We start from the raw sequence: 72089 nt of genomic DNA, 5'->3' as shown, positions 1-72089 counted from the left end.
CTTTCAACAAAAATATAAAAAAATACCGCTGGCGCTCGCTCATTTCCAAACATTTACCTAATGTTTATACTTTGTGATGCCACGTTGACCTGTTGTACACCTGGAAATATAACTTTAACTTCTCAACCAATGTATAACGTCCCTCGAAGCACTTTCTGAGATATGAAAACCAGGAAAATAAGGAATATGAATTACCATGAGCTACCAGCTATATAAGCATGTAAAAAAATTATTCGTGGATGTTTGATTTGACAACCGTGAAATTGGATAAAAAATGACCATCACTTGTCTTTTCCGGCGCTTTGGCCATGGTCACATATCGTGCCTGTTATGCTTCAGTTTCGTAAAGTAGGTCGTGCTTTCTTTTTTCTTCCTTTGCGTGTGTGTGTATATGCATCAGCCACATTGGTTAGCTTAATTTGCTGCATTGGCATGCATTCGAAGTGGTCAAAAAGATGTCATCATTTGCATTTGTAAAGAAATGTGAATCAGATTGAATCGGTTTCTCCTTACTTGTTGCCAGGACCACATAGATGGCATCTCGTAATTTCATGATTGCAAAGAATGCACCATATTCCACCTGTGCCTTTGGCTTTGCAGGAATCTTTTTGTGTCGCAGCTCCTCTTTGTTTTCTCCTTGGACGCCCATGTACCGCGGACGAGTTCTTCCGTGACAGTGTGATCACGCGTGAACACGACAGAAAATGCCTGTTTAAAGTCTACGTTGCTCCGATATAGATATAGATGTCTTGACGGCACCTTTATTCATGTTAAGCAAATATTATACAAAGTTTAATACAAAAATATATGGTAACTCAAGGTAAAAAATGATAAAGGGGAGTGGTGATATCAAATACACTTCCGAAACATACAATTGAAGTAAATATCAAGTAGACTTTACTCCAATAATTGAAGGTTTGCATTCGGCAGTAATTTGGGCGTAGTTTCCACGTGCGAAACCCTCATAGGTTTACAACTGAAGTCAGTTGCACTGAATACTATTAGTCTTTTCTATTTGAAGTAAGGTAATACACCTTAAAAAGAATGAAGAAGAGTGAAAAAAAAAACTGTAGTAAGCTGAAAGAGACAGGCAAACTGTATTTTTATTGAAAGATTATCTGTAGTATACCTAGGAGAGTAGACTAGCATTTCTTCGGGATCTGCGATGTGTTTTGATTGACATCTGTTGCTCAGCCAATAAAACTTCGAGAGTTGACGACTGACAACTGTCTTTCCACACCCGGTTCCACGCCTCTATTCGGAGGTTTCTTACTAGACGGATTTTTAGCCAACTTGATTTGCACATCGTCGCGCCCTCTATTGACAGCCAATCACTGATTTAGGCTAAAAATACGTCGCCCACTAGACTACACGATTACAAGCCCATAACCGGACCGGCGCAGCCTTGACGGGGGGAGGGGGGGGGGGGGGGGGGGAGCCTGGTGGGGGCTCCCACACGAGGAAGATTTTGCATTTTCAGAACTGAAATTCTGCGATCTGGTGCACACTTTTGGTGAAATTTATATTTTTCTTATCGAAAAACAAGTAAGAAAAAGAAATATTCATATATATAATTGAATGACTAAATCGTGGTATCTCAGCTCTTGCTCCGCTTATGCGACATCACTGTGTAGGCCTCCTAAATAGTGGGGCCTATCACCGGCGTAGCCAGGATTTGATCGGGGGGGGGGGGGGTTAGATGCGAGGGAGCGAAGCGACCGAGCCCGAGCAAGCGAGGAAGGAGGGGAGGGTATGGGAGGGGGTACCCCATTCCCGCGGTGAGAACTTTTTGCATTTTGATGTTGTACATGGTGCAATTTGATGCATGTTTTTGTGCGTTTTGCCGACTTGAAACAGTCCCACTTGTTTAAGGTAGCGATATTTTGATGTCGATTATCATCAAACAATTTGGCTATAAAATGGTATCATTTAAATAAACTCCTTGTATTAATTCTTACACTGAATATCATGAACGCGACCGAACCCGTGTGAGCGGAGGGAGCGGGGGGGGGGGGGGGGGGTGTTCTCCCTCCCACGTGTGAACTTTTTGCATTTTGATGTCGTAAATGGTGCAATTTGATGCATTTTTTTGCATGTTTTATCTACTTGACAGAGTCCCACTTGTTAAAGATGGCAGTATATTTTGATGTAAATTATTATTAGACAATTTGCCTATAAAATTGTATCATTCAAACAAACTTCTTGTATTGATTATTACACTGAATATCATGAGCGCGACCGAGCCGAGCGAGCGGAGCGAGCCGGGGGGGGGGGGGGGGTGTGGGAGGGGGATGTCCCCCCTCCCACGGTGAGAACTTTTTACATGTCGATATGTGAGTTGTAAATGGTGCAATTTGATGCATGTTTCTGCGCGTTTTATCGACTTGAAACAGTCCCACTTGTTTAAGGTGGCAATAACTTTGATGTCGATTATTATTAAACAATTTGGCTATAAAATGGTATCATTTAAATAAACTTCTTGTATGCCCTATTAATTCTTAAAGTGACTATCATGAACGCGACCCAACCCGAGCGAGCGGAGCGGAGCGGAGGGGTGGGGGGTTGGGAGGGGGTGTCTCCCCTCCCACGGTGAGAACTTGTTGCATTTTGATGTTGTAAATGGGCAATTTGATGCATGTTTTTGCGTGTTTTATCGACTTGAAACAGTCCCACTTGTTTATGGTAGCAGTTTATTTTGATGTAGATTATTATTGAACAATTTGCCTATAAAATGGTATAATTTAGATACATTTCTTGTATTGATTTTTTTCACTGAATATCATGAACGCGACTGAACCCGAGCGAGCGGAGCGAGCGAGGGGGTAGGGGAGGGTGTGGGAGGGGGGTGTCCCCCCTCCCACAGTAAGAACTTTTTGCATTTTGATGTTGTAAATGGTGCAATTTGATGCATGTTTTTGCGCGTTTTATCGACGTGAAACAGTCCCACTTGTTTATGGTAGCAGTTTATTTTGATGTAGATTATTATTGAACAATTGCCTATAAAATGGTATGATTTAGATACACTTCTTGTATTAATTCTTTTCACTGAATATCATGAACGAGACTGAACCCGAGCGAGCGGAGCGAGCGAGGGGGTAGGGGAGGGTGTGGGAGGGGGGTGTCCCCCTCCCACAGTAAGAACTTTTTGCATTTTGATGTTGCAAATGGTGCAATTTGATGCATGTTTTTGGCGCGTTTTATCGACGTAAAATATTCCCACTTGTTTAAGGTAGCAGTTTATTTTAGTGTAGATTATTATTGAACAATTTGCCTATAAAATGGTATAATTTAGATACACTTCTTGTATTGATTCTTTTCACTGAATATCATGAACGTGACTGAACCCGAGCGAGCGGAGGGTGTGGGAGGGGGGTGTCCCCCCTCCCACAGTAAGAACTTTTTGCATTTTGATGTTGCAAATGGTGCAATTTGATGCATGTTTTTGCGCGTTTTATCGACGTGAAACAGTCCCACTTGTTTAAGGTAGCAGTATATTTTAGTGTAGATTATTATTGAACAATTTGCCTATAAAATGGTATAATTCAAATACACTTCTTGTATTAATTCTTTTCACTGAATATTATGAACGCCACTGAACCCGAGCGAGCGGAGCGAGCGAGGGGGAGGGGAGGGTGTGGGAGGGGGGTGTCCCCCCTCCCACGGTAAGAACTTTTTGCATTTTGACTTTGCAAATGGTGCAATTTGATGCATGTTTTTGCGTGTTTCATCGACGTGAAACAGTCCCACTTGTTTAAGGTAGCAGTATATTTTAGTGTAGATTATTATTGAACAATTTGCCTATAAAATGGTATAATTTAGATACACTTCTTGTATTAATTCTCTTCACTGAATATCATGAACGCGACTGAACCCGAGCGAGCGGATCGAGCGAGGGGGTAGGGGAGGGTGTGGGAGGGGGTGTCCCCCCTCCCACGGCGAGAACTTTTTGCATTTTGATGTTGCAAATGGTGCAATTTGATGCATGTTTTTGCGTGTTTTAACGAGTTGAAACAGTCCCACTTGTTTAAGGTTGCAGTATCTTTTAGTGTAGATTATTATTGAACAATTTGCCCATAAAATGGTATAATTTAGATACACTAGTCTTCTTGTATTAATTCTTACACTGAATATCATGAACGCTGTCTGTTCAGCAATCAAACAGAAAAAGCATGCACACGAGGGTGTAGATAGGGGCATATCCCCTCCCACACGAAGGTGATTTTGCGTTTTCAGACCTGAAATTCAGCGATATGGTGCAAATTTTTTGGTGCAATACTTTTTCATCGAAGAATTAAAATCACGGAATTTAGCTCTTATTCCGAATGTGCACCATCTGTGCGTATGTATAAAGTCTAGTGAGGTATAGAGCTTAGGGGAAGGGGGATTCCCCTTCCCGCTCGCGGAGCTTTTGCGTTTTTAGAATTGAAATAAAGCGATCTGGGTATAGCCACAGTCTACTTCTTTGCATGGCCGGGGGGGGGGGGGCGAGCAGGGAGAAGGCGTGGGCGAGTGTTATCTCCACCCTTCCTTCCGATGGAGCTTTTATCTTTTTAAGGTTGAAATTGAGATATCTCGTATACGCATATTTGATGGAATCAACATTTGAGAAATCACCAAAAAAAAAAAAAAACTGATTTTTTTTTTTTCTGGGGGGGGGGGGGGCTGAGGGAGGAAAGGGTCGATTAAAAGGGGAAATTCCCCTTAAGATACATGAGGGAACCTTCAGTTTTCGGAATATAAGTGATAAGTCTTGTGCACTCAGAATTATTCAGAATTTTTTGTAAATCTAAAAAGTGTACTTGGCAAGGGAAAGAGGCACAGAGGGGGAGGGTTTGGGAGGGGGATACCCCCTCCCAAGCACGAGAGATTTTGCATATTTTGAATTGAAATTCAACGATCTGGTGCACACTTTGAGTGAAATATTAAAAACAAAAATATCTTATTTGATGAAAGGTTGCAAAGGAGACCCGCTTCATGTGCATGCATACAGTATACACGCATTTTTTTTTTCCGCCTCCCAAATCCCCGGTCCAAATCTTAGGGGGGGCGACCGCCCCCATCGCCCCCCCCCCCCCCCCTGGCTACGCCAGTGCTTGTGTGTACATCAATAAAAAACTGACAAGTGTTCAAATAATCACAGTCACCAAGGAACTTCATTTAAACCTCCTTGATATTACTTACCGACAATAAAGCTGACTAGTATCAGAGTGACAAACAGAGCGATGTCGTAGGGTCGATCATGGATCGTTGTCACCAAGGAGGCAAGGCGGTGCCTACTGTAGACGGGCGCCATTTCGACAAAACGCTCCACTCTTTGTAGAAGTGTAATATATATAAATGTAATGTAATAATATTGGTCCATTGATCACCTTCTGGCCACAAGTTGAGGCCCTGAGGATGTCATTGACCCGAAGACCATCCACACATTCCGTTATTCAGTAAGCAGGAAGCACCGAAGGGTCCTGTTCTTCACCTAACATTTCAGGTGCAGGATCCACTGCCCCCGACCCGTCATCTCCATAGCCTAGATGGCGGGTCTGGAACATTTTGGGGGTCACTGCGCGCAGCTCCTAATGGTCCTGCGAGGTGCCGCCCGGGGCTACCCTTCTGAAACACGCATTCCTGGCGAGGTTGCCAGCAGTTTATTTTTATCTAGACTCGACAGGGAGCAGGATTGCATACTTGTGTGCAATCCTTCAGTGATCCGTTAAGTCACGCACTTGGTAATTATAATACGCACGATTACTGACCGCACAACTTGGCTCTGCTATGATAACAAATAACATGAATACTTGCATATAATATCATGGACGCAATTAGAAATGCGAGGGTGGCAGCGGTAGTCAGCTACTTAACCGCTTCCTTTTGCGCGACAAGTGTGAATGAAAGAGAACACGCCCGACATTCATTTCAGCACACATACACCACAGACAATGCACATGTAACTACAGCTCAAAGGGGATGTATGCGAGTGCGATTGGAATATCTTTGTATTATGCAGATATTGTATGCAAGGAATACGAACTTCGCGGTTTCATTTCTCTGTACCTGCCATTCACACACACTGCAACACTTCCAACCAATCAGCATAGCGGTTTTGGAACTCCGCCTCCCTTGACGACTGGCGTGCGAACCACTGCGCGTCTTCGGTTTGGGGAACTTTCATCGGGAATTCGACGTACAACGCATGTATTCAAGGGCATCATGAGTAAGGGTGGGATTTCACGGAGCACGCGAACAATTTGCGAAGGATGCGAATGACAAAATCCAACATTCGGAAAAGTTTTTCTCCGAATGTTTTCCGACAATGAAGCCGAAAACCATTCTTGCGCAATTTATGCGAAGTTTCCGCGACGTTTGTGCGAATGTCGTGTGTATCATTGCTAAAGTACAGCATGTTACGTACACGAAGAACACGCGACGGAAATGCGAACAACGAACAATTTTCAATAATCATGGGAGAAAATGTACCCAAAGAGATGGAAGCTGTCTTGCGTTGAATTTTTTTCTTTCCTCTATTTCTCCTTTCTTTTTCTCTCATTTCTCTATCGTGTGCTTGCCAACATTTTTTTTTCCTAGGACGCATCTCCACTAGTAAAGCCTTTTGATCTTTTTTTTTGCAGTTCCTCCAACACATAATCTCTCTAGTTCAAATGAAATTTTACATACTTTAGATTGATTTGAAGTGTATTCTGCGATTTCTTTTTGTATATCAAACATTTCTTTCTCTTTGCTAGTTTTTAATTTCTTTTGTTACTATAGTTGTTGATAATTGTTTGATGTTAGATGTATGCTGCGATTTTTATTTGTAGAAAACGTATAGGTTATACACCCCCAAACGTGCGCTAACCGTTCGCGAGAATGTCTCAAAAGGTACGCGAACAGTTTGCGATTACGTCGTAAAATGATCGGAAAAACTTCGCAGATTTCGCGTAACATACGCGAGTAACATACGCGAGATATTCTCCAAAGTTTCGGAGTCTGTTTAGGGTTTCACGAACATTTTGCGAACATCGCGCGTGTCTTGCGAAGGTCTTGCGCATATGACGAGGCTTAAAAGACACTTTCGAGAACGATTCACGAGCAAATCACGACCAAGTGTGCGGAAAAGGTTCGCAAAAAATTTAAAACTTTTTTGAAATTCTCGCCGAAGTAAAAACGACATTCGCGAACAATATTATTGACGACGCTTCCGAACCCTCACGTTCGTTTGGTGATCTTTTGCAGACTAAAATACGAATGCTGGATTTTGCCATTCGCGTCCTTCGCAAATCGTTCGCGTGCTCCGTGAAATCCCACCATAACACTCAACATTCAATGCCAAAATCGACTTGGAATGAATGAATATTGAAACATGAAAACTGTGCGAGAATTTTATAAAACAATTTAATTTCACAGAAATTACGACCTCATCAGGCAAGGGCCACGGAACTGTCTTTTTTTTTTTTTTTTTGGTTGGGGGGGGGGGGGGGGGGGCAGGGCTGTAGGACGGGGTGGCAAGGTGAATGGTTTACCTCCCCCCCATCCCCCCCCCCCCCCCCCCCCACCCCGTTCCGCGGCACCTGTGGTGAATGGTTACTTTGAGGCATCTGAAAGCTTGTATGCCATCATATTTGTGTGAGCTTGACGTTGATTCAGTTATAGGCCCTACTGGTCATGAAACTGTTTTATACGGAATGACTTTTTTTAATGATCCCGGGTAAATGATGGGTGTCCTTAGTTCTACATAAGGGAGTTCTCGCTACACGACGGGAAAACCGAGAATACGCGGAAGCAATCAGCTGTGACAGTCCCCTTACTCGGACTCCCGTCCCCATATCTAAGCAGTTTCGCTTTCCTGTACAGGACGGAGGCGTTGGGACAAGATCGCTGATTGGCTGACTGGCTGGCTGGCTGGCCGGTGTCACAGGCGATCCGTTCCGGCCAGTCGATAAGTTCCGCCGGAACTTATCGGCGGACTGTGGCCGGTATATAAGATCCCCCAGATCGAATCGGCGGGATTTTTGCCTCACCGCCGATAAGATCCCCCACCGCCGATTCGTTCCGGGTCTCTACCGTACAATGTATACAAAGTGGTAATGGGGAAACACCCCTTCACTAAAATGTACTCTTCCAGTCTCCCTCTACAGCCAATGAACTTCTCCAAATCTCTCTGACCAGCCAACCGAACAAAGTTGCCAATTTGAAACCCGGACTACAAAGCGATTCCTTTTTTCCCCCTCCCTTATCTCTTTCGTCGTCATGGTGGCCATGGTACCGTCACAGAACTCTGCTCTGTAGAGTTCTGCACGATGTGACGTTGGACATGCCAACCTCTCTCTGATTTGAATCATTTTGAACAGAATAACCGAATGAGTAACTGTAATTGGGATGTTCGGCATGCTTCATGTTAACTATTGTAATACAAGGAGCTTCATATTAAACATACTGTGAGCTCAAATAGTCCACCTTCATTTTAAAGGGATAGTACAGTTTTGGTTGAGATGAGAAATAGGCTTTCGAATTTTTGCAAGATACCAAGAAAACACTTATGATATAGCACAGAGCATACCATTTTAAGAGGAATTCAAAGTTTATTTGATGAAAATCGGGTTTGGAATAACTGAAACATCCAAAAACAAAGTAAAACAAAGCGATCGTTACAAAGTGTGGGTCCCACACTTTATTAGAATCGTTCTTTTTTGGATATCTCAGCCATTTCAAAACCAATTTTTATCAAATAAACGTTGAATTCCTCATAAAATCGCATGCTCTTTCATATTTCATATGAGATTTCTCATTATCTCACCTAAAAATGTTAGAAACCTGAAATTAGGTCTCAACCAGTTACTGTACGATCCCTTTAATGTCTATTTTCAGGGCACAGAGTCTAATCATTTTAGTTATTTTAGATATAACGACCAATATGATCGCCAACGTCATACATGCATGTTCGTTTGGTTCATTATTTTTTCAGTTGTAACAACTAAAAATGACGCGATGAATTTTGTTTTTGTGTGTTAAGTTGTCTTTATTATATGTTGTGTCCGTGTGTATGTGCATATGAATGTGTGTGTGTGTGTGTTTTTTTCTCTCTATTGGGGAGGCGGTCTATCTATACACAGAGATTACTTCAAACAGGAAAGGTATTCTAAAGAGATACAGTATAGTTTTGGTTGAGATGGGCGATTGAAAATTTAACGTTTTGCAAGATAATTAGAAAGCACATTTGAAATAGAGAGCGTACGATTCTAAGAGAAATTGAAAGTGCATTATACGAAATCGGTTTGGACTGAAAAAAAGACATGTGTAGTGGGCAGATAAGGTGGGTCCATCCTTTAATTAGGGTCTCTTTGTTTATACAATGCGTATCAAAAAAAAAAACCGCAACAAGATTTGATTTCAAATTTGTGAAGATTGTGTTAACTTTACACCAAAGTGAGTAGCAACATCTTAAAACCATATGATACTCCTCTTCAAAATGATATTTATGCATACACGGTCATGGATGGCTAAGTAATCATTCTTTTTAGACAATGGGTAAATTGGACTATGACGCGATGGCATACGGGAGAAGGCCTTGGAGTGGTTCAGGAGAACCGAAAAAAGTACAAGAAGGTATATAGGAAATGTGTGTGGTTGGTCGGGCGGTCGGGCGGTTCGTTGCATAGTCTACGTCGCGAACTTTTCTACAGCTCTGAATTAATTCTGATGAAATCTTGGGTATATGGTGATATTGAGTGATTATCTTTATAAGTTGAATTGAGTTCAAATTTGGTGATGATGAAAGTGAGGTGTAGATTTGTAGGATATATGTTTCTCGTGTGTGTTTGATAGAGAAAGCATTGTTATGGTAATTTATTTTTTTTTTTAATATATTGGGATATGTAGGTGATATAATTGCTTGGTGTATAACGATGATGTATATGAAAGGATATTATCAAATAAATTTATGAGTGGAATACTTATATGAAAGTGATATAAGCCCAAATCAACTATTCTTAAAAATAGCCCTTCATATTCGGCATCGAGATTATTCAATACATTACCAACAGAAACAAGATCCTTAACTTCAATTACTGCATTTTCAAGAGCAATTTCGCACATTTCCTTTGCTAATCATTCTACCTGATTATATTAAATTTATCAAAGTACTCAATGTTTATGTAATTACTATCTCCCAATAACTTGTCACATGTTTGATTTTCCTTTTTTTTTTGTCTGTCCTTACACAGTGTATACTCAGTGACTTTTTTTCTTTGATTTTTTTTTGTGGCGTTCGTTTGTAATGATTATTTTGTGTTTTTTTTATGTGCATTCTCTTCATTGTATGATTTCTATGTTTTGTAATCATTTCACGGCCTTGCTGAAAAACAGCTTATAGCTGATAGCAGGCCTTTTTTTTGTATTTCTGGATTTTATTGATCAGATCAAAAAACATCGTGCTTTTTCATAAGTCATATGACATATACATTTTTGACATCACAAAACAAAACATTTGATAGCAGTCAATGATAGTGAAATTACCAGGCGTCTGATCCTTTTTTGGACTATAATCTCTAACACACGTTAACACCAATAACTCTAGAATCGTATACACAGAAAACGAGGGAAAAGAAAAAAAAAGGCTTTTTACCGTGGTTAAATATTTCAATTCAATTCAATAGTTTATTTATTTCCATCATCACAAAGAAAAGAAAAGAAAAAGTTGACATAATCCAAAGTGATACAATTTTTTTTTCATTTCTCTTACACTCGTCCGATAAAGGATTTTTTTTTTCAATACAATATAAATTATACACGAATGATGTCGTAAAAAAGAAACAATGCACTTTGCACGTCATGGCAACAAAAATAGTAAATAATCACAATGATGGAAAACAGTGTTCCACTAAAAAAGCCACGCTTGTAAAACGTGGAACACTGGAACAAAACAACAACAGCACCAATTTGTTATACCAATAAGACATTCATTTTAAATTCTTCTATATACTATTGTACATTTTACTCATTGATATAATGATGTTGATACTATGAACAATACTTACTAGGATTTTAGGATGCAAACGTATAAACTATATAACATATCACATTTATGGCACAGACACTATGGGGCCAGGTGTGCCAGGAAAATTGAACGGAAAGGAAGATATGCAATCGGCCACAAAAAACATAACGACGACAACAACAACAACAATAACACAATACACAGAAACAACAGAATTTGAGGAAATGCACTCAGACAGATACTGGACAACGAAGAACGAGGAAAAAGGAGCAGGGAAGAATAGAGAAGGAAAAGGAGAGGGATGGAAAAGGTCTGTGGACACACTACAAAATCTCAAGGAAAAGTGAAACATGACGGGTTTTTTCATTGAACAGAATTAACTGGTATATTTAGAAAACAAATATTTTTTGAGTTTATACTTAAATATAATTAACTTCACAGATTCTTTTAGATCATTATCTAAGCTATTCCAAAATCTGGGTCCGGTATAAACAAATGTATTTTGAGTGTGTACAGTTCTAACTAAGGGAAGATGAAATTCTTTAGATTGTCTAGTGGGATAGTTATGAACGTGGCTGTTACGGTGAAATAAAGAATAAAATATTTTGGGTAGATGATTGCAGTTGTAATTAAACATAAATTGACCAAGTTGAAACAAATACAACTCTTTTATTTTCAGAATTTTGTGCTCAAGGAAAAGCTTGTCAGTATGTGCTCGGATATGAAGGTTAAAAACGATTCTGAGCGCCATCTTTTGCAGAAGAAAAAGTTTATCTAACAATGTCGAATATGTATTCCCCCAAGCAAGAATTCCGTAATTCAAGTACGGCAATACCAAACTTGAATAAAGCGTAATCAAAGCCGAAGAAGGAAGATAATATTTCAATCTATTCATTATGCCTATGTTACGTGCAATTACTTTACAAATATTGTTTATGTGACACTTCCATGATAACTTATTATCAACACAAACACCTAAGAATTTAATAGACGAAACCTCTTCTAGGGGAGTAGTGTCAAATATAACATTACCTGGTAATCTATCTAAAGAATTACTGAAAAACATATACTTTGTCTTCTCAATATTCAGTGACAATTTATTTGCATATATCCATTGTGAGACATTCTTCAATTCATCATTCACTGTACTAATCAAAGTATTAGGGTCAGGGTGGGAATAAAAAAGATTGGAATCATCCGCGAATGATATGAAAGAGAGTTTATCTGAAGATCTATAAAAATCATTAATGTAAACTATAAATAAATTCAATTCAGTTCAATTCAATTCAATTCGTATACAGCTGTATATCAATAGTTTTTGTATACATGTAGTTGTAAATGTCGGGTTAATGTATTCTTATTATGGTGCATACGTTAATGTATGTTAATGTGAGTGAGTTTCATTTTGTACTCTATGACATGTCTGATTGTGGTGTACCTGTGATGTATTGAATGTAAATTTTGTTGCGATATCCAATGTATAAAGAATTTCCAGAGTGGACAATTTAAGTAATCAATCAATAAATCTCCTCTTCCGTTTATCCTGTTCAGCGTGTAGGCATTCTCTCTCTCTCTCTCTCTCCTTCCTTTAATTTTGTTTTTGCTCTAATCCTTTCATTCGTATATTCCCCTCAGTTTAGTCATGTCACGTTGTTGTGTCTCTGTTGTTTCTTTCATTTTGTCTTATTTTTTGCATTATGCATAATTACGCACTTGTAATTATAATAAGTATTTTTGAAGATATTTTAGAGTGGCCTAAAATCTACAACCAACGCTTTTTAGTGGACCTCTTAGTTCTCATTTTTACCCTGCAAACATAACTTTGTAATCCCAGTATGTGTGCATATCTTTATTTGTTAATTACCATTGAATGTCATACTTTGCAATGTATACTTGCTTATGTTTGCATTTTTAATTTACTTTGTGTTATGTTTTGTTGAAAGAAAAATGAGAATAAAATAGATAAATGAAATGAAATCCAAATGCATAGCTCCATTTTAGTCCCCTGCATACACGGCATACACATTCACAATTTGTTTGCAGACTATTAGACCAACATTCTCTTTTTGTTTTGAAGTATAGCTGAATAATAATTTTCTTATCAGAACAAAGCTCACCGAAAAAAAAAAACATGTTTATCCTTGCTGTACCCTACCAGCAAAACCTCCCTCTCTCTTCCTTCCCACTTCAAGCAGTCTCTTATAAATGTAGGACCTATAACTGTAGTATTATCATGCTCTTTCGTTGAACTGTTCTTTGAAGTTTTGTCTATAAATAAAGGCTAATCGTACACTGTCTGCGCAACGGCTCCAGATGATCGACTCGTACGTATTTGTGCATGCTATTTAGCTAATACATTGTAGGCCCTACAGTAATTCATTTCTTCGCGCCACTTGTACGAGGTTATAATATGATTCATTTAAAGGGAAATTATCAGAACGTAAAAATAGGTTTGTCCTTAATATCATTTGAAAAATGAAGAAATAGCTTTCTTAGATTTTTTTTTGGTTTGGTATCAGCATCCACAATACACAGATATTATTTTGTTTTTAATGAGGCCTACTCGCACAACCCGGATAGGATCGGCGGTTGCGGAACGTTTATGCGTACTGCCTATTGTGCGGTATATTCGTTCCGCGGAACTAATCGACTGGATTCGGCCAGTATATCGGTTCCCCCGGAACCAGGAACGGATCGACTGTGACACCGGCTCACTCCTGCCCAGCATCGGGACCGAACGCTATTTCGGCCGAGTACCGTACTCGTTTTTCCCAGGACGGGACGTTTCTTGGATTTGATCATGCGCAGAAGCAAATTTTGCACACGGCACGCTCAACTACCGGCTGCGTCGTGCTTGCGATAACTCACTAATTTCTGAAATTTGCCAAGACGGAGGATATTACTGATTTCTTTCTTACAAATCTCCCTCCCCCCCCCCCTTGAACTCGACAAATATGAGTTCTAGTTTAAATAATTTTAGATCAGATCAGATTAGATTCATATTAAACCTTTACCCTCTCCACATCATGCCATGTGATCAGCTCAGCTATCCCAGGTTTCAATACATCCTTCTGGATGATACATTAGTTTTTGAACGATTGAACTCTAATCGGTCAGTCATTACGAGATAATTTATCATCACCGTGTATTGTAATCATTCACGCGTATTGATGGCAATGTATCGTGGTAACGTGTTGATAACGTTCGGTATAGGCACACAGTAGGGTAAAGTGGGGTAAGTGGAACACTTCGTAAATCACACACACACACACACACACACACACAAAAAAAAACGCGCCAAGAAATATTCAAGCGTCACAGTTTGACCATTAATACAATACAAATATGTGATATTGTTTTGGGTAAATATTATTCATCATTAAGTTCAAGATTACACTTTAGTCATGACTACTCCATTGTTCCACTTACCCCGACATACTGGGGTAAGTGGAACAGCATTGTACGCATAGGATTGTCTACACAAAATGAGAAAGGTGAAAATACGCAGAACTGACAAAGTCACCAAGCCGTCCATTTATTGATATGTGCGTTCCACTTACCCCAACTCCATGGGGTTAGTGGAACAGGAAATGCTTTAATGCTGCAATTGATGGAATTTAACATTTTTCTCTCCTAATTTTGACAGTTAATTGAATAAATAGTTCCCTGAAAAAAGTTTGGGTGAAAAAAGTAGCACCATAAACACGATGAATAATTTTAAAACCAATTTTCAGTAGCGTGTGCATCACTTCCCGAGTCGATTTTCAAATTTACCACCCTGACGTCATGGTGTTATACAGGGCACAAGATGCAATTTCTATGAGTAATTTAGTCCACAAAATTATAATTTTTTACTTAAGAAATAATCTTCTAAAGACTTAAACGAGTCTTTCCAGGAGTTTTCGGACCTGTAAACTTGTCAATGAAATATTTTGAAGAAAAAAATAAGCCTAAAATGAGTCTGAACAGAACAAAGCACTGACAGGAAGCTCTATCACCTCGATGATGACGTCGCTCTCAACACGCCGTCGATCAATATTTAATCTGAGGAGAAAATGTCCGATATTAAACTAAAAGATAAAGAAAGAAAAAAAATCTACTTACGTTTTGTTGAACGTCTAGTAACATGTTATACAATCTTTCAATCACGACACAAAAATACGCTTTTTTGATCAAATAGGACACCAAACACTACCACGTCTTATCCTCTGTTGTTTATAAAATAGTTACGACGCAACAACTTGGAATGAGGCTGTGGGATGTTCACGATTTTTGACTATTATAGCTCTGATAATTCTAATTTTTGTCACAATGAAGGCATCCGTTTTGTTTCTACGTAATTGTTTGTTCGTAAAAAAATTTTACTCCACTAATGCCTTCTCCTAAGCAATGTACGTACCCATAATCCTTCAAGTGTTCCACTTACCCCAGTGTTCCAGTTACCCCCCACTTTACCCTATGGTATAGAATGTACAGCTCTCCTTAATTTTCTTCAAACAGATTCGATTCAAATAATAATCTGCCAATTTCTTAAATACACAGATATATAATTATAGATGCTATTGCAGCATCGGACTTTTGACACGACATATAAAAGTATATATAGTTAAGGGGTTGTGGTTCCTTGATACGACCTCGAACTATATACCGTATGTCCCAACAAAATTAAAACGGGACCCTCCACAATGATAACTTTAAAAATGGTGAATCAATCCAAATGCAATTTCAAGGTATATAACAATAACTTATGAGCTACATCTTACAGAGGACCCCATCTGATTTGATTCAGTGGTCAAAGAGAAATAAGGATCTGTGTAGAGCGTGTCAGGAAGCCCTCCCTTTCAAGTTCTGTCCATTGTGTTCACACATTATGCAGTTTTCCAAGAGCATTTAATTGCTAAACTTGGAAGAATCAGACCCACAACATGCTTTACAACGATCCACATTTCTCTGTGACTACTTAACCAAATCGAACGGGGTTTTCTGCAAACTATAGCTAAGGTGTTATATTTTAAGACCCTGAAATAGCATTTAGACAGTTTAATCATTATTGGAAGTTATAAACGCGAAAATCCGATTGTATTTTTTTTTTTGACATACTGTACAGCTCATTAAGTCTCTGGTTCGAGTCACTGGGACTGCCCCTATAGGTCTAATGAGATCCTCATTGCGGGTATAATCCTTTGAAGGGAAATAATAAGAAACTATAATGCGAATACGTATCGACTTGTGTTGATTCATCCTGTTAACACCACTTATGCGGCCAAATAAATATCTAATCATGTGTCATATTAACTTAGAATCATATTTCTATTCTTAAGATTACTTGGGCACGCCCACACATACACACACCCACACACATACACACACACACAACACACAAAAGAATCTTTCAAACCAAGATTCCACCAGTGACATCATCTGTCAATCATTCTTAAAGTACCAATATGATTACCACTTTCCCTATAAGATAGACTGAGCGTAACTTGCATATTTCCACGTTACTAAATTAAAAAAAAATAATAAAGAAAAATATATAATCGATATGTATTAACAAAATACACCACGGGGAACCATGCAAATTAGATATGCTTGGTCTAGGAGGTGTATTCCAATGTCTTTTATTGCTCGTATGAGCACTTTATCAACGATTGACAGATGATACCACCAACATAATTTTGGTTTAGAAGGTTGTTGTTTTTTTTTTTGTGAGCACATCCAAGTAGGCCGAATCTGAAGAAAAATAGTAGAAATATCATTAAATGTATGGCACATAATGACTTGAACTTCAAAAAGACAAACAAGAACTTTCTGATACAGTACTTGATTTTTGAAGAAAAAAAAAATTGTGAACACATTTACACCACAGTAACACCAGTTGGTGTGTTCTCCTATCGACATGGGCGGGGTGTTTTACCATTGACATTAACACCAGCAATATCAAATCAACACAATGTAGTGTCATTGTTGAATTAACACCAGTTCAGTGTACAAAATATCACCAGTTACAGTGTCAAATTAACACCATGAAGTGCCAGGTGAACACTTTTCAACATTATCACAACATACCTTCTACACCTGTCGGTATGGTCCTCTATTGACACTTAATCGGTGTTAGGTTTAACACCCATGGTGTTAAATCTAACACCGCTCCTTTTGCAGTGTATGAGGATATTTTTTTTTTTTTTTTTTATAAAGTATACCTTTCAACCGTACACTTTTCAAAATAGAATCGAAATGTGATAAAATGTTAAATGGTGTTGTTCACGTAGAGAAATGTGGTATTGTTTCAATTTGGGGTAGAAACTTGTTTCATTATCTTTATCTACTTTGTTTACACTACAAAAAACTTTACAAATCACGGTCTCAAGTATGCTCATGATGACTGAACATAAGGTACTACAAATGAGCAAAACTCCCACAATGTATCAGAATAAAACATAAATAAATTTATTGGTAACATTAAGATAAGATTTTTTTTCTTGTGTGACCAGCTAGGAACAACAGTGATTTGGCAAGACATGACAAGGGTGGGTATAGCATTAAAATCATGTACAGAACAGAAGTCACAAAAGATCTTGGTTTCATCTCAAAATTCATTCTTGACTACAACAATGCCAACAAAAGGATTTCAACCAGAGCTTTAACAGATAGCAAATGAGACAGACTTATTAAACATTTAATGCTCCAATTACATAATTTATCTACTTTCCATGTCATCTTCTTCTAACGCTGCACATCATTTCTTCATCTTCTCTGAATTTCATAAATTCTCCGGGATTTCTAGAGCAAAAACTAAACATCTAAATTATTACTTCTGAGTAGGTTGAATCTTCAACAATAATTTTCTCGACACATACATGTCATTACATTCTCTAAACATTACATAAATACCCCAAACCTCATAGTGTGAAATTCATATCTTGTAGGCTTCATTCCACACTAAACTTAATGTCAATCATTCATGTCATCCCGAGTGTTATGTCTTTCACAGCATCTCCTTTGTGTAGGTGCTAGTCTTCCCCCCCCCCCAGGTTATTGCCAGTAACTCAAATTAGTGCATATTGTCTGCATTGAGGCCTATATTTCTTTTTACACAATCCAGGCTTTTCTAGATAAGCTAATATATTGTCCCTTTGTATAAAAGAAAACATAAGAACAAAAATTAAGGTCAGAAAGTCCTTAATGTGGGCCATTTTTTTTTTTTAAATTGGAGACCACTCCATTTGTTTTTCATTTGTCTGGATGCTTTATGATGAAAGTGACAACATTATCAAGTTAAAGGTTACATCGTGACTACGAACTGCATGTCAACACTATAGTTCAGGAATTTCTGTGTTTGTGTTTCTTTTTTAGACTTTGAAGCTGCTATTGGAAAATTTCTTGTCAACATCATCTAAATTTCAATATGAAACCAAACTTCATCTGGAGCTGTCTTTAAAATCTAAAGTGCAATGATGCAAACTCTTCTGCAGATTTTTTTTTTTTCATTCTGTATCACATGACAGGGGTTATTTCTTAATATCAGTTAGTAAGTTTATATACTAAAATTGTTGTTGCAACTTATGTCAGTTGAATCATGCAGATTTTTATAAACTCGACCTAAGCTAATTTGACATACTAACAACAAAGGTTTATTCCTTGTACATAATTATGTATATATGTGTGTAAGTGTGTGTGTGTGTTTTCATGTAAGAACTCCAGTTAGTTTGAGATCTTTCAGTTAACTCTTAAGACCATTATTATTGTTTGAAAAAATACATTTGACAACTTGTGTGGTGTGTTTACCAGTGGTCATAACAACGTCAAGTAGTCCATAATCTTGAGAATGTACATCGTCACAATTTGCATCGTACAAAATTATCACGAACCCAAGACCTTGCCTCTCTCTCTCTCTCTTGAAGTACGCTGTCATTATCAACTTGTATTATACACTGTACATGTACTTAATGAAGAAACACACGGTCTAGTTTTCTAGTGTGGACTGACAATGAATGATGACACTTTCTGGTTGCTACGCTTTCTTTCTTTCACAAAAGCACAAAGCTGCATGATGCATAGCACTGGTTGCAACCGAAACTACACACTGTAGGCCAGTTTTTCTATCTGATGAGAAACAGCAGTATCGTATTATTGAACAGCCTTGTCTCAATGCACTTCTTTTCCCACAAACAATGAGCTGAGCATAGATTTACGATTGTTTCTAAGTACATCTACCATATGGCACTTACACGTATTCTGGATATATGTTTCTACCCCCCCCCCCCTCTTTCTGTCTTTTGTCTGTCTGTCTGTCTGTCTGTCCATATGTTTGTCTCTTTGATTATTATACAGCAACCCTGTGAAGGTAAAACACTTGAATAATGATGGCTATTCAGATTCTGAGCATGATATGCAACTGCAACATGGCAAGTGAAATCAAAATTGAGGAAATACCACAGACGCAAAACAACAGACACTAGAATACATAAAGTACAGTAACATGGTAATCTCTGCTTTGTGGTCATGGTTTTCACCCACACACCACTATACTTTTTCTTCTTCTTCTCTTTCGAATAAATGGGTTATACAAGAAGAATGCTGTCACAAAAACCTGCAGAAAATACTGCATGTTTCTACACAGGTCTATGATGCATAAAATCAAGTAATGATGAACCTTGTCACAGCCACTATAAAGAGTAGAGTTTCTTGTGTACCTTGTAATAACATAATGTAATGCTTACACAATGTTCTGTATACAAAAGCAAAGAAATATAGAGCTGGTCCTGCAAAATCACTTGGCTATAGCAGGATTTTGTCAAATCACAACTGGTTCAGGTTGTAACAAGATTCCACATAGTAATCTGTAACAATGGACTTTTTATGCCACATCAGCACATACCAACATACTCACACATACACATCAGCTTCACAATTAACTCGAAATTCTGATCACACTCACACATGGAGGTTAAAACAATGACAATTATCAGCACCACTCGATCTCAGTGCAATGTTACAAAACTTTGGTCTGTACAGAGCAGAAAATATACATGCTTCCTCCATGCGCTATTAAAGAAACATCGCTTCCCTGAGTTATCAAAATCACAAGAGTAATACTCGGTCCTTTCATTGTTAGGGATTTTGGACAGTGTGTACAATGCTATGGGATTTTTTGTGGCAATCAGCACTCAATCAGTGCACACAAAGGATTAATAGTGCATTCCAACGTCTGTCCAACACATGGTGCATATCTCACTTTAACAAGAGTCCACCCTGATACGGAAAATAAATGGGGGGGGGGGGGGTGGAGACTAGATGGTCACTTTAACTGCAGGATGTAGTACATGATAAACTTTGGCTTGGTGCTATTAGAAGACATGTGCATTCTTTACAGTGCAGAAGAGTTACAGTATCATACATGTGCTGAGTGAATAATCCCACTATAATACGTCCAGTTATCAAAAGATCAAAGAGAATCAACTGTGTCATGCAAATATACACAGACATACATCACTGAGAAAGGTAATGAAGTTGAATATCCCTTTTCTCCACGCCTGTGTGACTACGAATTAAAAACTCCTAACAGTACAAAAACAATGGTTAACAAAATGGAAACAGATTATGAATCAGATACACATATTCCATCACCCTCCTCCCCTCCACCCACTGTGAAAGTACCCTAATACATAAAAAAAAAAAAAGACAAGTGCTTTACAAAAATCTTGACAAACAAAAAAAAAAGAAAGTAATCTAGATGTAAGATTAAGATAATAAGTTGACAGACACAGGATATTACCTGGGCACCTTTGAATATTGCTCACTGCAACAATATGCTAGAAATGATGTTTTTGCTGTCGTTTTTTAGTCAGTGCCTCATGAATGCTCTGTAAATAAGAGATGAAACCTTAATACAGCTTGTACATGTATCATCCATCTCTCATATGGTAAAACATGAGTTGAAACCTAAATACAAATGTACTTGTACCATCCATCTACAAATACACAGTATGTAACACTGCACCATCATTATTGCCAAACAAATCATAATTACTTGCTGAATATGAAAGAACATGGTACTATGATTGAAGAAAACAATTATAATCATATATTACTTAACAAAAACAAACCCTGATGACCTCATACCATCACCCTCTTCTACTAAGCGTAAGAAGAGAACAAGACAGGAAAAACATATATGGCAACCAACTGTAGAGGGCGTACTCAAGAAAAGAACCAGAAGTGGGTTTGCATTCAATGACTGGCCCATTAGCAGACAGTGGAAATGCCTCAATGCCTCCAAGCCTACGAACACTGGAGCACCGCAAACAGTCACATGTTCACATTATTTGTGTCATAAAACAAAGATAGTATTAACATCATTCGTAGTTATGTACACTCACTATCATTAAAAAAAAAAGATCCCTTTGGATTATCATCTTCAACTGTCAGATTGGGGTCAATCCATGGAACTTAGTGCATCATAGAGGGGATGTTGTTTAAAACATTTGCTTGATATACATAAAAGAATGTATGTAGGCTACAAAGCAATGCTCCTCAAGTCATTAGAGCTCTATTGGAACCTACTGCCTGTATTTTACTGCCCTGTATTTAAACTAACATTTTTGTTACTGTTATCATTATCATTATTTCTATATTTTCCTGTGCCAGGGTTACACTTTTGCAGCCTTTGCTTGTTTGTCTGTTAGCAATATTACTGACAAAATTTGATGAAAAGATTTTGATGAATCTTAACAGATTGGTTCATTGTGGTAAGATCTAGGGTCAGGTGATTAATTTTTGGTGGTGGTCCAGATTTCTATTCAGATCCCGGATATTTTTAAAGGATGCATGCACATTTCTCTGGCTTTGGTGACACTACAAATGACCCAGGGCAGAGGGTTGCACCTTCAAAGCACTTCTAGTTACATGTTTTATCTCATATTTTCCTCTTCCCATGTCATTGTATTGCTGCAGCTGTCACACTCTAGGAAGGATACAGTGGCTCAGAGGTTATCGATGTTCTGTCTCCTTGACTACAACATCAATGTTGTAATATTCATTTGCCATAAAACAAAAGTGATTTGTATCATAATTCCTAGCCCCACAATTATAAATAGACACTACATTTGCACGGCAAAGTGAAAAATCAGCAATATATGGAAAACAAGAACACATGAAAAGATATAACTCGTCAACTTGTGGCATAATATGCCTTGTTTGTGGAAAAACTAGCATTACATAACAATTATTTTCAACAGAATTGTAATCATTCTTCAATTTCTTTCAAGTGCATGACTTTGCACAAGATGTCGCAATCAATAAATAGTGCAGTACTTTAAAGATCTGTGAATTTGGGTGTACCCACCCCTACCTCTACAGACAGAAATAAATAAGAATGACAAATTGTGAAAGACACGATGAAGGAATTTCTCGTTCATATTCTTGAATGAAATTTGCATAGACCATCTCCATCAGTTACGAAGAAGTGTACATACTATGGAATAACTGAGAAAAGAGAGGGGGAAACGTATAGTCTGGTAGGGTTTATGCATATCTAAACATACTGCTACCAGACAAAACAAGTGGAATCAAAGTATAAGACAAATTTGTTCCACAAGAAAACATAAATAAATGAATCCACATGAATCCTGACTCCAGACTTGTGCTTTACAATTCTTGAATACTTTCATCTAATGCAGCAAGATGTAGTGAAGTGAATCAAATTCTGCTGGAGAGTGAGAAAAAATGATGGCGGAGGATTCTACACATGAGGATGAACTACCAAGCAAGAGATGACAGATGCCACCTCTTAACATTTGACCTTTGACCCATTGACTGTGGAAGTTGAAATCCCACTTTAATATGGCACTGCCCACTACTTGGAGTATTCATTGTCATAGTATAGCACCAGGATTATTCAGTTTGACAAAATTTGTCCACATTAATTCATTCAAAAGTATATGATAGTAGCTTTGAGAAAGATTTGCAAAAACACTTATTCCAGAGCACAATGATATAAGGTTTAATTTGACAGGAGTAAGATAGATTCTCATCATTACCTAAATGGAAAGATTGTGTTGAAATCCAAATTAAGAGCTATTATTCCCTTTATACCTATGTGGTAGACAGAAGAAATAAAAACACTTTCTTGAAAAAAAAAAAACTTTGATAGCAAAGTGTAAGGAGAGAAATTTGTTTTCCCCCTCAAGGTAATTTGAAGAGTGTTATGTCTGAGGAATATAGTGCTTTCTCAAACTAAGATAGTCTAAAGATATCAGTTTAGACACGTACACGTACACTGTATGACCATTTTTTTTTTCAAAGGCACGTGGTGTCTTAATTTTTTTAAGTTTGTGTGGTACTCCAAACAATAGCATATAGCTAATCTACCGACTTTCAACAGATGTGTATTCACTGTCAGTGACGTTTTTGTTTTTCTTTTTCTTTTCTAGTTAGTTTCATACCTCTAGGCATGGGAAGTATACATTTTAATGTAGCCTTTGGTGCACAGGTGCAAAACATTAGAATAATACTATCATGTAGAAATCATTGGAATCTACAATTGTACCTACATGAAAAACTGTTCTCTCACAAGGTGAGAAAACATTCTTTGATTCAAATTGATGATTCTTTGCATTTTTTTTTTTGCAACTGGTTGACAAATCATCCTTTATCAACAAAAATAAACACCGATTATTCAGTGTTTGGGTACTAGCCATGATAGAAGTATAATTCATTTGAATGAATTACCAGTTCGGGATGCAGTACCCGCTACTATAAGGGATCAGAATCCATAACTGGATATCGGCTGGAAGCTCCATAGTTTAGCAGATATGATGTCTATCTAGCAATCAGGATGTAATGGGTTCAAGTCCCACTTGAATATGCATGTATGCCCATGATCTTTTTCCAACGGCTATTAGTACTGTATTACTCTAGCACTGAATAATAAGTGTTTATGTACACTGATCGATGAAGGGCACTTTGTCAACCAGTTGCACCATTCTTTGAGCTGTTGAATTTGTTAGCTCTAGTAATCTGTGTGCTCTCTCCATCTCTACACTATGTTGCAATATGTGTTGAAATATTTTCTTATATTGTGCCAATTTGCAGCAATTGGCAAATCCATGCTATGTCTTTTGTGGGTCACAAACGGACATACAAATGCCTGGGTACCACTTCATTGTTTACTATCCACCACAGGAAATAAATCTTTTGGAGTTTGCAACATAAAACTTGAATCACAACTAGGAGTGCCATACTAAGATTTTCTTGCAGCTACCTGCCAACATAATATGTAGCTACCATTTACACAATCACACGAAGGATAACACCTACATGTCATACTGTTTTTGTAGAATGAAGGTAACAAAGGCATAACATACTACCAGAACTACATTATCACCTTCACAACTTCCTGTTATCAATACAATAAATAACTGCATTCTATTAAAAGTATTCATTCATTAGTACGGAAGATGTTCATCATCGTGGTAGAATCTGAAAAAATGTCATTCTTCAAAACATGGAGACAGAATAATAAACACACAACTAAAATATTGCAACACTTTCTATTCATATGTAACAATTAACCCCATTTTTTTTAAAAATAAATAAGACAATACTTTGTTGATAAATAAATATGCTTAACATAATGCAAAAGATTACAGCAGACATAAAAACTAGACCAAGAAAGTAAGTATTCATGACAATGCCCATACACTCCAGAAATTTTTCTGTTTTCATAAGTGTTAAGGAAATTAGGCAATGTTTGCTGGGGCACTGTTTACCAAATGCTCATTGTATAATGTGTTCAACATACATTGTACTAAGTGTGAAAGCACAGTCATAAAACAGCTCCAACAATTATACAGTCAAACCTGTCTATAGCGGCCACCCGAAGGAGATGAAAAAAGTGGCTGTTATAGACAGGTGGTCACTATGGACAGGTTCTTTATAACATGCTTTTTCCTCTTGTAGGAAATTGGTTTTAGTGGTTGTACACGGCAGATGACCGCTATAGACAGGTGGTAGCTACTAAAAGACAGGTTTGACTGTACAATACCAAGTCACAAATATGGCGCATATGTAATGCACGTGCAAAGAGTTTTATTTGTTTATGCGTACCGAGCCACATGAATGAAGTGCAAATATCTGTAGATTTTGAGAGAAAGGAGCAGGGGCGGATCCAGGAATTCCGTAAAGGGGAGGTGCCTTTACAAAATTTAAGGGGGGAGGTGCACGCCCTCCCCCCTCCCATTTTTTTCATTTTATTTTTTGTTTTGTTTTAACGAATAATATAGAGGGGGGGGCGCCCCCAGTGCACCTTCCCTGGATCCGCCACTGATGGAGTGCCACTTTTGTAGTCCCCTACATGTAGCGAAATTTGCCAAGCTGTTTTTATAATCAGCATTCAGAAACCCATCCAAGCTTGACAACAGTGTAAAGCAAGCAAGCCTACTCATCACGTGTAGCAGCAATATACCTCAGTACAACGGGAAGGCCACGGTGTCACAATAGGGGTTAAGTATATCTCAATTCATTTACAATTTGCATCCGGAAATCTGTGCCAGTCGGCATAGAAAACAGTCCAGCGTGGGCACTGATTGACGCATAAAGCACCATTAGGATTATTAGCATGTCAACAATACCATTTTTGTTAAAAAAGATAAAGCATAAGGCACCATTAGGATTATATAAGAATGTCAACAATACCATTAACAAATATACAAAGCGAATGGAATGGCTGGAACGAAGAGTAAACATTTCATCATAAAACAAAAGACACCTTAGTTTTAAATCCGACTACTGGTCCAGATTTCACTAATTCTTTGACCACCTACAAACAATGAAGTATACAGATCACCTTGAAATATATACACCGACAGCTTGAATAAATATAAATATTGAATAATCATCATTTCATGCCAACAGATTATTTTCATCAGGCAGGCAAGACAGAGAGTGTCGCCCTTGACAACAGAATCAAACCATCCATCTACTGAAAATGGGGTCATTTTAAAAAAAAATTATATAATCGTAGCCCATTACAAAGAAGGAGACGTAGAAACTGAATACATGACTGGAAGTATGTCCTGCTAATAATACAAGTACTTTGGCAAACAGCGCACAATTCATTGATAAAGTTCTCCGGCGCGACCTCCAAAAATCATAGTATGTGATCCGACTATGATAATTACTAGCAGATGAGTGCATTTCCTATTGTAGAGGGGGAATGATAATGTGTTCCCGCAATTAATCCTCTCAATTAACATAACACGCTTCAATAATACTGACAGTAATTTCTAAAATCCCAATGATTTCAGTCGACTTGCCCTATGGAAAATATTCACCTTGATAAAGTGATCCAAAGTGTTGCTTGTATCATACTATTTGACTTTCCTTCACATAGACAGAAACATGATTATTTTCTTTTTCAGTTCAGTCGAAAGAATAGGGATAGATTATCCGTCTCTGATGATGTAAACCAGTATGATGCAATAGATTCTTCTTTGATTAGAGTTGCAAAGAAAGTGTGACTTTAGAGAAACTAATTGTTTTTTTAAGCAACTTTTCTGTTAAATTATGGAGTTCTTTAGAACCAACAAAGTAGTATTATCAAACAGAATCATCAGACATTCTTACACACGGCAAAGTCACGTAGATTACAGGCCATTTATAAAACTCGGGTATGGAATTTTTGTGTATAAGGATCACAAGCACAGGCATCTACATATAAAAGAGTTGAATCCAACAAATCATCTCTTAACCTCAATCGATTTCCACAACCCAGCCTGGCACATCTATTTGATGTATGTCCCGCCGCAGGCAAAATTGAGAAACCTTTCAACCCACAAGAATATGGCGGACCCGATTTGCCACCTTTCTATGATTGATTTGAGAACGAACGAATGGCATCAAACGACTCGCTAGCGCTACAAGTGGTTAATGGTGCAAGCATGCCCAAACCAGCAAGTACAAAATGTACGGTCCAATGCATATGTCTGGTATCAAGAAGTTAATACCAAGTGCAGGAAAAAGCAAATTTATATACACACATCTTTTTTTTTTTTTTGTTCAAATTGAACAAGCTTGTCATTGTAGGTTTGTAGTGCGTGATTTATGCATCATGGGATTGTGATGTGATGTGTGCTTCCACATGTAAACATTCTGTATTGATACAATGTGCATGTGATAATATATGTTACATTGCAGATTAGTGCATGCCTTTTATGTACACCGGCTTCTGAAAGTATGGAACAGACTGGGTAATTTGCTATGCTCCACTGGAAGGCATGAGGATTTACCAGCAAATAGCATCTTATTTCCACTGACATTTATGTTTTACAGTAATCATGAAAAAGTAATGATTTCATCCTTGCATTCATTTCCCCTGTATCACACAAAACTACAATTTCTTGTGATTAACAACACTGTGGTGATTAGGTGAAATGATTTTTTCTTTTCTATACCATAATCACACTGGGAAGCTAAGCAAGTGCTACAATCTTTGAAGTAATCACCATACTGAAAGACCTCAATAATACAGTGCAGATGTAATACACTTTTAAGTCACATATTGCGTGTTTTCTACATACACCATAGGTTGCACGCACTCTTCATTCTCTCTCTCTCTCTCTTCAACGTCCTCATTCAGGGCCCACATTCAAAAATACTTTTAGAATGTGAAAGCACTTGAAATATATACAGTGTCAAACATGACATACTTTGAACAAAGTTGGATGACGCACTACGAACATAATGCCCATCAACTTTCTTACTTATATGGGCTCTGTTGAAGACCACCACTCTCTGAATTATGTAGTTCAGCTCTGTATATGTGTCATCAGACCCAGGGGATACACAATACTTTTCTACTGGCCACTGACTGTGTGCACAGGCACACTTAAACATCTTACGTTCTCTTGAATGAAAACAAGTGCATACGGAGTGACTGATGACAGTATTTCCTTTTGGCATGTGTTCCAAATGATGATGGTGCATTTGCACGCCCGCAAATAACACTAGCATTCTGACAATCACTGTAAACTTTACTCAGATCATCAACATTCACCCTTGCCGATCTTGTAAAGATATATTCTCAGATTAGAATCAATTCAGAACAGCCCCCGGCTTTTCTGTAACTGCCACACACATGTGCTGACGCACAGGAAAAGGGTGCGTCACCCACATGCACCTCACTGTGAAAATAATTGCACTTATTGTTAAATTTGCCCCAACCACACAATCCTTTATGAAGAGATGCGCAAGCTCTTGTCTGCATCAAGAGTGCTCTGCTTATTATTACACACAATGTGGCTACCTGCATAAAAATCTCAAACAGAGATAGGTGAGTGCACTCTTCATTTCATAACCACCTGGGACATAGCCACATATCAAAAAAAAGATAGGCATTCTCTGCTATTCCCCCCCCCCCCTTTTATTATCATTTTTTCTTTTTTTTTTTTTGGGGGGGGGGGGGGGGGGTTGTTTGTGTTTGTGTTCTTTCTATTTACTTATCCATTCATTTATTTGGTGCTGTATCAAAGGCTAGAGTCCTAAAGAGTCACAATGCATGAGATTCTGCCCTCATTGGTGAAGTAGTTATTCCTGGAAGAGGTACAAAGGGGCTCCAACCAAACATAATAATTTTTACCAGTCCTTGAATATTTTGTTTGTTACTCGTCAGTCCTTATGCCAGACAAAAAGAGCATGTAAAAGGAAATATATATAAACACACACACAAAAAAGGTCTGATGTTGGTATGTGCCAACCCATTCATCCATAATGTAACAAACTACTCCACTGGCATGTGAATAATCCTGCCATATTTGGCTGTGATGCCTCTAGTATGAACCCCATCCAGGCCAACCAATGTGGAAGCTGCATACCGTAGTATGATGACAATGCATAGAATTCTCCCTATCACACATAAATGTAAACATTTTGTCACTAGCGGCCAGGTCCATACGCTGGCTGTATGCTATGTGCAAATGAATGAGGTGATCCTATGTGCCCACGCACAACATGCAGCAATCAAGCACAGTTACAGTTCCGGTGTGAACTTGTGCACTTCCGGTAATGTAAAGTTCCTATGCAGCAGGCAGACCGTATATGTGTTAATCGCATCTCATTCTTGCCTTTTTATCATGAATAAAACGATGCAACTTCACAAAAGAAATACATTTTCAGTGTTTATATCTTGATATTTCTTATCGCAAGAAATTTACAAAATTATGGCGGTTTGGAGATAGAGATACAGTGCTCTATGCTATTCTTGTATGATCAAATAGAGCTCATACTCTGCACGGCACAGTGTCTACACATTATTGCAGAAATTAAATAGCACTGCCGCCCAGTGAGTTTTGAGTTACAAGCGATAGGGAAATTCACAGAATCTCATGTCACTTGACAGATGGATTAGGAAATTCTGTTCTGATTGGCTTGCAGAAGGCACCTACAAATGTACCATCCTGTAAAGGTACAAATTGTACACAGCAAAACGTCGATGACGCCACTAGCACACCTTCCACGAACTGTCTCCGCACCATGGAGCATTGATACATGTACATAGGGGATATTCCGGTTTCGTCTCCTTCTATGACACCTCCCCGATCAAACACATCACACAGCCAGTACATCTAGGAATGTTCAGACGACTTGTATTCACGTTGCCGCATTGTCATCCTGACTCATGATGGCATTCCCAAGCACACCCGGTTGTTATTTGCGGATAACGTAAATTCCTCCAGAACCTGCCTGCAGCATGCACTATAATCAAAATATTGATCTGTGAAGATCCACGGCATGAATATTTGCGGAACATCTTCGATATATTTCAGGCATAGCCTTTACATTTCTTTCTTCAATTTGATATGCAAATAACCAATCTGGGAGTCAATGTCGTTTTATCGAGATTCCATCAGATTTTCACAGGAAAAAAAAGTGCACGAAACATTGAAGCAGACATGGTACATATGCACATACAACAAACTGAAATATAATGGATTGTCTGTCATGATTATTACCTGAGTAGTGTAGCAACAGTCAAAAAATGATTTCACCTTACCCAGATTATCACCTGCTGTGAGATCAGTTTGCTGTCAGAATTTTTTTTTCTACTTCTCTTTTTTTTTTCATTCATCTGCAGCAGCTTTCCAACACACTTTTGTGGGTGATGAAATGACATCCAAGCAGGAAAAAGAAGCAAGGAATGACTGAAGGCTGCTAAACTGCAAGCACCCAATAACCCTTGCTTTTAGCACACTTTGGTTGAGATGAATGCTACATCATGTACATCATACACGAGCACTCTTTCTGCCTCCTTGATTTACAATACTGGGTGTGGTCAGCCGACATTGGACAGTCCAGTTTGCTTCGGGAGTTCTTGCGCCGAACGAGCCCACTCCTTTGCCCAAAGCTTGGGCTCCGGGTCGGTTTGGGCTTGACTCCTCGGAGAGAGTGGGGTGTTGGGGCGCGACAGCTTGGTGTAGCTGTCCACGCCGTCGCTCATCTCGGCGTCGGACGGGGAGAGGCTGACGTTGGTTCCCTCTGAATCAGGCGAGTAGTGAGCCTTGCAGGCTCTGACGGCAGAGACTTTGGTCCCATCCTCTGGCTGGAGTTTCAGCTGCAGCTGCCTGCCCACTGCTTCAACAGTCAGGCTCTCCTGGACAGCTTCCGTCTCCATCTCCTTGCAGTTGTCAACGGTAACGCCCTCAAACACCACTTCAGTCTCTGATCTGGGCGTGACGTCAACCGCGACGGGACACACGTTGTTGCTGAGGGCACTGTGGGAGAAGTACGGACTGACTTCTTTCACCCGGGAAGCCAGGCTTGCCCAGTTGAGAGGTGGGTAACTGACGTAGCCAGAGGAGCCGGACGAGGGCGCCGGACTCGAGATGAGACTGTCCTCACTGCAGCTCATCCTGGAGTCCTCTCGGGTCAAGAGAGGGGCGAAGGCCGTACCGTGGCCCTCCTCATCGGATGAGGTTTCTCCCCTCTCCGTTTCCATGGGAACGCCGCTGTCTCCGGCAGAGCTGTTGGACCTATTAGATGGCCTACTTGAGGCAGGTGACGTCTCGAGCGGGGTAGGAGGCTGCGAGGTTGCCTGCGTGGTGATCGGGGGCGAGGCGTTGGTCGTGATGAGAGACGTTTCTTCCACCTCGTCCCCACTCTCTGGGTGATGCGGAGGTGGGAGATGGAGAAGCACATCAAATTCTTCCTTTTCTGGAGGTGCTTTGGGATGTTGTTCTCCCATGGTCTTTGCAGATTTCTGCAAACACAAAGCAATTTCACATGGTTCCATTGGTCTGTTAATAAAACAAGGAGTAAACACACACACATATATTCTTATGATATGGTTTATGAGCAGCCTTTTCTTTTTTTTCATTTCCCTCAACACTGTTCCTGTTTGTCTAATGATTACTACCCAAGTTAATAACCCAAATAAACCAAATTTGGGTGAATTCTGTTCATTTGATCTGCCAAATTGTACTTTGCTGGAACTGCATGCCCACATACTGTCTTTGTTACCGATCCTCAGTAAAAAAAAAACATGAATCTTTAAGTCTATACAACACATCTTTATAAGTGTGGAAACTCAAAGATTGACTTGTGAGTAGACTCCTCTTGGCTACTGCCCCAGTTTCGTCAATCATTTACAGACACATTCACGCAGTTTGCCCCACACAGTCATGGCTTGTATACGGTACGTAGTTATAGTGGTACTTTCCTGTGGAGATTTCACAAGACATCAGTTGTGTGTCAGCTGAACAATGAGGGCGCTCTCTCGAGCACGCTTCACACCAAAAGAGTACTAGCCTCATTCTCCGTTCAAGACGTAAATAAAGTAAAGTGACAGAAAAGAACTTGACTAACGGTACTTGGCCAGGAGTTAAGTACATAAGTACGATATCCTTGATGGGTTTTGAAAAGGATCACGACAAACTTGATCTACTTTGCAAACTCGAATTCAGAGACATTATTCCATGTATTGGACATACAGCATTGAAATTTTAAATCAAGCTAGTGAAAGTCAGATGTCAATGACAACGGACTTTCAGATGACACTTGGACACTTTGTATAACGTTGTTAGCCTCACTTTGCTCACATTTGCTTCCATCTCAGTTCCTATCTTTTATTTGTTACACTCTTGGGGTCATATTGCCCTCTCCGCGGTCTACAGAGCACAAACGGGGGCCTAAACTCCCCCCGCACTGAAGTAATCGTCGGTGTGCTACGCACTGCCAGGTTGCAGTCCGAAGACCTTACCAGGATCCGGTTGTTGCTCATGTCGAAGGACTCCGTCACCCGGGGCCCGTAGTGGAGGAACACCACGGCAAAGATGACTGCCAGAACCACCAGCACCGCAATGACCACGCCCATGGTGATGGTGCTGATCTTGGGGGCTCCAGCCTCATCGGATTCTTGGGTGGAGGGGGTGTGAGATAGTGGGGAGGACAGAGAGGTGTGAACAGGTGGTGCCACTGTATGATGTATAGGAGTGAAGTTAATGATAAGGCATAAACCTGCTTCGACAAGCCTTAGGCTTCGACAAGCTTTAGGCCTTTTATTTCCATTTGGCTCACGTACAAACTTGTGCTGTAACATCAGAAATTTTGGCATGCATTTTTATTTTGCAAATTTCATGAGCACCAAGATTTGCGAAATTAAAATGCATGCGAAAATTCTTGTCTACACTATGAATGCATTGAATGCCGGCAGCAATTCACGAAAGTTTTGTGCTGCGAAAATGGCCACCGGCTCGATTTCGAAAAAAATTTCATGCTAAGGATATTTCTTGCTTTAACAGTATGGCATGCAGTCTCCAAATCTTTAATACAGTCTCTATGTCTGAGTTTAGCTCATGAAGTCAACCATGCACTAACACAGCACATTTCATGATTTGGACTTGGTGAGACAAGTTTGAGAGTGGTTAAATTCAAAACCGAGAATCACGGCAATGGAATTTAAAGAAATGAGGATAATCCCTTCTACGAAGCACAGTTAGTACCTTCTCACCTTGGACATGTTACACATTGCATTGATGTTATTTGGGGCTGTAGTTCGGCATGTTGCTAATTTTCGCAAATATCAGTTGAAATGAAAAATTTGTGAAATAAGCTATAAGTCATAATTACATTGATATTTTTCTTCAGAGAAGAGAAAGGTTTTTTAGCACTTTGTCCATTTCTTCTTTAACCCATTGAAGACGAGTGCCAAGTACACTCGGGCAGGTGTCTATGGGAAATGCCTGTTGTAGCAAAATCAGCCTGTCCTCAACGGGTTAGACAGGAAAATCCCAGTCGCCAGGGAAATCTGGTTTGGCCAAAGACTGAAAAGAAATGTTTCGGAATGAAAACAGAGAAAAGAGAGAGACAAGTTTCTTACCGATGGATATTTCCAACGGGGTCCCTTTGACAAAAGGGCCAGTTCCATTGTAAATCATGGCATTAATCTTCACATTTGTGTCTCCGCTGATACCCATCTCATCCAGGTCCAGACGGTAGGAAGATGTGTTCACCGTGGCGACATGCCGATTGTCCACCTGCACTGCGTAGTTCATGATGCAGTCTCGGGTATCCTGGGACCATGGGGGCAGCCACTCCAATAGCCACAAATTGGGTGAGATTTCATGCGTGGTTTTATTGGCCGGGCGAGAATCGGCGGCACCCTCCTCTGGAAGAGACAGAAATCACGTAGCCACACAGTTTGATGCATGTGTGATCTCAATGTACATGTACAGTTAAACCTGCTCAACAGTCAAGCCACCACCTGTTCATAATGACCACCTGTCCATACCAAAAAATATGTAGTTACAAACTGGCGTATAGCGACCACCTGCCTAACACGACCAGCAACCACAAATTTGGTTTCCACTGAATAAACAACTGTACACAACAACTTACTGGAGGTACTGAACAGAGTAACCACTTACTATAACTTTGTTGGTAACTCTCCTTCAACGGCCATTCTAGACAAGTTTTACTGTATATTGTGACTAAAATGTACATTACAAGAAAAAACGAGAAATAAAAAAATAAGTTAAGTGTCTAGTGAAACCCACAAAGGCTCACTATTCACTGTGTGGGGATTTTGACGGGACTGATGGGATCTAGTTTACTCATCATATTAACTTAGCTCTGTCACTTTTGGTTCTAGAGAAGATTTATTAAGACTCCTTAAATTGGCAATCAATGCTTCACATTTAATAGTGCCTTGGCTGATGTAGGTGGGCCTTGATAGAGCCCAACACTGAAAAATGGACAAACCACTTACTATTTGAGTAAATCCCCTATCTTTCTACCATTTCTTTCCTTTCATGATAATTATCATGATTACTATTGTTATGATTAGCATTATGTTCATAACAATAATCATCACACTAATAATATCATGCTTTATAGACCATATCACGGCCAGTGGATCTCTATGGGCTTATTTTTGCTTACTGGGCTTGAGCGGATCAACAGTGTGCACAGAGCTCGGGGCGCCGCCCTTGGAGTTGTTGGCGTAGACCATGACCTCGTAGGAATCCCATCGGGACAGATTGGCAAGGACCACTTCGGTCAACAGCGGGACTGGGGACGGAATCGGTAGGACCACAGGGGTCCAGTTCCTACCACCCTGGACTGGCATAGGGCAGTAGCGGATCTCGTAGAAGGTGAGGATACCATTATGATCTTCTGATTTTGGTGGCTATAGAATGGACAGAGACAGAGAGAAGTTAGAACAAGCACTTTCATTGTAACATATGATGCAAAAGTCACAACAAATTGAAGATCAAGTATATGAAATGTTGCTGTACTGCAACTCTGCAAATAAAATGAAAATAATAGATGCCCATTTGCACATTCATTTTTGTCCACAAACTAAATTTCAATTCCGGAATTGATTTGTACTACTGAAAAACCACACATTTTTGGCATGCATGAAATTTTCACAAATTTTGCAAGGAGCCAAGATTCCTGAAAGCAAAATGCACACAAAAAAGTTTGTTTACACAATGTATTGACTGCCGGTGGCAATTGGCGAAAGTTTTACGCCGCAAAAAAAAAGTACCTTTGGGATTTCTGTTTTAAAACAGTACCCCTCTGGAGTAGCAGTACCAGTGATGGTACTGATGGTACTACTGGTACTCTTACTAGGGAGGAAGTTGTGGTAGGGCTGATATCACTATTACCATTACTATCATCACTATTACACTTTGTTCAAGAGCAACAGTACTGGTGAATATAGCAAACTAGAGAAGCACTCTGACAGTGCAGACCTCCATCAAGCAGCTCATTTCCATCACTGATCTTGTTCTCCAAAATGAGATCAGTGATTTACACTCATACGTACGACATGCATGCTGAAAATCTCTGATTTTCCAATATAGAAGCCATTTGTTACATCATCAGGTTTCCAGCTGAGCGGTGCCTCGCCTGAGTAGAGCACACACTTTAGTGTGTGTATACAAACTTTAAAAAAGACTGCGCAGCTTAAACTTCTAAGTTCATTTACCCTCCCTACCAAAATATCAAAATATCAAAAATCCACACAAATTCCCATATCACAACCAAAATTTTAAGAGGAAATCCACAAAAAAAATAAACTTCAAAAGAAAGAAAAAAATATTCCCTTCAGAACAATACAAAAATGAATAAAAAAAATAAGGACTGGTCAAGAAATGTTTTTTTTTATTAATTCAAAATATCGCATCTTCCTTATCTCTCATCCAATTTTTGTAATTTCTGTATCATTCCGTAGGGAATATTTTTCTCTTTCTTCTGAAGTTTAGTAATATTTTAAGGATGATTTCTTCTTTGATAATCTGTTCCTTGTGTCATTTTTAACCTTTCCTGCAAGTTTCATCCAAATCTGTTCACAAGTTTTGAGTATTTTGCACACAGACAAACAAATAAACAAACAAATTTCAAAAGGAGTATTTCTGGTCGAAAAGCAGTATTTTTGCTTTTCCTGCTACAGACATGAGTGGTAAAAGACAATTTGGGGAAAACAGTATTTTTCATGAAACCTGCAGTATTTTTTACTAAAAACAAACACCAAAAACAAAATAAAATACTGCAAAGAAGTAACAATTGGAATCTCTGAGAGATGCATTCGAAACACTTCACAGACATTATGCAGACATGAGAAGCTCTTTCAATGTTAGTAGAGTAGGCCTACTAGATGTCTGCCTCATTTAGATTGGACAGGTATGGTTTCTGAAGGAATCAGTCACTTTGGCAAAGGATCCTTTCCACCAATCAAGCATCTTAAAAGATTCTAAATACATCTGAGATAGCTGCAAAATATTGACAAGACCTGGAAGTGTGGCAAATTGTATGAGTCGCATTTCTGGCCAGCGACAACCTGGACATCAACAGTGGCCTCTTCCCCCCTCACCTCACCAGCTGTTATGCCGTCCAAGAGAGGATCTAGTCGTGAATAGCCACCTTTCACAAGATGCCTGATCATAACTGGAAAGTTTCAAGGCCAACGATACCACTAAACAATCTCTAAACTGCAGACCGAAACTAAAAGTGGTGAGCTGATCACACAGAAATGATTTTGCTTTCTATGACAATCTTTGTCCAGTACAATCATGAAGGAATGCACAGACTTTTTTGTGTGCTGTTGCTTTCTTTATTCCCTCGGTGATTAATTGGTAACTACTAAACTCAGCTCCTACCTGGATAGTGAGGGTAACGTTTCTCTTGTCCCGATCCTCGCATCCTTGTCCACTTGAGCTTAGCTTCAGGAGGGACGGGCCACTAGATGGAACTGGGCCAACAAACACATATTAAAACGGTCAACGCAAAATTAATGGCACGATGAAGAAGCTTGGCAATTACTTCAGAAGCTGCCTTGAAAAAAAAAAAAAAAATTTGCAATGTAATGATAAATGAGATCTCACATCAAGCATGGTCAGGACAAGATTTCATCATGACTGTACAAAATTTTCCAAAATCATGTCCCATTGCTTCAGACGCGAACCAAGGGGTGGTGGAAATGGGAATATTCTGAATGCTTTGGTTTACCTTGCAGATAGGCATATATGTTAAAACTACCGCACATAAGGCATAAAATTTTTTATCTCATGCTATTTTTTGTGAATCTCGATCCGTGAGGCAACTACCCGTTGATCTATTGTTAACTCTTGACCAATAATCACAGTGGCTGATACGGATGTACTGGAGTTGCTTGTAACTGATTATATTCTGCATATATTCCATACAATATCCATTGACATACACTGCATTCAAATATTAGGCAAAATATATTTCGGTGTGACCTTGTTACTGCAAATATCAGTTAAGTAGAAAAGTTCACAAGAAAATAAAAACAAAAACAAGGCTTTCACAAATTATGTGTAACCCATAATCAAACTGCCTTAATATAGTTGCAGACATTCAAGTTTGGATGGAGAAAAAAAAACCTGTTGGATGAGGTAATCTGTGATAAAACCAAAAAGTGCCATTTGTTTAAAAATCTGACCTTGGATATTTTCACCACAACTTGATCATTTTAGAATATAAAACTCTTGCCTTTTTTTCCGGATGTATGTTGCTATGATACTGAATAGCCTTATTCACGCACACTCAACTGCATATGCACTGCTATTTTTCAATACTAGGTTATTAATTGGGTTTGCAAACTTTCTTATCATTTCTGTGGTAGATTTTGGCAGCAACATAGGAGGAGTTGTGTATCATGGAAAATGCTGCATGTAATAGAGTTGGGAGAACTAAAAATATTCCCAATCAGAAAAATCAAGACTCAGAATCTCTCTCCAGCTTGCATGGTGACATGTCACATGTTTCCTTGGCAACCTCAGTGGGGGGGGGGGGGGGGGGGGGGGCATCAACATTACAGGGGAATGAAACCCAAGTATACCTAAGGATTGAGTGAAAGCAACAATATTAGCATAATGCATCAGGAAAGTTTGAGGAAATCTGATGATCGATTCAAACATTAGTTTCGGTGCCGTCATTGCTGGATAAGAAGACTGGACAACAATGTATAGAAAATATGAGGAATTTCCGCAAAATGTCATTTTTCATAAAGAGTACACATTCCATTGACTTGTTACTGACATAAGGGTGATACTATTTCCCCTGCTCTCTGAAAGAGACAAGTCAAGTGCTCTCTCATTATGCTAGAAAAGCGAACAAACGTTGAATATTCTTCATGTTTCCTTTACATTGTTGTCCATACATCACATCATCACGAACTGCAGCAGTCTTCTTATCAAGTGATGACAGTACCATAACTTCAACAAGAGACCCGCGGGTCTTGCGCTCACCTGAGCATCGCAAGTTTACCTTTCACGCAGTCACTAATCTAAATTATTCACAGCTCTACTAAAATTTGACCAGGCATTCTCAAGTAGAAGATGAAAATGTACAATGAGGGCCCAAATTTTAAAGATTCCTTAATTTGGGGGGATTGGGGCCCCCTGGGGCCCTCTGGGTGGGGCATGGTGCCCATTTTGATAAATTAAGATCCTGACCCCCTAGCGATGCTACCTGCCAAGTTTGACGAAAATCCATCAAGAGGTTTTCAGGAAGAAGATGAAAATGATCAACTCAGGCCCCTATTTGGACCTTCCCAATCTCCCCCCCCCCCCCCCCCCCCCCTAAGAGGGGCACCCCTGGATCTGCTATGAACAAACTTGAAACTACAGTCATTAATGTACTCACTCATAGTATTATCTTAGCTCTATAACTTCTGATTCTAGAGAAGATTTTAAAAGATTCCTTCATTTTGGGGGTTTGGGCCCCCTGGGTGGGGCATGGTGCCCATTTTAACAAATTGAGATCCTAACCCCCTAAGGATGCTACCTGCCAAGTTTGGTGAAAATGGGTCATGGGGTTCTCAAGAAGAAGATGAAAATGTACAATTTAAGCCCCATTAGGACCCTTCCCCACCCCCCTCCCCTGGGTCCCAAGGGGGGCACCCCTGACTCTGCCATGAACAAACTTGAAACTACAGTCATCAATGTACTAACTCATAGTATTAACTTAGCTCTATCACTTCTGGTTCTAGAAAAGAAGATTTTTACAGATTCCTTAATTTGGGGGGGTTTGGGCCCCCCTGGGGACCCCCTGGGTGAGGCATGGTGCCCATTTTAACAATTGAGTTCCTAACCCCCTAGGGATGCTACCTGCCAAGTTTGATGAAAATCGGTCTTGGGGTTTTCATGAAGAAGATGAAAATGTAAAAAGTTTACGAACGACGGACGACGCACGACGCACGACGCACGACGCACGACGGACGCCGGACGAAGGGCGATCGCAATAGCTCACTTGAGCCTTTGGCTCAGGTGAGCTAAAAATGTATAGCTCTGAATCGACTGTCTGATTTTCTTCAAACTTCCCTGATGTGTTCTACTTATATTGCTGCTTTCATTCAATGCACATTTATAATTGGATTTAGGTTTTCTCGAGTGTAGCACATGTCTTTGGAACACTCGTGTACAAAAGTGCGTGGGTTGTATTCCGAGAGGTCTCACCACATGGTTATGTGTTTTGTATGCAGACTCACTTTGACAACACAATGCAGAATTAATAATCTACTTGACTGAAATATGCTGAGTCAAGTGAGTCTGAAACAAATCACGCCGACCCGGTTGTGTTTTCTGTCCATTCAATACACACGCATATCGGCCTCTTGATTAACAACTGCACACCTACGACTTTCACTGCCATTAATCACAGTCCACTTTCGCTGTGGTTTCGATCAGATTCAATAGTGCTTTCAATATTTTTTCCTCCCATCACAAAAATTAATATAAATCATATCTAAAGCAATGAGACCTCCACGTGTACTGCCAATCTATCACAGTAACCTTTCGAGTTATACATTTTCTGAATTTCTCGTAACGACACGCAGCAGTTAGCACTCTACTCAGTCATCTACTTGTAGGTATATTAAACCAAAAAGGTTCAAGAGATGAAGTCACAACCGTCTAATTCCTTTGGTCCCATACTCGATGCTGCCACACAAAAATATTTGATGGTTATCAATTTTCTTAGTCCATGCTTTAAAAGATGAGCGGTACATACACATGTACTGATACAGACACAGAAATGCATGAATAAGAATTGCGTAAAGACTGGTGAAATATATATCAAAATTACTTGACTTTACAGGTTTTATTTCATTTCATAAGAACAAATAAACAAGGGAAATATAGCGGACATTATTTTAGAGATCAAAATGAATCTTTATACTGTTCAGAAAAACAGCAACACTGACCCCTGACCATTAGAGGCAGACACACCTGAGGAATTTCTTTGTGCATCAACAGAAAACTGACAGCTGTTTCAAAAAGTGCAGCCAATTGGAACTCCATCTACAGAACTTTTTTGATTTAACAAAATTGAATTTCCCCACATTCAGACGATCCCCCGCATCGCAGGAGCAGTTTGGAGAGTTTTATGGTCGACCGTCCACACGTGCATTGAAATCCCCCCCCTGAAAGGGGGACAAAATCATGGCTGGTGGTTACAGCTGTGTGTTAGGTCACTGTATGTGGCGCTGTAGGGCGCATGATTGCAAATTTATACAATTGCCTGTCGTGATTTCCCACCACATTTCAAGCATGCACACCTACGAGGAAAACAGCAGCACAAGAGATCAAGGTCAGTCCCCTGCAAGAATTTTGCTGCCGGACTCAACAAGCTTGCCGGGGGAGCGGGGGAATGTCCTATTGAGCGTTCACACGATGGGATTGCCGGTGAAAGTCCTGGCACACGGGACATTCCCCACGGAGCGGGTGATCGTCTGAACGCAATGAAAGTGGCATTCACTGAACTCCCATTGCCAAGGATGGATGTCAGTTTAGGTAAAAAATGTTGAATGATGGCTTCAACAGCAAGAATACTTATTCATGTGAGAGTAGTATTATGCATGGAAACCTTTGATTTACAGCAAAAACATACAGCGTATCTGACCTACTACATGCATCACTAACCTTCTTCCAGGGTGGTGAACTTAAACGATGAGAGGTGAGTGCTCATTCTGTTGACGATTTTGCAGCCTGACTTGATGGTGTATTCGGAAAACGGCTTCAGCTTTGTAATCTCGATGTTCTCTGTTCCAGATGATCTTTGTAGCATACGAACGCCTTGCTAAAACATTTGAAAAAGATGAACAAACTGACGGTTACGAATGCACTTGATCCTGTAAGATGAAATCAAACAGAATGCATATGAATGAGGAGGAATAGAGCATCCTCTTCTCTTTGACATGCTGGAAGAGTATGTTTATACCAATACAAAATATATCTTCTTCACACTATCAGATTAATCATGTCACCAGTTATGTGACGGCAGTGATGGCCTGATTGGAAGGGCTCGACACACGTACAACAATGGCACTTAACACTATCAACATGTTAGAAATTCAGAGATAATATTACTAACCCAGACAGGTTCAAGTCCTGAAGCATTGAAGAGGTATATGTGGCACTCTACTGGCTGGACAGTCAGGGCTGACTGACCCATGTACAGCTGGTCTTGTTCGGAGGTTGACCACACAAATTTACGGTCTGGGAAGGTCAGGTTAGTTCCTGGACCACGTACCACTACGCTGATGTTTCTGGACTGGATCTGAGGTTCAACAAAATCTGGTGGGCCGACTGAAAATTTGAGAAAAACAAAACAATAGCAGAAGAAATACTTGCTTTAAAGCAAACAAATAATCACAGAAAATTTTGTGCACTATAATCCTGTGTGTATGCTATCAAAGAATCAGGGTTTTTTTTTGTGTGTGTGAAGGCACTACATGCTACTACCCATGTTAAATATCGGTTTGTGATAGGGTTTAATAGATAACATAAGGGTTAGAATTTCAGTTAGGGTCAGGATAAGGATTGGGGCGAGGGTTAGGGTCTATGGTAAGTGTCTGTGGCTGCGTTTATCAACTTTCCCCTGTTTAAACGGCTTTCAAAAGCCGTTTCCAAAGCCCTTTAGAAATGGCTTCCAAAATAGTTGCGTTTATCAACTCTTCGCGAACACGATAACTGGCCTGTCACTGCACAGCTGCATTGCGCAATTCGACCCAAGGAGAAGAGGTCATATAAGGCGTGCAGTGTTCGTAACTGCAGTACAATACTACAAAGCCGTTTCAAAACAGCTTTGCGTTTATCAACTTCAAAGGTTTTTACAAACAGGTTTCTGAAAACCTGTTTAGGAAACCTGTTTGGAAAGCCACAAATTTGCGGCTTTCGAAAAGACTTTCCGAAAGGGCTTTCAAAACAGCTTTGCGTTTATCAACTCGTAGAAATTCCTTGAAAGCTGTTTGGAAAACCTGTTTCTGCCCGAGAAAAAGAGTTGATAAACGCATCCCAAGGGGTTATTGTCCAAGAACCATTTGGGGAAGTGCATGTTGTGCACAGAGGTGCACTGCCTAAATCAAAATCTTATGTAAAACCTGCATTTGTGCAGTACACTTAATAGTTTGGGGGAAACCCAAATACTGAATGCAGCAATATTACAAATCAGTAAAGTTTAACAAAAATCAGATAATAAATTCAAATGTTATGAATTTTTCAAAGTTTTAAATGCTGTCATTGCCAAAGACTACTACAGCTCATAAGGTGTTTTGTATGGACAATAACACAGAGAAAATACAAGAATTCCATAAATTTCACTCTTTAATGAAAAATATGAGCATTCCCTCTAGACCTTAAAGGGGAAGGCTAGTAACTGATCAGTGGGAATCAGTGGAAATGCTGGGAGATGATTGTTCCAATCCTTATGGGATTCATTCAAGAGTATATCTATTGTTGTGTGAAAATGACTTGCTTCAGAACGGTCTCATATTCAAGTAATGTGCAGTTTAATGCTTCCAGGTTAGCGTCCCTGGTCAGTGACGGAGCATTAATCTGCACATTACTTGAATATGAGACTGTTCTGAAGCAAATCATTTTCACACAACAATAGATATACAATGAACTCTTGAATGAATCCCATAAGGATTGGAACAATCATCTCCCAGCATTTCCACTGATTCCCACTGATCAGTTACTAGCCTTCCCCTTTAATATACTAACACATGTTCAGAGTGATATTGTTTCCCCTGCTTTCTAAAAGAGTAGTCAAGCATTCTTCCACTTAGCTTATGAAAATGAAAATATGTTTAATTATCTTAATACTTCCTTTATGTATTCACCCTGTAGTGACATCAGAAACTGTGCATGGTCTTCTCAGCTGGCGATGGTGGCACCGAAATGTCAAATATTCATATAACTTTTGAATGGATTGTCCAATTTTCCTCAAACTTCACTGACATGTTAGCGCTACTTATATTGCTGCATTAACTCAATTCACAACGGTACAGTTGCTAATAATAATTAGGTCTAGCAAACACACAGTGACACATGCATGCACATCCAGGCCACACAGAATCAATCTGTACTTTTCCAACATATTCAGAATCAATCTGTAGTTTTACAACATATCCTGAAAGAGCTTCTCATCATTAAGACTAACTTTGTAAATTGCCTCATAAATTGTAAAGAACATTACTTTGTCAGCCATGGTGCTCATTTCTCATTTACTTGGTCCCTTTGAGTCAGTAAATTACTATCACTTGAACTGGATCTCTGACCCCGTTTACAGTGCAGGGCCGGGCCGAGCCGCAGCCGAGCCCGGCCTCAGCTGCTGTACTCGGCCCCTCAAATTTTGTCCGTTTACAGAGCCGGGCTCGGCCTGGGCTTTTAAGTCAAACCTTTCAATATTTTGTTGTGCCGGTCACAATTTGGTACCACATTTGGCCCGGTTTTCGTTTACAGTGAGAAAAGGCCGGGCTCGGCCACAGCCAAGACTACCTCCAGAGCTTGGCCAAATGCGCAGCCAATTTCGGTAACGCATTTGGTCTTTTGCGCATTTACAGTGAAATGAAGGCTGCAGCCCAGCCTGGCCCTTTCACTCACTGTAAACAGGGTTTAAGAAGCTGTTCATTCAAACAATGCAGTCAACACATCGCAGTATAATGTATGTAGCATAAAAATATCTCTTTGAAGAATTATTGCACCTTCAGTCTATTTGTAAGCTGCTGTTTCCAAAGTACCATAACTTGAACATAATCACACTGTGGCATGTTTACGACGACGGCAGCAAAATGAGCTGATATACAATGTTACTCATATTCAATGCATTTTCTGTCCAAGGGTGGCAAGGGTGTTTCATATTTGCAGGTAACCTGTACTTTCACTAAATGACTGAAATAGATTTATTTCACACAGTAGATCATCTAATGGGAGACCAGTCTAATAAATGTGATATAGGCTGTCTCATATTCATCTAGTTTTAGTTTTCATTTTATAAAGAGGCAATCACCAATTACAGTTATCTGCATTCATCAATTAATCTTGAACATGTACACAGTCAACACAGGCAGAATTTCCTTTTGAGAACCGAGTGAAATGTTTCCAGCAAATCATAATCTTTCATCTGAAGGACACTGCACATGTACAACGTACATGAAGTGGATACAACGTAAACCAGCAATGCGAGCAATGTACATCTACGCATATTAACATCACTATTTTACAGCGGTTGCACCCATATGAATTACTTGACAATGTCTTTGTTGCATACTAGTGTGTGCACAGTCACTAGGATGTCCCCACTTTCTTGTGTGATCACAAAAACTACCATGTGTGCAAAATTATATCTCCATCTTCATTTAAATTGAACATTTTGATGAAGTTCAGTGATCTTGGAGACTAAACCAATGGTTGACCTTTCACCCTCTAAGTACAATGTACACTATAAAGGTGTTTCTACCCATTCCACACACACAAACATATGTACACTTTATAACCTAATGAAAGCAAATACCAGGAAAAATACATTCTAGCTAAATTTGGTGCCTTAGTCTTGAATTTTTTTAACATTCACCCTCCATACATCAGAAAAATTACAAGTATTATGTGTTACAAAATGCCTTTCCGACTTTTGATCTTTAATATTTCAAAAACTATGTATCAGATAATACTGACATTGATATTAGCAATTGCTGAATAGTGTACATTTTAGTTGGAGGCAATTTCAAAATGATAGCATAATTCAGTTTCATTAAATTAGACAAATAATTTTTCAGTTAGGTTTCAGATTTTTGCTCTATTTTCAACCCTCTTTAACTTTAACTTTGCACGGAAGTCAATTGGTGTTTATGAGAGTGTGTACTGTATTTGACACCCACACAATTGTCCTAGACAATGACCAAGATTTGCATGCTCCATTATTTATTCATGAGAAATTCCACTATCACAGCTAGACTTTATTCATTCTGAAATGTGGTGTACGCAAGCATGTGGAAACATGTGCTTACATTTTTTGTGTGTATGAATTTCACCCTTTGCTAGGAATTCAGACTAGCAGTGCCCAGGCAATCCATCATGAATAATTAATAAAGCATTCATGTGCCTTGGAGCAGAGCTCTGAACAGGTGGTATCAAGGTCCATTGTTCAGGGTCATTGCATACACTCACATAAACATTAGTTCCTGTGTAAAGTCCAGGTTTTGTACAGAGGGTTAAAATTGGACAAATATCTGGAACTTAACTTCGAAATTAATCATGGATTTCATGAAAGTGATCTAGGTTTTCATATTCAAATCATCTCAAACTAAATTGTACACTATTCAGCTATTACTCATATCAATGACAGTTTTATGTGATATATAGTTTTTGAGCTAGTAAGCATCAAAAATTTGAATTTTTTTTTGTAACACTTAGTACAAAATATATGTGTTCATTCATTCATATTCAATGTTCTTTCCTAGGTACTGTAATACGCCATACATTTCGAGAGTGTAAACTTTCGCTAATCGGGACTTCCCGACAATTTCCCGAGTGGTTAAATTCGAGATCGTGGAGTCCTGTACTGTATGGAAAAAATGTAACACGTATATGTCACATTCATGTCGGCATCAAAGTCAATATTTTCTCGTGTTTTTAATTTTGCGAATAGCAGCTGACACCGACTCACGAAATTTGGGAAAATAAAAACCTCGTGAAATACTTGGCATTTACAGTAACACGACAACACATTCCTAAAGCTTTGGCTACAAAATGACATTTGTTCAAATTACAGTGACCTCTAAAAGCCTAGAATTTTGACCTTTCATCATCATCATTACATCCATGATAATGATAGTTGATTCATTCCTACTCTGTCTATCAACAAATTATAAGTAATGTGAGAACTGGACATTCCTTGCCGAAGTAACAGCTGTAAATTATTATTATTATTTTTTTTTTGGGGGGGGGGGGGGGGATGGGCAAATATGACATGTAGAGACAGACCCCTGACCTCAATCTTATATCTTTCACCAAGATCATTTCATGTAAAGAATTGTTTATCAGTACCACTGGACATTCTGAGATGAATTTAAAAATGAAAAGTACCATTACAACCAAGAGCCATTTCTGCCATACAGTGTAGTTCAGTGACCCTTGACATTCGACCTTACAGGATTTGGCCCAAGACATAAAACTGTAACCCCATCTACACTCTATGAATCTAATCTGAGTCAGGAGAAGCACAAAACAACAATAAGAAGAAAAGGAATGTTCTACTTTCCTTTCATTGTAATTATGAGATCTGGCACAGACAGACAAGCAGATGGACAGACAACCCCAAATACTTTTATGCTTCCTGCACCCTTCTGAATATTTAAAGCTGGGGCATAGAAAATGCTGAGACAATCTTGGCATTATGGAACATGGAAAAACAAAACTGACTTTATAAATTACTCACCAGAAATATTTTTCACTGTGTAACTGTCAAGACACCGGCTTCCACCATACGATAGGACCACAACCAAGTAACCAATATCACGTGTGTGGTTGATCAACAAGGTCTGCCCAATGTAGCAACTCAAGGCACTGGTCTTACAAAGAACCACAGGACTAGTAACAAGAAGAGAAAAATAAGGAAAAAGTTACTTTTACAAGCCAAGGATGCCGAATGGATTCAGAAATATCACTATGCCCCCTGCCCCCTCTCAGGTCTCCAGTCAATATCCTTGACAGATCATTTACATGAATGACCTCCTAGAAGCGTCCAAAGGTTAAGCTGCTATGTGTGACCATGCATCACAAAATGGAAAAAAAGTTGCACCCTATTATGGCACATTTCGGTAACTGCACATTTTGGTAAAAGAAATTTGTTACCAAAATGTGCTGACAGTGCACCTATACCTAATGGGATCAACTGTTACTAAAATGTGAAAACACATTTTCCTCTTCTTCTTCTGAACCAGTGGGCAAATTCAAATCAAACTTAATGGGGATCATCCTTAGAGGGTTGGGTCCTAAGGTTGTTCATGTTGGGCATGTGGCAACCATGGGGAGGCCCCCCCCCCCCCCCCCCCGACCAAAAAGCATTACACTCAAGATATCTTTTTAGCTGAAGAATATAATTTGTTAAATGGGAATACCTAGGGTATCCCCCTTGGAGATGGGGGGGGGGTGCAAGGGGGATAACACATTTTTCATCTTCTTCAGAACCAGTGGGTGCAGATTTCAGGCATATTTTATACATGTAGATACCTTTATAGTTGATGAATATAAGCTGTTTAAATGGCAATATTTAGGATGGCCCCCTTGGGTTCCTAGAGGTGTGAAAGTTTAGAGGGGAATAACCAAGGGGGAGGGGAAGAGAATCACATTTCCATCTTCTTCAGAACCAATGGGCAGATTTCAACCAAAATTGCTAGGAGAAATCCTTTCGGTAGAAGGACCTAAAGTTCTTTGTATTTTTGGGGGTAGGGGAGTTCTCCCACTGAAAGGGAGAAGGGGCTTAATTTAAAGAATTCTGTGTTGGAGCTTGGTAGTCCCAACTAAGCCCCATCAGATAAAACAAACAAAATCCAAATCCACTGTTTAATGAAGACGATGCATCATTTCCATTATTTTTTGAAACATTTTCATACATTTGCATAAATTTGCATTATGAAGAATTTCAACATTCGGTGCTGAAGTTTCGTAGTCCCAACCAAGCCATCAGATAAAACAACTAAAATCAAAATCCACTGTAAAAAGTAGAAGATGCATTTCTGTAAATTTCTAAAATAAAATAGATAAATTTGCATGAATTTGCATAATTAATGAATTGCAGAATTATGTGTTGAACTCTGGTTGTCCCAATCAAGCCCTATCAGATTATCTCGTTGAGGACTAGTCCCAAGTATACTCAGGCAGGTGCAATGGGAAATGGGTATTAATGCAAAATCAGTCCATTCAATTTCAGCTGACCTATAAATATACATCATTGTAAAGCTTAGAGTCTGCTCTTTCAGAATCTGCCCTTACCTAAAAATCCATGTCTGGCGACTTTTTGTTGGTTTTGTGATGCAGAGTCACATATGAACATAAAAGATTTTGTGACAAAAAGATCTCTTTCAGATGGGCCTATAGACTCTTTAATACTAGACAAGTGTGCAAACACATCCTTTACAAGTCATGTTACCAAGATAATTTGGAACTCTTGAAACTAGCAGGTTACTAAGTCCTTAGGGATAAAAAAAAAAAAAAAAAAATTCCATGAATTTGAATTTAATAGCAAACTGGACTATTGGATTTTGCTCGCATTTGGTAGGGCATTTGCAACCTTAATCCTTTGATATATTGTATCTGACACATGTTTTAAATATGGAAACAGAATTTCCCCATGTTTGCACAGAACCATGATATCAGAACTTGCAATCACATATGGAAATTAACTGAGGTGACTGGATTTGCAGTTATCAATATCACTGCTTGAAGGAAACGCAAAACTTTGCAATTCCGCAACTTTCTTGTTTTATGATGTCACAAAACAAGGAAGTCATGGAATTGCAAAATTATATAGAAAAATAATCATATATATATAAAATAGAAGTATTGGACCAAGTTCGCTCGGTTGACAGCAGGTTCACCCGTATTTATTGCTACTCTGAGTTTCATGCCACCTCCATGAGGCGCAATCATCAGGCAATGAATCATTGCCTGATGATTGCGCCTCATGGAGGTGGCATGAAACTTCGATTAGCAATAAATACGGATGAACCTGCTGTCAACCGAGTGAACTTGTTCCAATACTTCTGTCTAAAGCTCTTCCTTTGAGGATATTGATCACTCTTCATAGAAGGATAGAATCATCAAGTATATATATATATATATTTGTTCCGCGTATTGGCAGTACTAGAAATAGCAATAATAAAGTCACAACAGAGGAATGCAGGGAATGCATTAATAGCCAATCTTGATCTAATGAATAATCCGAATTTTCGAGGAACCTTCCTCTTCTTCAAGGATGACAGTGCGAATATTCACAATGATTATTAAGAGCGAGGTGTTACTACCCTGCTAGCGCGCGCAATATGTGTAACCAAAACAAAAAAATAATAGATAATAACAACAAACGCATGTTGTGTGCTTATGAGTGTCATACTTATGAGTGTCATACTTGAAAGTCTGCATCTTTGGTGGGGGTTACAAATCGGCGGAAGACAGGAAGTGGGCAGAACTGCGATCCATTGTTCGGAGCCGCAGTTTTGAAACAGGCATGAACAAAGATCTTTCCTGGCTCAGCCCATACACTTTCTTCCGATAACTAATTTTAGTTGCTACTCTGCTATTGATAATTTCACCCTTGTAGAGGTCTTCAATTTATTTTTCTGGTACTAGACAACTTGCGCAGTCTTGATGTGTTACGAGTAAGTGTACCTCATGAATATAATGACATTTTTTCTTGTGTCCTTCTTTCTTCTCTCCTTATTCCCTCCTTTCCTACTTTTTCCTCTCTCGTCTCTCCTCTCTATATAATGCGTACAAGCACTTGACAGATTGTATCACTTCATTGCCATTATGACGTTTCTATTATCGTTCATAATTATTGTCTCCTTTGTGCAGCGCGTGCCATCTCAGTGTGACGTCTTCTCTGTTATAACGCACAGTATGGCACTCATATATTCACGCAACTCAGCATGCGTTTATTGTTATTATTTGTTATCCTTTGTTTTGGTTACATTGAGACTACGCGCGCTGGTGGGATATTGACATATCACTGTAAAAAACCATTGGCACCTTCATTGTATCATGTTTACTTCATTGCCTTCATGACGTTTCTATTATTGCTATTATTGTCTCATGATCTTTTTGTGCAGCGCGCGCAATCCTAGTGTGACGTCTTATCTATTATGACGTAGAGTATGACACTCATAAGCGCACAACATGCGTTTGTTGTTATTATCTATTATTTTTTTGTTTTGGTTACACATATTGCGCGCGCTAGCAGGGTAGTAACACCTCACTCTTAATAATCATTGTGAATATTCGCACTGTCATCCCTGAAGAAGAGGAAGGTTCCTCGAAAATTCGGATTATTCATTAAATCAAGATTGGCTATTAATGCATTCCCTGCATTCCTCTGTTGTATATGTATATATATATATATATATATATATATATATATATATATATATATATAAATCAATTTAAAATATATATATATATATATATAAAATCAATTTAAAATAAAAATATATATATAAAATCACTATCTCTATTTGTCTGAGCTTCCTCTATCAAGGTCACAATGCACACAGTGTGGCACTTAATTGTAAGACTACACTTACTGTAAAAGTGGACATTTTTATGGTATGGAAATTTTCAGGCATTTTGTGTGACCAGATATTAGTGTGAAAACAAAAGCAAACAAACAAATTTAATTGTTAAGACTTGTCCAACACGCAAAACTGCCATGAAGGCTCACTTACTTTGAATAGCCTCTCTTAAGTATATACGTCACATTTTCCCCTCCAACTGCATTCCATCTGGCTGTCACATTGAAGTTGTCCCCAGTGAGACTCAGTCCACAATCAGTAATGCCATATACAGTTCCTACAAATATAAAGGTAAGAAAACAGCTGGTAGCAGTTAATGCTTAACAGAGGCAAGCAACACGGAAGGACCATATAAAGGGTAGAAGCAAAGATATGAACTGGAAAGCAATGACTGTTCGTAAACGATTTGAAAATATAGCTCTATAAAGGCTATTGAAAACACCACTTACATCTGTAATATTGTGCTTTCAACATCAAGCGTACATTGTATGCATAGAAACAAGTTTGATGAAAATTCATCACGGGGTTTGGGAGAAGAAGCTAAAAATGTGTAAAAGTTCACACACAATGCACAGCAGACGACACAAAACACATGACAGATGATGAACGTCCACAATAGCTCATGTGAGCTAAAAAGTTAACTTGGTCAGAAATCACTACAAAGGCCCCCCCCCCCCCCCCCAAAAAAAAAAAATACATAAAACATAAATAAATACATAAAAATGAAATTAAAATAAATAGATAAATAATAAAATACAAAATTTTCAATCAAGTTGGCCCAAAATGATATTTTTTCTTTTTTTATGCGTACTGGAAATTAACCCATGGTACCTTTTTTTTTTTTTTTTTTTTTTTTTTTTGGGGGGGGGGGGGTTGTAATGAAGAACCCTAATGGTCATGTTATCACAACCAAAGGCAATGCATGTATTTATCTTTACAAATGAAGCTTAGTCTGAAAGGCAAACACACAAAACTAGTGATTTACCTACTCACACATGTAATAGTGATAGCTGTCAAAAAACCTGTTGAAGACAACTCCAGAAAATTCTCGGGCAGGTGTCTTTAGGAAATGCGTGTTATAGCAAAATCAATCTGTCCCCAACCGCTTAAAGTGTATCAATACCCTGAGTATTATATTTGCTATATTTGTAGAATGTACTTCAGACATGCCCTCTGCAAAATATTTGAATATTTTGTCACTTTGATTTCTATTTATTGGAGTTTAAGTGCAAATTCCAAAGAGTATACAAAAACAAAAATGACTTGAAACTTACTAGTTGATCACCCGATTCTTTCAATCAAATGATCGCACTACTGATAGTTATTTTTTCTGAATACAGTACGTCAAGATTGAATGAGGCTGATACGGTATGCAACGCATGTACGCACAATCAGCTAACCGATCGACAGGGAATCTTGATATTCGTAAAAATGTATACATGTGTATTGCTAGAACGCGCACACATCAGTACCAGTGCTTACAGAGCAGAAAATAAACATGCAATGCACAAATGCCAAATTGTAATGATCTGATCCCTCAAAATCTGTATAATTTCAGGGGCTATCACAGGTGAACTGTAGCTGTTTTTTGTACTCACCTTAAAAGGGCCATTCATTGTAGCTTCATATCAGAGATACAGGCAACTTCCATTATAACAAAGTCCCCAGGACCAACAATTTTCCCTCATTAATTTGAAATTTTGCTATTTAATCAAACAAATAAGGTATATTAAAGTAAGATATAAAAAGTACTTTTGGGACATTCAATTTAAGTATAACAGGTATGTTAAAACGGGAGTGCACTGTAGTGATGAGATGGTCATATTGTTAAAAAAAAAAGATCTGTTTAAATGTAATATTATAAGATCATAAGAATTTTGAATATCATAGTATCACAGTTTTGTATCTGCACTTTGGTACATATGCAAAGGGCTTTCATGGACACTACATTCACTCTAACAATGAGCATTAAAATGAGCTAATAAGCAGTGAATACTCTGCCACCTTGTTTGCATGGTAATTGCACACCATACTGTATAATGAAGCACGACTTTACAACGCAGGCAGTATGCAAACAGGCAAGGGCAAATGAAATCGATCTATTAAAAATACAGTGAGCTAAATAATGGCATGTGATTTGGCTTCCATAAAATCTGTGACACCAAATTACAAGCAGTGAGGTTATTCTTCGGAAGTATACAGCAAAGTGGTTCATGCCCATTACGGAAATTGTACCATCTTTCAGACCAATATTCTCTTCGTTGCAAATTTGCCTTCTTTCCTATATGATGTTTGTGACTGTGTTGGAGTACGAAACTGCTTTTGCAAGGGATCAATTGAGAATTGACACATTAGATTGCTTTGCAGTCAATCCTGGATCACCATTTACCTGGAGAGGTTGCTTGTACCATGGACCTACGTACTACAGATGGACATTCATCGTTCTTGCCTCTGTCTATTTCAAAAGTGTCACAAGAACATTCTAAACGTTCTTCCCTGCTTTGATCTTATGATCTCCACCACTGGCAAGCCAAAGCAAAAACACATTGCAGCTTTGAAAACTCTATAAACCAAATGTGCAGAAGATAAGGAAAATGCATGTGCAATTGTGGCACATATCAGTATATCACCGCTTAGATATCTTCTTTATAGCTAAATGCAGAAATACTCTTTAAAGAGAAAGCTAACTTTTTTGCTACATGATTATGATTTGTAATCTCACTTTCTATCTTTTCTGCACATTTTTCCAGCGTAAAAAGAGACAGCAAGGGAATCGGATATGTACATGTATGTCTCACTATTAGGGAAGGTCATATGTGTGAGCGATAGCGAGCAGGTCTATAATTTCCAAGCAAAATACACTAAATTAGTCATGTTCTGACGTTTGCTGCTTCTCATCATCAATGCGTTTATTCAAAGACGTCTCAGTCTGAAAATGCACATCAGCCAAATAAGACCAGAATTAGGTAAACAGTTCCTTTGTCAGTGATGATGTATGATTATGCAATCAGCATTTTCGAGACACCTGTATACTCATTGAGATGCGCTTTAGTCAGGTGGTATAGAAGAGCTTAGGAGAAGGACTCAACGTTTCGGACAGTTGACTGTCTGTCCTCAGGAATGGACGGACAGTCCAGATGAAAATAATCAGCCAGAGAATGGTTAAAAACTGTTTAAACAGGGTATGTGCTGGACGTAATGTGCGTTCAGGATCAATTTTCATCAAATAAACTTTGAATACCTCTTAGAACTGTATGCTCTTTACCATTTCATAAACTTGTTTCTAAGTATCTGACAAAAAGTTAAAAGCTGAACCCTCATCGCAATCAATACTAGTGATATCATCCCTTTAAGCTCCTTCGTGGTGGAAGGGCATGCACCCCCTCCCCTCCCTCACCTCAAGGTACATTGTAAGCAAACGAGAAATCACTCATAGTTATTTAAACAAATTAATATCTTTTCGTGAATGCCTATTTTGCAATTTATATAAATAACCAACTGATGTTTCCTCTCACTTTTTGATTGAAAGTTTTCCAACTGAAATATTCCTCCCAAAGTGAACATCAGATAATTGAATTTAAATTCTAAAAAATAAAAGCTCCCACCTGTGGGAGGGGAACACCCCCCCCCCCTCCCACACCCTCTCCCCGATCAGTCACTGTGCTTCCTCACTTGCTTGTTGTGCCAATTTCGCTTCAGTCATTCGGTGAGTCTGCACATCCAGTGTGGAATCTTACAGAGACATGTAGTTTACATTGTGTAAATACCAATCTCAGGATCCCACACTTCTTTACAGCACCATTGGTATCTGATACAGTGTATACGGCTGGCAGTGCAGATGATCTGACAGAAAAAAATGACTGAGCTATAATTGCTGATGGAAAACATTTACGTCACAATGACTACATGAATGTATTTTGGCATTTCCCTCCGTCAACAGATATCTCTTTATGTTGGAGTAACTGGACAAACAATAAAACAAAGGGTTATGAAACTAAAGACACCGATACTGCACACTTATGCTTCCTCTTCTAAACCGCATTGAGTGATTGGCTAGGCCTGAAGTCCGACTACTACGTACAGTTGTACATTTAAATATACAAGTTGTAAAGCCATAAAAGCTTCTTTGTAAAAGTGGAAAAAACTTTCACTTAATAATGCACAATGTACAGTACAGTGTTGTGTTTTGGTACATGTAATGATATCTGTTGACAATTTATACATCCCATGACCAGTCTTGCGTCAAAACAGTGAGATAAAATGACTGTATCAACACCAATTTGACTGGCATTAATTTGTGCTTAATCTACCCCCAGAATTACTTTGGAAAAACATAGCTTTACATTACAGAAATATCATTGGGGGGAGGCAAGAATACAGTGTATGTTCAATATTTTGGGAAAACAAGCTTGCGAGGGAGTACAGTGACCGAGTGGGGAGAGGGTGTGGGAGGGGGGTGTTCCCCTCCCACATGAGGGAGCTTTTCATTTTTAGAATTGAAATTCAATGATCTGATGTACGCTTTTGGTGGAATATTTGGAAAAAATCAATCGAAAAAGGAGGGGATACAACTGTTGGTTATTCATAAAAAATTGCAAAATAGACATCCAAGAAAACAAATTAATTTGTTAAGCTATTGAGTGATTTCTTGTTTACTTACCTTGAGGTGAGGGAAGGGGAGGGAACTTATACCCCTCTACCATGAGGGAGCTTAAAGGGATGATATGCATAAGGGCAATTCCACGATAAAGTGGACATGACCATCAAATTTTCAAAATAGTCAAATCTTATTCATTTTGGTATCAAATGAAAGCTTAAGGACTGAATTTTTCATATTTGACTATCTTGTTAAAAAATTACATCATTAACTTTGCTAAACATGTGCATAAAATCAGCATAATTAAATTTGACATAATTACCTGAAAAATATAATAAAGTTAAATGAATGCTGCATGAGAAAATGAAAAAGGAGGTAAAAACTTTGCCTTTGTTTTCAGAGTTTAAGGGTTGAACATCATTAGGGCAATTCCACGGTAACTCGCGTTACAAATAATGGGTACATTTTTGGGATAATGTGCCAATATCTTTGTAATTGGTAGGATCTACTAGTTACTTTTTTCATCATGGGTTAAGGAGACATACACCAACTAAATGAATCCAAAAAGAAAAATAAAGGACAAACATGTTGGGATTCTTGAATCATTTAATTTCGGTAACTCGCGTTACACAAAAAGGACATGGTCAATTCTATGAAGACCTCTTTTTGGAAAGTCTCCTCATACTAGACAATCTTGATAAAAGTTTTCCTACCTTGAATTGAGAGTGGGTTAGGACTCATGAATTAACAATATCAAAGTTGAGTAACAATGACCTGGAAAAATGTAGGGAGCCTTTATGTCGGTAACTCGCGTTACGGTCACTCGCGTTACATTATGTCCACTAACACAGGGGGACACAAATTGATGACATACAATTGTTCTGATGGCACTGAATCTTGTGTTGAATATTCTGAGAGATGCTTATATGTGTAGATAGTAAAACGAATAAATGTTAAACAAATATTTTACTAATAAACCCAATAGAAGAGTGTGTTTAAGACTAATAAGAGCTTCACTCCTCATAGAGACCTTGAATATGTTTGAATATACTAGATGATTTAGGTGTATTATTACATTGTAAGTTTCAGAGTGTAAAGATGAAAAATGTTGAAAGTCTTTTTAAAACAAAACATAAAAGTATCAAACCCTATATACAAGTTTACGAAACAGCTTACAATTTTTCAAAAATTCAAATCCCATCTTTGTGAGGAGTGAAAACTAGTACATTTCTTTGCAACTGATTGACAAAAAGACCAATTCGTAATTCCACTTTGTGCATGAACAAAAAAAGATCATTTGTACCAACAGGCATTTTGGTTTGTAAATTCACTGAGATAAGTATCTGTGATGCGATGATTATTCATGCGATCCTTATCTATAAATGATGCTTGCCAGCACATCCACCTGACAGCAAGAATGGTATTTTGCAATATAAACGGAAATAAGCTGTTACTGCATTCAATACAAAACAATGAAATGGATGCCTGCTAAATTATAAACTGATGTGAGTATTCTGATCCCCTGATCTAAATGCAAGTTCATTCTTTTTTTGAACAGAAGTTCCATAAATTGTTATGTCATGCAAGCTTATGCATTATGCTGCTTTGAAAACAAGTGAAGTGCCGAACCAACTGAGAAAAAAGAAAGGTCATTTGTACCAATGTGTACATGAGCTACAGTGTATATGAACTGGCTTATTACTCTACATCGACGTAAATAAGCACTGAATTTATCAGTGTTTTAGTAGTAGCCATGATAAAAAAGTCATGGGCGTATATACTCAAGCAGTATTCAAACTTACGACCTCCTGATCACCGGACAGGCGTCGTCTCCACTAGACAACCGTGCTTTCGCCCGACAGCAAGTGCTGGTTCTAATCCTTATAACATGCAGTAGGTACTGCGTAATTATTCAAATTCATGAAATTCTTCCGTTGAGATGTTTTCATTGCAACTGATTGACAAATTGCCCTACATCAACGTTAATAAGCTCACTGAATTGATCAGTGTTTTATTAGTAGCCATGATAAAAAATCATGGGTATACATACTCGAGCAGGATTCGAACCCACAACCTCCTGATCTCCGGACAGGTGTCATCTTCAGTAGACCACCGAACAAGGATTACAACCAACACTTGCTGTGCTTTATAGCATTCTGTAATAAAAATTCTGTAATACTGATGTAGGAAATTCAAAAGATAAATTTAATGGTCTCATTCACTGCTGGATACATGTACACATGCGGTGAAAGCCAGGCTAGACTCTTCAATGTGGCATGTGATCAGTGGCCTTGATGCTAATCACAGTTTATTAGGCTGCCCTCCTTTGTTTCAGTCCAGCATAGTGTGTATAGCACTGCATTTGATTGTTTTCACCACAATCTAGCTCAATTAAGTGCTAAAATTTGCTTATGTTGGGGGAAACTTGTGTTTATAGTTGGTAACTCGCGTTACACGCCGGTAACTCGCGTTACATGGTAACTCGCGTTACACTTTTCATTGACATTTTTTAATGTGATAACAGTGTTTATTTAAGTCAACATCCTGTGTACAGTATCAGGGTGTGATGAATTTAGAAACTTATGATTCCCAACAAATAACCTCCACTGCTTCCTTCAGAATGAAAAATATTTCTTGTTTTGGTAACTCGCGTTACATGGCTCAAGGGCTGAACTTTCATGTGGTGATTAGAATTTTTTGAAGGTGGCATAAAAATTTCCTCATGGGAGACTGAAGTACAACCAATTTGCTTCTTTAAAATAAATTAATTGAAGTGCTAGCAGAATTTTTCTATTAAAAAAAATTATATCAAGTTAAGCATGCATTTTAGCAATTTGGATGACTGAAAAATTGTCTTCAACATTTGTAGATGTTTCTCGGGAAATATTTGACCGATTGATATAATTCTTTGAGTTTCTTTAACTTCAATATATGGGTAATACATAATGAGTAATTCTTTTGCAATATGATAAAGTTGAAATTTTAGTGCCATGTCCACATTCCCATGGAATTGCCCATTACCAAATCATCAAAGTGCAAGATTTTCTATGTGTTAAGCTTCAGCGAACATCGCAAATACGATCATCAATAATGTCACGGTGTTACGGTAAAAACTGATGTTTTCAGTATTGTTTGAAAATTACAAACACTAAAAGGTTTATTTTGATAGCCCAAATCATGACCACACGTAGCTACCATATACAAGTACTAAAATGATGGTAGCTCATTTTGTTAATTAATTAAAGCTGATTAAAATGTGTCACGGTGTTACAGTAACTGTAACACCGTGACTATAACACTGTGACTTGCATTGCAATAACACAGGACACATACCGGATTACATGTACACATGATAACTGTTGAAGTGACCATCTGATTTCTCTGTCACATTTACTCAAAAGATAGAGGTTTTTCAAGGATTGTTCACAACAGATGGGTCAAGCTATATCCACAAAGATTATCCCTTGTACTTGTTGCCAGCATCATGCAATTTTAACCCTTTCTGTGCCAAAAATCGAGAACTGTGTTTACAATGCAGTGGGGTTTGATATGCCAATCAACACTCAGAGCACATGCTGGATTAAAATGGAAGCAGTCCACTCACAGTGTGCCACCTACCAGATTCATAACTATCCAGAGCAAACATTTCTGAAGGTTTTGAACTTTTAATTACCGGTACGGTAAAGGCAACAGTTTCAGATGAGTTAATACCCTTTGTTTAATATTTTTATCATAATTGACCATTTTATCACATGGTTTGACTCTTCTTTTGTAGACTCAAATGTGTTCCTAACATGATAAACAGTCTGAAATCTTGCTGCAGCTTCTCTGGTATCCTAAAGAATTACCTAGGGCATACTGAAGCTAGATCAATGTGTCCATCGAAAGTTAAATTCACTGGAATACTACTTTCCTGTGCATGGTGCTGTGCATAATCTTACAAGTTTCACCATTAAAAGAGCCACACTCACTAGGAGTACATGTATATGTATGAATGAGAATTTGCATTGTAATCATTTTTATGTACATGTTCAATTTCCAGTACGTCTTTGATAAAGAATAATAATTATGGTACATTTTGTACCACACAAATTGCTTGAATGATTCTTTTTATTGCTACTGAAATTGCTAAGTTGGTTCACCTGGCTTTGTGACCAAAGGTATTAAAATCAAAGTTTCAAATTTGTATGTCATCTTTAAAAATACAAATTGGACTTATAAAGAGTAGTTGTAAACCCTAAAAGTTCACTCAGAACTATTTAACAAGGTTTCAATGATGATAGAGTGAATTATGTCTCAAAACATGAAGTATATCTTACTGAAAGAGCAGTGTTCCTGACTGTGACGTGTACAAACGTATATGACATGTCACGGCGTTACAGTGCAAAGTTTTTCTTTACTCTGTTGTTTTGGTTAATCTGTTATGATTTCAATAATTTTCTGTTTTATCTGTAAGTGTTATACTGTGATGTCAAACATTCATCATGAATCATCATTTCATTCTACCTAATGGAGAAACACTATGAGCTGAAAGTAAGACAACAGGATTCTCCATAGGTTTTCTACACACATTTCAGAGGTCACGGTGATACAGTCACGGTGTTACGGTGCACTTATTTAAAATCTATGTCATAGTTTTCCTGTCAATTGATTCTTTAATCAAATTTTACTTCATTATTATAATTGAGTCTCTAGTACATCCAATGAACACATCCACTTATCAAAATGTTCATTAACTTCACAGAGTTTTGTCAGTAAACAAAGTGCCCAAAAACCCATGTCCATTTTGCGTCACGGTGTTACAGTGGTAATTAATCATGCATAACTCATTTACCATAGCATTTTTTCTTCCTTTCTTTTGTTTTCAAAATTGCTGATGACGATATGCATAGATACACAATAAAAATTTTTTCTCAAGTGTTACATTTTGATTGTTATTTACATTTGATGAGTGAAATTATACTCAAAAGTGTCACGGTGTTATCGTGGAATTGCCCATATCAATACAATAAATTGATTGCAATGAGAGTTCAGCTCTTAACTCTTTGTGAGATACTTACACTACAACTGTAGAAACAACTTCATGAACGGATGGTAAAGAGCATACAATTCAGTTTATTTGATGAAGATCGATTTTGAAATGGGTGAGATATCCAAAAACACAGAAAAACAAAGCGATTATATCAATAAAAGGTAGGTCCTAATTTTTGTTTAATAGGATTGCTTTGTTTTGGATATCTCAGCCATTATAAAACCAATTTTCATCAAACTTTGAATTCTTCTTAGAATTCTTCAATGTCCTTTCATATTTCATAACAGGTTTCGCATTATACATTGAAAACCTGAAGCCCCATCTCAACCAAAACTACACGTATTATACCATCCCTTTAACTTTTTGGTGTGATACCGTTACCTTGACAATTGTCCCCCCCCCCCTTTGATTTTCATTAAAAACAAAGAAAATAAAAAGAAAAAAATGAAATAAAACCCGGAAGTGGCACCAGAAATATCAGTCACGCCCCCCCCCCCTTTTACAGAATTCCTGGATCCGCCCCTGGTAACTGTAATATTGAATTGACAGTAAGGCAACAGACAGTGTGCAACACTTACTTCTTGATTATCGCATGGAATGAAAAATAATGAAAGCGCAAATTTGCAACTGTATTTCAGCTACAGCCTGCAAAAAAAATGCATGTGCCTTTAAAAAACATCTACACTATACATTGTATCGAACCCAATGAGGATGAGTCCTGGGCACTCTACCAAGGGTCTATTACAATGTATTGTATTTAACCCTTTTTGAGGATGAGTCCTGGGTATATACTCAGGCAAGGGTCTATGGGAAATGCATGTTGTAGCAAAATCAGCCCGTCCTCAACGGGTGTCCCATCATAGAAAAACATGCAGACAAGCATGTGATATGTATGCAACGTACAATTGTAGTGCGGCCTAGATTGCACTTGTTTTTGTCCACTGACTGACTTAAAGGGTGTGTACAGTTCTGGTCGAGGTGAAGATTTACCTTTTAACGTTTTGTGAGATATTCAGAAACCACTCTATGAGATGTCAAAGAGCATGCGGTTCTACTGGGGTATCAAAAGTTTATTCGATGAAAATCGGTTTTGAAATGGCTGAGATATCCATAAACAAGGTGAAACAAAGAGATACTAATAAAGTTTGGGCATGTCGCCTTTTATTATTAGCACTTTTGGGGATATCTCAGCCATTTGAAAACCAATTTTCATCAAATAAACATTGAATCCTTCTTAAAATTACATGTTCTTTCATATTTCATCTAAAGCTTTTCATTATCTTACTTAGGAATGTTCAAAACATGAATCCCTACCTCAACCAGTACTGTACGGTCCCTTTAATATTCATGATTATCAATCTTTTACTGATGCACTTTCTACAGAATGATTTGGGATAAAATTAACTACAACCAGTCCGAATGTGAAGCTCCAACGGTATAACTGCATACAAGGAGCGCCCCGGGGCCTGGGGTTAGGACGAAAATAGTGCAGAAAGATCTGTCTGTCCGAAGAAGTCTTCTTTTTTGACGTTATCGCTCTCCTCCGCAGAGGATCCGTGAAGCCAGATGCAGTCTCCATGGAACATATTCTCGACGACCAGATACAGACCGATCTTTCGGTCAAGGACAAAGTGTGACTGTTGTTAGTTAATAGTGGGGCAGAGAAAGAATTCTAGTTGACAGATGAAGCATACATGTAGAAACAGGCAGGAAAAGTTCTTTTGAATACTTTATAATTGTTGACGGCATAAAAACATCAGTCAATGGCAATTCATGTGAAAAATACTCACCATGACTGCTGATCAGTCCAAGAATAATCAGGACAAGTAAAGCTGCTGAACATGTGTGCATTTCCCATGCTGACTTCACTTTCAATTTCAGGCAGTGCCTGAAATTCAACATCATGTTGAAATCAGTTACAGCATGCAGTCAGTTCAGTGGGATTGGAAGCACTTTTGTCTCCTTAAAATCATGATGGTACCAGAGCTGACCTCAGTCTAGACTTGACTACCGATACTTATTCTTGTAACTGCATGTAAGATGATGTAGGACACAGTCACAGTCTGTTATAGAAGATCTGTCTTTACCCCTCCGATCTGCCCTTGTATTTTCAACGCACGCTATGCGTTAATCACGTTGTAAAGATGTCTGTTATTCTCTCTGCCTTGATATACATACGATGCTAACGTTCAATGTCTATCGTGATAGACTGATAGTTCAAAGAGAGAATTTCAGAGCCTGGAGTAAAACCTTGATTAGAACTAAACACTCAATTTACAAAGAGCTAACGAAGAACGCTCGTGCTGACGACCAGTTACCCAGGCCTGGTACAACGTCAACGACGCCGACTTCTCCCCGACACGAAACTGACCATATCGATGATAAAGGCCCAGCTCCGTGCTTAGGTAACAACTGTAGATGCGCTCCGTTTTATATGAAGACAATCAATTGCCTATGACGATATGCACCTCTTTGCTCTTCATGCTGCACATGTGATCCCTTACTTGCACTCTCCAAGTCAGTCAATATCATCAAAACAGGAACAACGTGAAGAGTCTACTCCCGTTCCCCAGCGTCTGTCGGAACATGTACGTTTCGAGTCCTTCTTGTGGGAAATTCTCCAGACCTGTAAGTAAATCAATTGACCCTATATGGCCTGTGGTACCCACCACCACCTGTAAGCAGCACCTCCGATGAGCGTGTGTGCAAGTGCACAGATCGCATCGCGAATTACTACGGTGTAGCTGCTTCAACTTGCATCATATTGTGTGCCGATTGCAGATTCAAAAAGAGCAAACGCGCACACACCACCAGCCACACTGGCCTCATGTACAGGCGCAGGCAGCGGATCCAAGAGAGGGATCAGTCTTCTCACGCAGCCGCCTGTAACGTTATAATAGAGTACAATGTACATGTACTAAGTAATTATGGGGGAAACTTTTAACCAATGGTAACCCATATAGATGTATACTAATCTCTATGTGGTAACCACAATGAGTGGTGTTCGCGCAGGTGTATGCAACAGTCATGCGCACGTCATGTTAGGATACTGAGTATCCGCTTAGTGAAATTCCCCCTTTCGCTTAGTGAAATTACCGTTACACGGCGGATAAAAGCACCAGATTTGGAGAGATGACCCTTCAGGACCTACTCATTGATATTTGAGTAGGAGCCCTCTGTAAGATTTTTATTTTCATGGTATAAATGCTGAATTTCATTTTGCAGAAATTTTCGCGGGCATGAAACTTTCGCAAATTTCGCGAGGAGATATATTCGCGAAAGCAAAATGCAATTCTAAACAATACGTTTAATGCCAGTGGCAATTCGCGGAATTTTCGTGCTGCGAAAAACTTAGACCGTCGGCTCCACTTCGCGAAAATTTTATGTCGCCAAGATAACACTGTATTTTTGTATTTGAGGAAGTAAAGTAACAAAAAAAAAGAGGTTTAGATTTGTTGTATTTTTCTGATGTTTCACGGAACTAGAAAACATGAACCCATTCTTGAATTCCGTGATCAACAAAGTATTTGAAACATGGAGGTGGTTGAATTTATTACCGATCTATGAAGAGACAATGCTGTTGAGGTGTCAGTGTGATACTTGATACTTGATACTTGATACTGTAATCCCTCTCGCAGCTCAAAGAAGCTATACTGGGATGAAACTACACATGTGTGCCATTGGGAGGTGCCATGGTGATGATCTCTATTTACAATAAAAGTGTGCACTGTGCGAGTAAAATCTGAATGCATCCTCCTTTAAAGGATGAGTGATCCAGAAGAAGGCTGCAGGGTTGTAATACATGGGAGAGCAGCTTCTCTGAATGTTGTTAAGGTGGTGGCATGTACAACTTGACTAGGTAGGCGGTTCCAGATCCAAATTGTCCTTGGAAAGAATGAGTACTTGAATGCATCAATAGTTGTCTTGGGTATGTTGAACTTGAGGTCATGATCGTTCCTTCCATAGTAGGTTGCAGGGGTAACCGCTGAGGGCAATGGTAGGCTTACCACTCCATAGTGGATTTTGTAAAAAAGTGAACATTGGTCCAGGAGTCGCCGGTGGTGTAACGTGTTCCATCCGTGTGCCGACACCAGACGGGTAGATGATGTAGACCATCTGTAGTCACCAGCAACAAACCGGGCTGCTGCCCTCTGCACTTGTTCGAGGCTGTTAATGGACGTCAAGGTGTGAGGGTTCCAAACCTCAGAGGCATACTCCAGTTTAGGCCTAACCAATGCTGTGTAGGCTCTACACTTCACTTCCTTTGAGCATGATGGCAATGTTCGGCGTATAAGTCCCAGGGTCTTGCTGGCCCTGCACCTGATGTTTTGACAGTGTGTATTCCAGCGTAGGTCAGGTGTTACAGTTACTCCAAGGTATTTATACTCCGTAACTCTTGGAATTACACCATTCTGAAGGTGGTATTTGTAGATTTTAGGATTGCGTTTTCGAGTGATTGACATTACTCCGCACTTCTTGATGTTGAAATTCATGAGCCACTTGGATGACCATAATGATAATGTCTGGAGATCTTGTTGTAGAGTGATGTAGGTCCCTACTACAATAGTATTCCCAGATTAATCACGTATAGACTAATACAGCATCGAAGAGGCTTGGAACGTTTTCTAATGTCAAGGGGGATCACTGACAGACCAGTGCCGTATATTAAACACCCCCTCAACGGTTCACAGCCCCCCTCCCCTCCCCTCCCTCACCCAACATTAGAAAACGTTCTACAGCCCCTTTTTTGATATCGGGTCTATCTTTTATGTACATGTACATAACTCTGAACTGGCAATAGTACATCACACTGTGACACCTAAATACTTTGTTGATCACGGAATTCAAGATTGGGGTCGTGTTTTCTATAGTCATATTTGCATCATATTATGTGCCAATTGCAGATTCAACAAGAGCAAACGCGCGCACACACCACCAACAGGCGCAGGCAGCGGATCCAAGAGAGGGAGTGTCTTCTCTCGCGCACCCGCCTGTAATGTTATGATAGAGTACTCAGTAATGTGCGGGAAACTTTTAACCAACCACAATGAGTGGTGTTTGCACAGTGCATGCAACAGACATGGGCACGTCATGTTACTGAGTATCCGAAGATACATTTTTTCTTACGCAACCTACAATATGAACACGTGCAAATTGTACTTTGATTTGTGACTTTCTTCTTAAATCAAACATAGTGGACATGATTAGTTATTAAACAGTAAGGCCCGAATTCACAAAGGTGGTTTCGCTCGAAACCATGGTTTCAAACCTCAGATTTGAAACCATGGTTTCAACTTGCGATTCACAAAGGTGGTTTCGGCAGAAACCATGGTTTCTCCGCAGTCTTCTACGTCACGATTTTGAGTCAACTGTTTGGGGTGGTCTGAAACAGTGGACTCAACTGAAACCGTGGTTTTAACCAATCACAGAGCAGCATTTCGGGACATACTTTTGCAGACGAGGTGCAGTGGTCGGCGCGGCAATTCTTGAATCACTCGGCAAGAGAATAAAGAGTTGTTGATGGTTAGAGAGTTACTAGCGTCCGCTCCAACTCTTAGAAAATCGTGAGTAATTTATCCATTTATAGTGATGAGAAGTGTTTTACGCTATCATCCATTGTTCTTATTTGTGAAGAAAATTTTAGATTGATGGTATAAAATGCATGCAATGCTACCTAGCTGAACACGGGATTTGATATAGAGCAAGCCCCTGGGAGCCGGGGGTGCTGGGGGTGCTGCAGCACCCCTGACTTTTTGAGCAGGGGGGCATAGCACCCCTGTGAAAAAATAGAAGTTGGGGTGCTTCTGCACCCCCAACTTTTATCTTTTTACAGGGAAAATTGCTTGTTTTTTGATAGAAAATTGTCCACAAATCCCACCCAAAGTGTGCATCAGATTGCTGAATTTCGCTTCTGAAAATGCGAAATCTCCATAGCGTATGGGAGGGGTATCCCCCTCCCACACAGAACAAGCTTATAAGTGCAGACAGCACTAGTAAAGCATTCCCATTGTCCCTGGATATTTTACTTTTCCTATCACTGTTCTATTGATTTCTTTAAAAATATGCTACCGGAAGGGCTCACTAGATTGTTGAATTTCAATTCTGAAAATGCAGAAGTTCCCTCATTTAGGGGGAGGGCGCCCCCTTCAGGAAATCAGAGCGTCGATGGAGGGGGCAGCATATCATTTTGCCCCCCCCCCCCCGTAATTTCCAAGATGTGGATTTTTTTTTAATTCAACACTTTCCCGCTTTCACACAAAGTGTGCACCAGTCAATTCTGAAATGCGAAATCTGCCTTGTATTGGAGAGAAATACCCCCTCTCATGATATTTTCCTTTCTATTCTATTCTAGAGTAATGCAAAAGCTTCCTCATATGCAGGGGTGCGTGGCAGTTGCCATGATATTACCCCCCCCCCCCCATGATTTTCGGGATGTTGGAGATTTTCTTGCTTTTTTTTGACGGAAAGGCTGTCCAAATATTTTACTGACACTGTGCAAGGCATTGTTGCAGTTCAATTCTGAAAATATAATTGGTTTATACCCTTTCCACATCCTCCCCCTTTGGTCCTTTCCCATGAGATTGACATATCTCCGAATGATTCTTTCATCAAAATATCTGTCATTTCAGTTCAAAAAATGCAAAAGTTCCCTCTTGTGGGAATATAATATCCTCCTTTCATTTAGGCCCTAACCATTTCCCTGCTTAGTTCCCCTCCTTAGACGTAGTATATATAGTAGTACACTTCGTGGATATATAATTTTCCAAATTCCCCCTAAAATGTGTTTGCAAGATAATGACAATTGGATTCTAAAAATGCCACAGTTTCCTTGTATTAAGTATTAAATAGCATCAATCCTGGAATAAGAATATTGGGTGGGAGCTATGCAAACACATCACTTTGCCCCTACCCTCCCCATCCCCCCCCCCAAAAAAAAAAAATCCCCACGATGCAGAATATTTTCTTGCTTTTTTTTTATAAAACCTGTCCAGATATTTTACCAAAAGTGCACAAGATCGTTTAATTTCAATTCTGAAATGGAAAATACCTCTAGTGTGGGAGGGATACCCCCTCCCACACCCTCCCCCGTTAGGCCAACTTCCATACACTTAGTAGACTTTTGAGATCGACACTTTCTCAATATTTCATTAAAAAGTGCGCACCAGATCTGTCACTTCAACTAAACAAATCCAAAAGTTCCAAAATGTGGGAAGGGGATACTCTTTCAGTTTACCTTTATTCCTCCACTACATTTAGTACGTAGGTTTATGCTTCTTTGTTTGACAGTTTTTTTCAAATACTCCATCATAAGTCACTATAATTGTGTAGAAACAATATATTTTCATTCCTGTATTAGCTGTATTAGCCTCCACCCCTTGCATTGATTATGGCTACATTACATTACATTTTAAATCAAAAGTGTGCGCCAGAAATGCCACATTTTTGAATCACAATCATAAAGATGCAAAAGCTCTCTCATGCAGGAGGGGGATACATCCTTCCACATCCTTCCCCCGCTTGGTCTCCCTCCATAGATCACTTACTACACTTGTCTGATTCAAATTCCAAGATATTCCGCCTAGATTTTGTATCAGATCGTTGTACATTGTGTTTCAATTCTAAAAATGCAAAAGCTCTGTTGTGTAGGAGGGGGCTACCCCTCCCAACCCCGCCTCCTCAACTTCCATACATTTATCACACAGTGATGATAAACATGCAGAACAAAAGCTGATTATACCCCGATTTAATGGTCATTCACATTTGTGTGAATATTTATTTTTCATACTTTTTTAAAAATTTCACCAAGAGTGTGCACCAGATCACTGAATTTCAGGTATGAAAATTCAAAATCTCTCCAGTGTGGGAGAGGGGATACCCCCTCACAGTGATGACGAACGCACGGAATAAGAGTTGATTGTAACCTGATTTGATGGTCAGTTACATTTCTGTGAATATTTTTTTAATACTTTTTAAAAAAATTCACCAAAAGTGTGCACCAGATCGCTGAATTTCAGGTCTGAAATATCAAAATCTCACTCGTGTGGGAGGGGGATAACACAACACCCTCCCCCTTTATGTCCCCTTCCATGAACTTATACAAAGTGAAGATCCACACACACGAACTCTGATACAACTTTCGAAATATTCCTCCAAGAGTGTGCACCAGATCATTGTATTTCAATTCTAAAAATGCAAAAACTCAATCGTGTGGAAGGGGCCTGGCTACCCCTCCCTCCAAGAAGGCAGCAACATGAGCAATCGTTCGCGAACAGTGTCTCCTCAATAGGAGAGAACCGTATACTGTTTTTACAGAATTTGCAACCTTTTGCTGGTGAGTACCAACATTCTGTAGTATTATCATGATAGATTAATAGGTCTAAACACGTGTCGTTAGGTCTAACTGCAACCAGCAGCCCCATACGCATAGCGTTACGCTATGCGTATGAGGCTGCTGGTCGCAGTTAGTCTAGGTCCTGTGGTTTGTTACGAGGTGCGTTTGTCGCGCTAGTCCCACTGCGCTGACTAGTCTATAATTTTTAGTATTGGGTCATTTTAATGAGATTGAGAGTCCATCGTTTTTATCTGTCGCAACTCGCTGATGTCTTGTTACGTAGTAAAAGCTAGCATACAAGACAAGTAGCGATATTATTATTTGATATACAATGTACTTTGCTAACACTACAGGGTAACTCCGATATCGAAGCTGTTTGTCTGCCAACAACGGAGCTTCGAAGGAACGTACACGTGTATTGTGAAATTTGCGAAGCACATCGTATGCGGAAATGATGTACAACACTACATTAACAAGTGGTTAACCAATTGTTCAGTCATAACAGCTTCTACTCGAGAATTGTCATATTGTATGCGGAAAACAAGTGACAGATGTGTGAAGGCATGTAATGTAGTGATGTGTGTTTACCAATTATATTGGCCAGCCGACGATTTATTCTTCGATATAATTATTGACATGATCCTGCTTTGAAAATGATTGAGTTACTTATCAAAGTTTAGATGGATGACATTCCCTTTTTATGTGATTTATCTGTTGCAGTAGACACATCCTTTGACTGCCATCAACAGGAAACTTGGTTTTGCTGTAAAAAACAAAACCGTAAGTAGAATCCTTTCGTAAATGCACAAGTTGGGGAGGAATTGAAAATGTGGAATACTTGTTTAAAAACATGACTTGTGGAGATTTTATTAATCATAATTACAAGCTTGAACTTACTACAGTACCCTGTGAGAAAGTTATGTGTTCATCATTGCATTGTAAGATTCCACTGTGGTAGCTCATAAATGAAATTCGGAAACAGATTCATTATTGCATGGGTGATCGTGAGCCTTAAACTAGAATCCACCATGATAAAAGTGTGTATTAGAGAATGAAAAAAAAAAGATATGGGATTTTAAAATATTTGAAGAAATCAGATGAGTAAATAAGCAGATTATTACTGTAAAAAAAAAAAAAAATGTTATCACTAGGTCTGTGTAAATGGCAAAATTGGTAAGCATCTATGTGGAGAGGGAGTATTGTACAAATGGGATACTCTTAAGAGGGGCCCTAGGGCGGCAACAACATCCTTTCTACATTGCCATCTTCTTGAAAACAATTGGAAAGATTTTAACCAAATTTGGCACTGACCATCTGCATTTTTCTGATTAGTGTTTTCAGAGCTCACCTGAGCCAAATAGCTCAAGTGAGCTCTAGCGATCGCTCACCATTCCCATCTTAACAACTGACAAGCAGATTTTAACCAAACTTAGAGGGAAATCTGTAAGGGGTGGGGAGTTAAAAATGTACATGTGGCGAGTGTAGCTCCCCAGGGTGCTCCAGGGTAGCATCTTTTGTTTAATTTACAAAAATGCCCCAAATCTGGCAATACTACATGTGCTAGTATGGGCGCTAGACCCACAAGCTCTTTTTATGTATACTAAAAATTGTCAAGATGTCACAACTTCTCTTTTACTTCTAATGATTTCATTAAATCATCTTGAAGTGTAAAATTCTCAAATAATTTACTTGCAAAAGAAAAATGTATCAACATGGCTGAATCTCTAAATTCATTATTGGGTACATCTTTTTAAACTGCATTCATTTGTTGTTCGCAGGTCTTTGTTGTTGAAAATGTCATAGTCTGAATCAATCTCTTCAATGCAGTTAAGATCTTTGTCCTTTTTGTACCAAATGTAGGAAACACCAATAATGGCTGCGCAACCATTTGAGACATCTCCAGCTATACTCCAAAGACTGAGAGGTATTTTGTTTCATTTTTTGGTGCTTGCCTTGATGTAACATTCAATGTTTTCCTTTGTACGATAAAGCATGGAAATAGGACAACATGGCTTCTTCAAAGTGATTATTCACTTAATAATGAGAAAGACATACATGGCTGAACTTATTTTTCAGGTGGCCAGCTGGGCCACTTAACCAAGATGATTGGTGGGCCAATTCAATTTCGGATACAATTGCAATACAGAATGTAAGCACAAATTTCTGACTTTCATGAATAAATTTAATCAGGAAACATTGCTATGACTGTTATGAGTGGCCAACCGGGCCACAAAGGGCTCAGTTTTTGGTGCTCGAGAAAACTTTTGTTTTGCCAGTGGCAACTGGGCCACTGCTAAAGTTGACATACATTTATAATCTAACTAAATTATCATCCTTCCAAATTACACATGTACATCAGCATGCAGTGGTGCTTCTTATAATTATAGTTCTCAAGTTAAATGTATGGCAAATTAGAGTAGTGGGCATTAACAATAATGACATTTTAAAGATCACCTATTTAATTCTGTGTATTCTACTGACTGGACTATGCAAGTACTTTACAACTGATCATTTGGCTCAAGAAATTCATGGTAATCACCAGTTGACAGTTGACAAAACTGACATTAGTGACGACAATTTATTGTCTTTGTGTATTTCATTTTTATTTTGTCATCCTATGAAAGTGAATTAGATGGACAATTAAGCGGCACATTACATATACAAACTGTAACAGTAATGTTCTCCCCAATACTCTTGTTCACCTTAAAGTTGTTTTTTTTTTTCATTTAGTTAAGATGAAATAACACCAAGTATTGACTGATGGGCAAGTCCAAGATAACGCGCACGTTACGTATGGGACATTCAGAGACTTTTATGACCTGAAAAATAGTGTTAATGGCCTTTGATCATATTGAACTTCATCATGGTGATTGATATCTAGAAGAAGTATAATCATGTAAAAAATTGAGAAAAATGACCTTGGCAATTATATTCTAGAAGAGAAAATATGTGCCGTTACGTATGGGACCAGAAAAATTTTGTTTTTTTGAACATTTTTTTCAACCTCAAAACTCTCTGAAAGTATATCATTCTACAACTTGTAACTCACTGTGATGAAAGTCACAACACTCAAGATTATCACAGGTAAGTTTCATGTCATTAGGCAAAAAGCTCTAATTACAGGTTCTAATTAAAGACAGACATGACGTGTTACGTATGGGACAGTTACGTATGGGACAGTTTGTCCCCCATTCATTTAGTGTGTGAAGAACCATTTTTATGAGTATTTTGCATAATTACTGAAGTAAAATCAGTTGAAACTACTCAAATACTGATCCAGATTGTCAAGGAAACAATATTCCCCAAATATTCACCATCATAATCATATTCAATCATATTGTTATATTTTTATGACCAACCTGGGTATGCATGCCCTTTGTCCCCCATTCGTTTAGTGTGTGGAGAACCATATTTAGGGGTATTTTGCAAAATAATTTTGCAAAATACCCATAAACAAATTTTTGCATAATTATTGAGGTGGAATCAGTTGAAATTACTCAAATACTGATCCAGATTGACAAGGGAACAATATTCCCCAGATACTTACCA

At 38.8% G+C, this 72089-nt stretch overlaps 1 protein-coding gene across 1 annotated transcript; it reads right to left on the bottom strand.

The window, feature by feature from the left end:
• Positions 1 to 30233: 30233 nt before the first annotated feature.
• LOC139718949 (uncharacterized) lies at positions 30234 to 62100 on the bottom strand. The gene is made up of 10 exons (XM_071630394.1): positions 61999 to 62100; positions 50733 to 50856; positions 46730 to 46881; positions 41384 to 41598; positions 40933 to 41089; positions 36646 to 36737; positions 34421 to 34667; positions 33360 to 33647; positions 32241 to 32395; positions 30234 to 31241 (listed from the first exon to the last, which is right to left on the bottom strand). Exons 1-10 carry the CDS (start codon positions 62057 to 62059, stop codon positions 30318 to 30320), a joined length of 2415 nt encoding a protein of 804 aa, XP_071486495.1. The 5' UTR covers positions 62060 to 62100; the 3' UTR covers positions 30234 to 30317.
• Positions 62101 to 72089: the final 9989 nt, after the last annotated feature.

The sequence above is a fragment of the Diadema antillarum genome, unplaced genomic scaffold (genome assembly GCF_040938485.1).
Source record: "Diadema antillarum isolate AM-2024a unplaced genomic scaffold, OU_Dant_1.0 scf00000103, whole genome shotgun sequence".
Lineage (NCBI taxonomy): Eukaryota > Metazoa > Echinodermata > Echinoidea > Diadematoida > Diadematidae > Diadema > Diadema antillarum.
Note: the sequence above shows the minus strand (reverse complement) of the source record. Positions and strands in the feature narration are given on the sequence as shown.

Coding starts and splice junctions, on each gene's coding strand:
- LOC139718949 (XM_071630394.1), bottom strand. CDS start 62,059: ATGCACACATGTTCAGCAGCTTTACTTGTCCTGATTATTCTTGGACTG. Junction 50,857..61,998: donor TGGACTGATCAGCAGTCATG/GTGAGTATTTTT, acceptor TTATATTTGTAG/GAACTGTATATGGCATTACT. Junction 41,599..46,729: donor CACAGTGAAAAATATTTCTG/GTGAGTAATTTA, acceptor TCAAATTTTCAG/TCGGCCCACCAGATTTTGTT.